Below are 72,089 nucleotides of genomic sequence, written 5' to 3'. Positions count from 1 at the left end.
GTATTCCTATCAAGGCCATTGAAGATTTCTTCCTATTAATCATGTTTTTATGACCCAAAAAACAACATTCAATAATAAAGTAGAAGAATGAAGACCTTCTCCTCAGTTAAGTGGTTTAGAGGTTGAAGCGAAGGTAATTGGTATTTAGATGGATATCGGTAAATCGAAGGGGAAGAAACAAAAAAGTTATGGTGATGATTCGACTGAGAATATAACTACTTGGTACAAAAGATCGATCCTATTCGACCTGCTATATTGGAAGTTGATTTCCCTAACTTGTTACTTTCATATACATGTATGTCAGTGAATAAAAACTTAACATTCCATCGTAATTGTGTTTTGCTAGGAGTTTTCAGTTCGTCATAACTTGGATGTAATGCATGTCATAAAGAATGTTGGTGACCATCTTCTGTTGACGATTCTAGAAGTTAAAGATAAAACTAAGGATGATACAAGTGCACGCGAATATCTAAAAAGAATGAACATAATAAAAGAATTATGGCTACAAGAAGCGGATGATAAAACTATTAAACCAAAGGCACCGTTTACTTTAAGTTACGAGGAGAAAGAATTGTTTTGTCAAACATTGCACGACTTAAAAGTTCCAACATGGTATAATTCTATATTTAAACATCTTGTAAACTTACAAACTCTCGAGATAAAGGGACTAAATTTGCATGATTATCACGTCATTATGTGTCACTTACTACCTATGTTGCCACAGCATGCTTTCTTAGAGCATAAGACGTTGCGAACTACTATTCAACACATCTGTTACTTCTTTAATGTCCTGTGCTTGAAGACAATTAGTGTAGATAATATCATTGCTGTCAAACAACATGTTGTTGTGGCAATGTGTGTTTTGGAGAAGGTTTTTCCTTCTTCATTCTTTGTTATTAGCGTTCACCTTATGGTATATCTAGCTGATAAAGCATTAGCTTGTGGTCCAATTAGATTTCGGTGGATGTATCCTTTTAAACGGTAAATATCTAAACTTGATGTAATTCTTTTAGAATTCATCATTGTCATATATTGATAATATATTATTAATTGGATGCCTCCATCAGGTTAATGAAAATTTATAAATGATATGTAAAGAATACAACATATCTTGAAGGGTGTATTGTAGAGTGGTACATTGTAGAAGAATCTATTTTGCTTTGTATGGAGTACATGCCAAATGGTGAGAGAGGAAGTGATGTAGAGCGGGTTATGGACACTTTCATGTCCAAGATGGACCAGAGAAGGCCTGATCGGAGGCAGAAGTCATCAAGACTGTTAGAACCTTAAAACAGGCATATCTCGCAAATCGGAATGAGTTACTCGACATACCATGTATGATTTTGGGGTAGAACGAGCTACTTTAACCAACCAAACCGGCACGGCTTGGTTACCCATGCCGAATTTGCGAGATTCCATCAAATCGATGGTCGAATTCCATGTTTATTTCCGTTTTTACTATTTTTATTAAGTTTTAGTTTGATTATAACTCTTCATCCGTTGGGCTTTAGGAGTTCTGTCCAACATGAAAAGTGTTTAGAAAAATTAGGAGAATAACATGGTTAAGCCACATAGGACACTATAAATAGAAATTTACTATTTATAGTAAGTTACGAATTTTAGGGAGTTTTAGTTATAGTTTAATTCCCAAACTTCTTCCAAGTTTTGGTATTCCTATTTAAAGGGTTGTAGACTTGTTTATTAAGGATCAACAAGTTTCTTTCATATATTTTAAAATTATTTCTATTTCTTTCCTTGTGGATTCGAGAAGTCTTTATGAGGAGTCCAGAGAAGATCAGTGGATTCGGAGTAGTTATCCTTGAGGAAGACGGTGATCGACCTCATCACGTTCATCCCTGTGTCAATTGATATCAAAACGAGGACTTCCCTCGGGCCGATGGCAAACAACGAAGGTATGAACAAAAATCCTATGGACGGTGATTCAGGGATTCGTTATTTTTCGGAAAGAATGAAAGCTTTACACCGCGAGAGTCAGTTGACCATGCAAGGGCTGCAAACAACTCTCAACCGTATTATGGATGCGCTAATTCCGCCTCGATGTCAAAGTGATGCTCAACCGCCCGTGGTAGCTATACGATACAACCCTGATTTCTGCAAAGCACCATCAGATGATGGTAAATCACAGGCCACCACTTTTATCGTGAGGAAGCCGTTATACATGCCAAAGGTAGAAATAGAATTACAGCGAGACAACATCTTTCGAACGAGGTGCACTCTAAACCGAAAAGTCTGTAATGTAATCATCGATGTTAGGAGCAGTGAGAATCTTGTATCGAAAATAATGGTGGAAAAGCTGCAACTGAAAACAGAAAAGCATTCATCTATGTACACGATTCGATGGATCAAGGAGGTCAACAAAACATAGGTAACCGAATAATGCACAGTCTCATTTTCAATTGGTAAAAATTATAAGGATCGAGTACTTTGTGACGTAGTTGACATGGAAGTTTGTCATATGTTAATTGGTCAACTATGACAAAATAATATTGATGCTATTGCTACGCATAGAGGTCGGGATAACGCATTTATATTTACTAAAGATGGTAGAAAGATTGGCCTCATCCCTATGGGAACGGAGAACCAACCCAAGACTTCTAAAGTTGAGGAACAGTCTCTCATAATTGAATAGGCTTTTGTTAAACAATCTGAGGAAACAAGAGATATATATGCATTAGTTGAAAAGAAAGAATATATGGAGCCTGTGAACATCCCAGGGGATTTGAAACCAGTGTTGTAGGAGTTCAAGGCGATTGTGCTCAATGAACTCCCTAATAAATTGCCTCTCATACGAGATATACAAAACCACATTGATCTTGTCACAGGGATAAGTCTGCCTAATTGCCCACATTATCCGAAGGAATGTGAGATCTTCAAGGCAGCAGTGAATGAATTGATCCATACTAGCCAAGTCAAGGAGAGCATGAGTACATGTATTGTGTCAACTCAAGAGCCTAATGTCAAGTACAAGAAAAGGGCTAATAAACATCGGTGTCAGAAGTTATATAAGAATCATGAGCTAATTAGTCCCTTGAGTAACTTGAGGACGAGTTTTTTTCAAGTTGAGGGGTCTGATGTAGGACGTGGCACAGATACATTCCTAGCATGGTTAGACCAAAAGAAGGTGGACCATAAATTAATCATAACTTTTGATCCAAGTATCATTACGACGCACCCGACCGAGTATCAAAAACCGAAGCAGCATGAGAACTCGAGGACGAGTTCTTTTGAAGTGGAGGGGACTGATGTAGAGCAGGTCGCAGACACTTTCATGTCCAAGATGGACTAGAGAAGGCTCGATCGGAGGTATAAGTCATCAAGATTGTCAGAACCTTAAAATAGGCATATCTCGCGAATAGGAATGAGTTACTCGACGTACCATATATGATATATGATTTTGGGGTAGGACGAGCTACTTTTGCCAACCAACCCGGTATGGCCTGGTTACCCATGCTGAATTTGTGAGATTTCATCAGATCGACGGTCGAATTCCATGTTTATTTCCGTTTTTACTATTTTTATTAAGTTTTAGTTTGAATATAACTCTTCATCTATTGGGCTTTAGGAGTTCTGGCCAACATGAAAAGTGTTTAGAAAAATTAGGAGAATAACATGGTTAAGCCACATAGGACACTTACTATAAATAGAAATTTACTATTTATAGTAAGTTATGAATTTTAGGGAGTTTTAGTTATAGTTTAATTCCTAAACTTCTTCCAAGTTTTAGTATTCCTATTTAAAAGGTTGTAGACTCGTTTATTAAGGATCAACAAGTTTCTTTCATATATTTTAAAATTATTTCTATTTCTTTTCCTCGTGGATTCGAGAAGTCTCTGTGAGGAGTCCAAAGAAGCTCCGTGGATTTAGAGTAGTTATCATTGAGGAAGACGGTGATCGACCTTATCACGTTCATCCTTGCGTCAGGAAGTCACAAGCATACGTGTCAAAGGTTCCTGTACGAGGATGGTGTGTGCGATGAAGAGCCTTTAGAGAACGGCAAGAATATATACTTAACTAACATACAACATCAACAAGTACGTAGGCCGAATTGCCCCAGCCAGATAGATATCATTCGACTTTAGGCGAAGTTGGAATTGGGTCATTTGTTGCATGACATCGTTATTTACTGAGTTCACCGATTAGGGTCTATTGTCTAACACTTTTTTGGACAATTCACATTTTTGGATTAGGTCTTTATCTGATCTTGACTATATTGATAGATTTTTTACATATCTTTTGTGGGTTTTCTTTTGTTCTTGTGCTCTCAGGTAGAGTCAGCCAACTAAATGATTACATCATAAAGCCATCAGACAATGAGACTTTGGTCTAGCATTTTGGTTTTTTTTTTTTTTTTTTTTTTTTTGTAGATGAAGAGTTTGAAGCTGATTTCTATCATTTTGCATAGTTACATTATAACAATTATTTTTGCTGTTTTTTGGTCTGTGTTTCTATTGTTTTCTCCTTCTTGACATGCAGGATTGTGGAAAGTACTGTATTTGGTATCATTATTTGGGAAATATTAATAATGTTGCTATGATTTTTCAGATGTTTATATCGATGTCCCAGATATCATAGATATTAGTCACATGCGCAGCAAGGGTTTGCAGCAAGGGGAAGAGCTACTACCAGAAGTAGGTCAGTGTCACTGACTAGGCCACTCTTAACTTGCCCTTTCAGTTAGTGCTCATTGTCAAAACGATCTGGGTTTATCAGGTTGGTGAATCAGGATTTTACAAAAAGCATCGAAAATGCGCCAGCAAATCTGGATTTTTCAGAATGCAAGCAGGTAACTGCTGGCCATTTGAGTTTGTAACAGGACAAATCAGGTAGAATCAAATAGAATGTTAGGATGAATAGCGATCAAATAGAATCAATTGCACGGGCTTTGATTCTCAAGCCCTGACGCTAGTGCTACTGTTGTTTCTTTTTATTCCTCTTGATCTAGCTTGTATGCATGCATGCATGTGTATGCATGTGTTGCATGTATAAATATAGAATATGCACACCCATACAGTCTGTAGATAGATAATGATCAAATAGAATCAATTGCACGGGCTTTGATTCTCAAGCCCTGATGCTAGTTCTACTGTTGTTTCTTTTTATTCCTCCTTTTCTTTTATTTATTTATTTTTCATGCTTATGGACTATTGATGGATGTAATGCAGGTTTTCAAGTACAGAAAACACTGTAGAGTTTGTGACAAATGTGTCGATGGCTTCGATCATCATTGCAGGGTAGAATCTCTTGATTTGCATGGAGTCTTCCTAGTCCTTTTAGGGAGCATGTTCAGATGCCTTCTTCATGTTGGTTTTGTAGTGGCTCAACAACTGTATAGGAAGAAAAAACTACAGATGGTTTTTCACACTCATGGTTTCTGCCCTACTATTGGTAAATATCAACCTCCTTCTTTACACTTGTTTGGTTTAGACTCTAGAGTGTCATGATCCATTGTCCTAAATCACCACTCTCTCCTTCATCCCCATGTGGTGTATGGCACCATCACTTCGACCTTGAGCAACACCTCCCCTATTGAAGTGGATTTTGTTCTGCATCTGCAAGTCCAGCTGTTAAGAGATGCAGTAAGCTTTGATTTCAGGTCCTTTTCATTTTGGTTGATTATAGACAGGTGTTCGTGGTTTGTGCACCTTGGTCTTGAGGTTGCTCCTTATTCTACTGTGGTCCATGGGCATCCTTGTATTGATATAATGTTTCCTTGAGCGGAAGCAGTTTGCTGCAGAGATCGTATCGAAGCTGGGGAGAAGTTTCTCTTTGGTGCCCTTTGTTGTTGTTGTGGTGAGTTTTCAATTTTCCATTCATCTCCTCCACTTTGACTCAATTATCGCTGTCATCTTGCACTAACAGGATGGAACTTTACCTTTTCACAGGCTTCTTGCACCGTCTTGGCAATGATTGCTACTCTACCACTTGCCCTGCTCTTTTTCTTCCATTTTCTTCTCATAAAGAAGGTAAAATTTGAAATTATTTGTGACTTTGAACATATTGTGTGGATTTATGGAAGTCTCTTTGATGCTACAGTGCTATGGTTGAGCTGAACTACCATCAGATTACTGAATTATATATCACTCGTCATTGCCAAGCTGACCTGTTTTTAAAGCCATGCCCTAGGCGATTTTTTCCTGTGTTTCAATTTTCATTTGCTTCAATGTTTCTAGTACTTTTTATACTATTGCTATTCAAAATTTTTACTACTTTTTATTTTTTTGTTTTTTTTGAAATACAACCAGGAGCAATTTCTGGCCCCTAAGCAGAATCCTCTCCCCAAAGTAAGAGCCAAACTTAACGGAAGAGGAGGAAGAGGATGAATCGAGAGCCACCCTAAGACACCATGTGCAACCCACATTTATTTACATCTAATATACCCCATCCCCAATTAACTAAGAATATGCAGTCTCTTGCCTCTCTAGGCAACTCCTCTATTATTAAGAATGTAATCTTTCTTTCCCTTGAGCTACCCAATTTCGCTAGCTTATCTGCCAATGGATTGCTTTCGTAGCAAATTTGTGACAACTTGAAGTTTAGGGATAGGAGCTTTTTCCTTGATTCCACCCACCAATACCAAATCAACCATGAGGGAGAGACAGAATAGCCAAAGCTGGATACAGCACATAGAATTGTTTTCTATTTTCACGTTTACCAATCCTCTCTCCACAGTAGTAACTAAAAGCAAAACAGATGTTCCCTGTGAAGTCCCTATAACACCCAATTCCCATCTCCTGGTCTCAGGTGTCCATACAGTAGTAGAGATGCAAAACCAAAATATTATTAGAAAAATTGTACACATTACAAGTGTTAAGATCTGCCTAAATGAGGACCGTCCAAATAGTGGGCCCAGTCATGCATGGCCCTTGTTTAAAAATAACACCTATTATATTTTTATTCGCTTTCCAACACCTAGTGTTGACCACTATCAGCCGTTGCTTTGAAGACCAATGATATGATGCCTGGAATCATCCAATCTATTGTTCTAATTTATTGTTTGACATCCAGAGCATGGCCCATTAGATGAAAGGTTCTTATTGATGCATCAAACTGTCACCAGCAATATGAAGATCAGGATGGATTACTCCACCCTTTCTGAAAACAATGGATGGATTAAATCAAACCTGTCGACAGTCTGATTCACTGCACTCATGTGGTCCACTGATGAATGTATTGTTGTGCCAGGTTATAAGAGATAATTTGGTATCCTCTCTTTGATAAATTTATATTTATAGTGTTTTTACAGGTTTTTCTTAAATGATATGAACTGTTTCTTTTTCTTTTTTTTCCTTTCTTTTTTTGGATCTTTGATGCAGGTAGTAGAGAGCAATTGCAATTCTGCTGCTGTCCTGTATTATTCACTCAAATCTCTGACTGCTTGTGGATGGGGTTTGAAGGGCCTTCAGTAGTAATCTTCTCCCCTTCTAGATGCTTGCAGAGAGTAATTTTACTAATGGCAGTAATCCCAAAAACCATAAACTATTTTCCTCGCATATATGTGCATGTGTAAAGATTTCTTAAAAAATGGTTACCTTTTGGCAGATGATTCCTGTCTCGAAGTTGTGTATAGAATGTATTGGCTATGTTATCACATTCACACATACAGGAAAACCCAGGTACCATTTTGAAACCTATCCTTAAATCAAGGGCTACTATTTGTGAAAATGAATGACATTGTGTTTTTACAGACATTGACTCTCTGCAGCGAAGTCATGGAACTTCTACGGCCGGATGTGCAGCATCTCCTGTCCCACTTAAAGACTGATCTGAATTCCTCCACTTATGCAGCATCTCATCCAAAGCTAGTCCAAAATCCAACATGACTGGCTCGCATTTTAGGGCTCGTAGTACTTCAGCTTTTCATACATTCACTCACACCTTCCTGGACATCTAGGTGAGCACAGAGTGAAATGGCATAAATGGCTCTGTGGTGATGTAAAATTCCCACAACTAACTACAACAATCAAACTAAAATTACAGTTATTGTGTATTTTTTGTGGGCTTGTATAGAGTTTGAGAACTTTCTTAGAAAATTCCGTAGGGGAGAACTTTGCCTTAACTAGTGCAAGGCTGAATGGGAAAGAAATGATTGCAGAAGGTCTCGCAATGCATTTTGTCCCGTCTGAGGTTTGCTTCTCTTTTCATGTCAAGTATGTTTTTAGAACCATGAATTCTTAAGATGCATTTACATGTGGAGGCTAAAGAAATTCGTGAGAGATTGAAGAGGTGATTTGTATGCCAAGATAGCACTCTTGTATGATGTATGGGCCAATTGTTTGGTGGGCCTCACTTGTAATTATTTACAGATTAAAGGGATGGGTGCAACACCAGACAATGCTTGCACACATAAATGTTGATTGTTGGTTTTTTTTTTATATATATAAAACAATCCACACTACAATACCGGTAAAAGCCCAAAAAACTGCCAGCATTCCTTTTCTTGTCCCAAAAAACTTTTCCCGGCGCTAACCAAAGGTATTTATATGAACTTTTCCGGCCCCCACTTTTGCACTGAAGCTTTTGGTGGCCGCCGGTATTTCTGAATAAGCGCTGCAAAAGTCTAACCAACGCCGATAAAAGTATTCCAAAGCAGGGTTTCTAGACACTTTTAATTGTTGAAAAGCGCCGCTGAAAGTCTATGTAAGCGCCAGTAAAGTCTATACAAGCGCTGGTAAAAGTTTTCCATAGGGTTGTATAGATTTGAGAGGCCCGATTGTAGCACAAGCCAGTAAATTATTATTATTTTTATATCATTCAAATTGAAACCTGTATTTTTTTATTTTCTTTCCATATTTGAAACATAAAAAATGTTGCAATACAATTAAAAATGAATATTAAACAAAAATTATATTACTTCACAATAATAAAATTTATAATATTTACAACAATAAGTTAAAAATGGTCTTGAATACATTTTAAAAAACAAATCCTCTACGTGGTCCACTCCTAAGCACGAGTGATGTCGAAAGGCTGAAGTACTTGTAGGCCTAAATTTAGGTGCAATTGATCAAAATCCTGCACACATAAGGAAAAAAAAAAGAGAGTAAAAAAGTAACATTCCATGAAGATAGAATAAATGAATTAAAAGAATAATCCATTAATTGCAACATTGAAACAATATAACAGAGCTATCAATGGCTAAATGATTCAACATACAACATTCAACAATTAAATATTTGTTTAAACTACTCATCCATTTATTCAATCCACTAATGAAACAATCAATCATGAAAGCACAATACCAACAAAACAGTTAACAACATGGTTGGCCTTTATAATATCATTAAGTCATTTGGTTGTTTACAGTTACAACTTGCTAACTAAATGCACAAATCAACAAGAGTGACAAAAATCATGTGGCTTGAAGTATTGAGATAATTGCTTAATGTAATAGATCATCAAAGGCTAGAATCACTGATATAAAGAGGAGGCCACAATATGTATAATTTGATGGGGATTTTCTACTTAGGCTCGACCGGTCAAGGGTGATGCTCGACCAGTCAAGTGGCGCTCGACTCAAAGTCCAGCAAGCAATTGGTTTTGGAACTCCGTGGTGCTTGACCGGTCAAGTGGGCTGCTCGACCGGTCGAGGAACCTACTCGACCAGTCGAGGTTACGCAGATTTATGTCCGGATTTTGTGCGGACTGTGTAAATTTGAGACGATTTTCACAGAAGTGCGGAAAGGAGTTTCCTAAACTATAAATATGGGTCCCTAAGGCTGTTCTAAGGAATTCAAGAGAGTTTCCTAAAGCTTTGCAAGGGTTTGCTAAAGGGTTTAGGGTTATCAAAGGTGTTAGAGAGAGAGAGAGAAAGAGAGAGAAAGCTTGTGGAAGGGAGGTTCTGCTCGTAGAGGTGATCTAATGTGCACTCGACATCTCAGTGCTTCTACATCCTCATAATCGGTGAGATCTCTCCATTTTTTTATTCTCTTATTATTTATCCACTCCTACGTGAGTAAAGAAGGTTTGATTCAAGCGGTGTGTGCTTGTGATCGGTTGTAACGTTCTACTTCATAGTGGATTATTGATATGGACGAGGTCTTGTGGTTTATACCTCTTTAAGGGTTTTTCACATAAAAATCTATTGTGTCGTGTGGTTTATGCTTTGATTTATTTCATTGCTTTATTATCCCATAATTTTGGTATTTTTGAGAGGCTAGATCCTAAAGTTTTATGCAACGGCTCCCAACAAAGTGGTATCAAAGCGTTCAGGTTGGTTATACAGAGTGAGATCGGTTTTGAATTATAGAAGGTGGCTCATCAAGGATGATCAGTCTCAATGGTTCTAACTGAACCATATAGAAGGCTAAGATGAAGGACTTGCTTTATTGCAAGGACTTGTATTCTCTAATTCATGGCATATCAGCAAAGTCAAAGGATATGTCAGATGATGATTGGAAAAAGTTAGACCGGAAGGCGGTGGGGTTTATTAGACAATGGCTGGATGATTCCGTATTCCACCATGTGTCTATAGAGACCTCAGCCACTAGCCAATGGCTGAAATTGTAAGGGTTGTATGAGAGGAAGACAGCCGACAATAAGATTTTTCAGATAAGATGGCTTATGAATCTCAAGTTCAAAGATGGTGGTTCTGTGGCTGAGCACATGAAAGAAGTCAGCAATATATTGAACCAGCTCTCCACTATGAAGATGGTCCTAGACGATGAATTATAGGCTTTACTATTGCTTAGTTCATTGCCTGATAGTTGGGAGACATTGGTTGTATCTCTATGTAATTCTGCACCAGATGGAAATGTGTCCATGAAACAGGTTAACTAGTTGTCTCTTCAATGAGGAGATAAGAAGGAACTCTCAGGGGTCTACTCAGCAAGAGGCCCTTGTGACACAAGAATGGGGGAGAGGAAAGAACAGAAAAGGCAGGAAGGCCCGAGATAAATCAAGAGGCAAGTCAAGCATCAGAAAGAATGTTGAATGCTGAAATTGTGGCAAGAGCGGTCACTACAAGCATGAATGTCATAATAAGAAGAACGACAAGAAAGGAAAAGGAAAGGGGAAGGAAGATGAATCAGACTCCACTGTGATTGCTTCAGATGGCGACGTTGTAGTTATTCTTTCAGCAGATCACAATATTTGTCTCACGACTATGAGTTAGGACACCAATTGGGTGAAAGACTCGGGAGCCTCGTTTCATGCGACTCCACACAGGGACTTCTTCACAAGCTACAAGTCAAGTGACTTTGAGACTGTGAAGATGGAAAATTCTGGCATATCGAAGATCGTAGGGGTCGGTGATATTTGTGTGAAGACCGATGTGGGCTACATATTAGTTCTCAGGGATGTGAGGCATATCCCAGACCTTCGCCTCAACTTGATGTTGATGGGAAGGTTGGATGATAGTGGCTATGAAAGCCGATTTGTTGGTGGGCGCTAGAAGCTCATCAAGGGTTCGTTGATCATAGCCAATGGAAGAAGTGTTGCACCCTATATAAGGCAAGTGTCAGTGTGTGCAAGGGTAGGTTGAACGCAGCGGAAGATTCAGCTATTGACATGTGGCACAGGCGTCTAGGCCACATGAGTGAAAAAGGGCTTCAGCTACTAACAAAGAAGCGGCTCCTTCCAAACGTGACAGGTATACCTCTCAAAATCTGTATTGATTGTTTATCAGGAAAATGACATAGAGTTTCATTTGTTAAATCTGTTTCTCATGTTAATAAAGTGCATGCATTAGATTTAATTTATTTTGATGTTTGTGGTCCTATGAGGACAAAAACCTTGGGCGGGGCATTGTATTTTGTCACTTTTATAGATGATGCATCTAGGAGGGTTTGGGTTTATGCTTTGAGATCTAAGGACGAGGTCTATGGTATATTTAAATTATTTCATGTTATGGTCGAGAGAGAGACAGGTAGATCATTGAAGTGCATCCGCACTGATAATGGTGGTGAATACATCGGTGACTTTCATGAATATTATAAGTCCCTAGGTATACGATATGAACAGACGGTTCCCAAGACCCCCTAGCATAATGGTGTGGCTGAGTGAATGAATCACACCATTGTAGAGAGAATCAAATGCATGTTATCTCATGCGAAGTTGCCCAAGACATTCTAGGGAGAAGCAATGCACACTGCAGTGTATTTGATAAATAGGTCTCTATCAACCTCGTTGAATGGAGAAGTATCCGAGAAGGTGTAGACTGGACAAGATCCATCGTACAGTCATCTCAGGGTGTTTGGATGTAGAGCATCCATTCACGTACCAAAGGATGAGAGGTCCAAGCTTGATATGAAGATCAGGCAATGTATGTTCTTAGGGTACGGTGATGAAAAGTTCGACTATAGATTGTGGGATTCGACCGAGAAGAAACTCGTCAGGAGCAGAGATGTGGTTTTCTTTGAAGATCAATGTACTGAAGACATTTATAAGCCAGAAAAGACGCAGCCTAGTTCAGGAGAACTAGAGGATATGGATCCAGTTATTCCTCCTGTGGTGCCTGATGATGGAGGAATACAACAAGGTGTAAAGATGAGGGAATTCCTACAGAAGATGGACCGAAGGAGCAACCCTCACTTGATCCACCTGTTGAGCCACGGGTGAGGAGGTCATCTAGAGACAGACATCCATCCAAGAGGTACTCACTACATGAGTACATTATGCTCACTGATGGGGAAGAGCCAGAAGATTATTCTGAGGCCCTAGCCGACGACATAATTAGTGGGAGTGGTTCAAAGCTATGCAAGAGGAGATGAAATCCTTACATAAGAACCACACCTATGACATGGTGAAATTGCCTAAGGAAAAGAAAGCTCTAAGTTACAAGTGGGTATTTAAAAAGAAGATTGAACAGAAAAATTCATAAACGAGGTTTAAGGCCTGACTTATGGTGAAAGGGTTTGGTCAGAGGAAAGGCATAGTCTTTGAGGAGATATTCTCACCAGTGGTGAAGATGACATCTATACGGGTGTTACTTGGGTTGACGGCTAGCATGGATCTAGAGATAGAGTAGTTAGATGTTAAAACTGTCTTTTTCCATGGTGACCTGGATGAAGAGATCTATATGTACCAACCAGAGGGGTTCGACATCAAAGGCAAAGAGCATATGGTGTGTAGGCTGAGGAAGAGTTTGTATGGGCTTAAACAAGCTCTAAGGCAATGGTACAAGAAGTTCGACTCGTTCATGTTAAAGCATGGGTATAACAGAATGGAGTCGGACCACTGTGTGTTCACGCGTAAGTTCTTAAATGGTGATTTCTTAGTTTTGCTGTTATACGTTGATGACATGCTCATCATAGAAAAAGACATCAAGAAAATTGATAGGCTGAAACAGGAGTTGGACAAGTCATTCGTGATGAAGGACTTGGGCCCAGCTAAGCAGATCTTAGGAATGGAGATAACCGATGACAGAAGCAGCAAAAAGCTTTAGCTGTCGCAAGAGCGGTATATTGAAAAAGTCCTATAGCGGTTCAATATGAATGTAGTGAAGCCAGTCAGTACTCCACTGGATGGTCACTTCAGATTGAGCGATAAGCAGTGTCATAAGATGAAGGCAGAGGTGGATAAGATGAGGAAGATACCCTACGTGTCAGCGGTAGGAAGTTTGATGTATGCTATGGTGTGTACGCGTCCAGAGATAGCATATGCGGTTGGTGTTGTCAGCCAGGATCTTGCCAATCCTGGTAAAGAGTATTGGGCAGCAGTGAAATGGATACTGTGGTATCTAAGAGGCTCATCCAGGTTGAGCCTATGCTATGGTGACAGAAAATCTGTGTTAGAGGGTTAAACAGATGCAGATATGGCAGGTGACATAGACTCCAGGAAGTCTACATCGGGGTTCATGTTCACGTTTACAGGGGAAGCGGTCTCTTGGCAGAGTAAGCTACAGAAGGTTATAGCATTGTTGACGATAAAGGCCAAGTACATTGCAATCACAGAGGCACGTAAAGAGATGTTTTAGATGAAGAAGTTCCTACAGGAACTTAGCCTGAAGCAGGAGTAGCACGTGGTCTATTGTGATAGTCATAGTGTTATACATTTAAGTAAGAATCCAAGTCAGCACTCCAAGTCGAAGCACATAGAGATTTGGTATCACTGGATCAGGGATACTTTAGAACAGAAGGTGTTACAACTTGAGAAGGTCCACACAGATGATAATGGGTCAGACATGATAACTAAGGCATTGCTTAAGGGCAAGTTTGAGGTTTGTATAAACCTGGCTGGCTTGAAGATAGTGGATTTCTCCTGAGTCGAAAAGGGAGAGATTTGATGGGAATTTTCTCCTCAAGCTCGACTGGTCAAGAGCCTCGCTCGACCGGTTGAGGGTGGTGCTCGACCAGTCGAGTGGCGCTCAACTCAAAGTCTAGCGAGCAATTGGTTTTGAAACTCCATGGTGCTGGCCCACTTGACTAATCGAGGACCCTGCTAGACTAGTCGAGGTTACGCAGATTCATGTCCGGATTTTGTGCAGACTGCGTAAATTTGAGGCGGTTTTCATAGAGGCATGGAAAGAAGTTTCCTAAACTATAAATATGGGTCCCTAAGGCTATTCTAGGGAATGCAAGAGAGTTTCCTAAAACTTTGCAAGGATTTGCTAAAGGGTTTAGGGCTATCAAAGGTGTGTGAGAGAGAGAGCAAGCTTGTGGAAGGGAGGTTCTGCTCGTAGAGGTAATCTACTATGCACTCGACATCTCAGCGCTTCTACGTCTTCGTAATCGGTGAGATTTCTCCATTTTTCTTTATTCTCTTATTGTTTATCCACTCCTACGTGAGTGAAGAAGGTTTGATACAAGCGGTGTGTGCTTGTGATCGGCTATAACGTTCTACTTCATAGTGGATTGTTGATTTGGACGAGGTCCTAAAGTTTTTATCTCTTTGAGGGTTTTCCACGTAAAAATCTCGTGTCGTGTGGTTTATGCTTTGATTTATTTCATTGCTTTATTATCCCATAATTCTGGTGTTTTTGGGAGGCTAGATCCTAAGGTTTTGTGCAACGGAACATATTTTATATTGCAACATAATGAAGAATTGAACCACAAAGCCATGTGCATGTGCATTTCAGGTAAACATTACAAAAGTTCTTCTGACTCAGACCCAAGCTGACTTAATACGATGATTCTTGATACAATACCAATGAAGCACCTCGGTTGGTTTTTGGAACCCATGTTAGATGCCGAAAGGTAGCAAATAAGATATTGGGACTAGGTAAGATAGCGAATCGGGAGAAATGTCAACCAAATGTCAAGAGGATTAATAATCCCAATATGTTAAGTAAAAACTGAATTCGTAGATGCATCTTGCACATACAAGCAAGTAGCAGCGATTGAGGACACTTTGCAGTCAAAGATTCTAACATTTCCTTCTCCAAATACTATATAGAATGGCAATTGTGAACAACTTTCAAATCAAAATCCCACCTGCAGAGAAATGCTAACAAGGTAGCCAAAATAAATAAATAAAATAGATCTACCAGTGCCCACCATACTGAAAGAAGTCCTAAAGTGCAGTTGACTGACAAGGGACAGGTGGTCACTAATTACTCATCTTTCCTTCACAACACCTTGAGTAGATGCTCTTTTCAAATATTCTTATATTAGAATCGCAACTTAAGGGAGACAAGTAGAAGAACTAGATGGTACTTCAGGATGCCTCGGGCAAGCCAATCAGACTTAAATGGATTTGGATCCAGTTAGAGATTGAGTCACAACAGGCACCAAATAGATATTTTCCAGTTTTTAGCTTTAAAGGTATGTGTTGTTTAAAATTTTCGTATAGTTGACTAAGTTCTGTGTAGTTTGAGTTAGTCAATCCACTACAAACAATCAATTAGATTATAGCAAAATAGAATGAAAAAAAAAAAAGTAGGAGAATAATCTGATATGATGATCTACCACTGAGATGTGACATTTACAACCAATAGAACTTTTCCCTTGTAAGTGCTAAGATCCACATCATTTCCTCTTGCATCCTGCAAGCCAAAGCAAGCCCAATAGTTGTTAAATGAAAAACCCTTAGTACAAAACCCAAAATTAATATCAACAAATGCAACATTAAAAATCCTAAGCTAGTGGTATTATCCAATGATCTGGCTAAAGAGTCTATGCAATACGCTCAGGTTCCAGTCTGCATGCACCAGAAAAGGAAAGAAAGCAAAAACAAAAGGGAGACTCCAGGAAGAACACAAACAGAAAAAGAAAAAACCTAAAATATATATATGCATAAGCATCTCAAAAGATACACTAACAAGTACATCACTACACTCAAGCATACATTACAAACATAGAAGATAACTGAATTAGCCACAAGCATCACCTTGACATTTCCACACAAATAGGAACTTTATTTCCAAGAGTTAATAATTCACCCTATTAGATTTCATAAACCAAGGTCAATAAAACTATCTAATCAGTGTTTATCTTATATTGCCTCTAATGTAAAAAAGGATAAATGGCTTGCCTTCAAGAGGAATGATGAAGAGTAATATGCTACCCTTGGATTCATATCATCTAGAAGTCTCCTGCAAAAATAAAATAAAATAAAGACAGAGAGAGAGAGAGAGAGAGAGAGAGAGAGAGGCAAAAGAAATCCATAACAAATATAGTATACACGGACATAACTCACCTTAACACCCTTCTCCCTCCTTTACCCGAGCTTCGGACTGGCAATGCAAGTAGTTACATTGGTGGAGTTAAAAAGGGCTTAAGATCCATTTGGTTTGACAAAAAATTATATTCATAAAGATTGATGTGATGACCAAATGGAGCTTAAGACTTATAACACTATGAATATGTAGCAAGAGGGATAAATTTGTATAATCACAAGCTGTAGTTCCTCATATCTTTCATCTCTCCTTTGAGCAATGGAGGCCATCTTTTGTTGGCTGGATGTTGCGCCCCACAAATCAGATGGAGATAGTCCTAAACCATAAGTGTGGACACGACCATGCCTATCTTCTCTCATGACTTGAGATAATAGATCATTTCTTGTTGTGCTACTCTTTCCTTTATTTTCCCTTTGATATTCAATAGTGTCCCAAGCACATTGTCACATACATTCTTTTCAATATGCATCGCATCCAGATTGTGCTGCAACAAATTATGCTCCCAACACGGTAAATAAAAAAAGATACTCTACTTCTTCCAGTTATATCGATCTTTCACGAATAAAAAAAATCCTCAAAGGATAACATATATATATATATATATAATAATAAATTGTTTATTGTCATTCTCAATCGCAAGTATCATTCATCATCCAACTAACTATTATCATTATTTACAAAAAAAAGAAGATATCCAACCAACTCTATATAATAACTTGCAAGTTAACATGCTAGGAACCGTCATACACCATAATGTTTTACGACAGAGTGGGTTCTAAGGAGTTACAAGTTAAGACTCTAGGAAAGCATATAAATGAAGTGACAAAAATATAAATTAAGCAAGATCAATTATTTGTAGAAGAGATTGATGAATAATACTTGGCAATTTTCTTAATTTTCTTAATGGAACACACTTTACACCAATCGCTAACATAATTGGAGGGCCAAATATAAAGTCCCTAGCCTCAACTCCTATAAGCATACCAAATTCAATATCAAATCCATTAAATCAAGTACCTTCATAGGTATAAGCATAAAATAAGACTAACAAATAATAATAAAAAAACACTACATTGATAAGACTAACAAACAATTGGAACGTGTCTCAGATAGTGGCTCATGTTGAATGTGTCTTTCTTTTAGACTCCACGGGTAGATTTGGTAGTTCCACGCTAGGACCCTTGGGTTGACGTGAAAGCAGACTCCAAAGGAGCTACTACTCAGAGAGCATGGCTAGAGGTGTTACTTCTTCTACCAAACAGGCTGTTGTTCTAAAGAAATTTAAACTAAATAATAGAACCACGTAAACATGGCTCTGATACCATTTAGAGGATGTCCAGAAATGGTTGTTCAAAATTTCTTACCTTTATTGGGGTAAGGGTAGTTTGATAGAAATTGAATTCTAAATTACGATAGAAATTCCTATTTTAGAATATGCATAATATACATAATTGTGATTTGTTGGTGCCATACATTTATTCTAGTTGTGATTTGTTGTTGGGTTCATAATAGCTGGTACACTGTAGGAATGATCACTCTTAATTAGTCCATTTATTTGGTGAAACCCAAAGAGCCAGTAAGAAAACAACATGGATTGGACAATAGCTTAACACATTACTAAGAATTTTTTATTTTTTATTTTTAAAAAAACTATTTCATTTTAACCATTCTACAGCTTGCTAGAAATTGGATTGTTAGGATGTGTATGGTAACCTACAAATAAATGGTTTTGAACATCAAGAGATTCATGCGTGATGGAGAGAAAAAAAATAAGTGGGCAATGATGGGAATATGAACTAATGCAGATGGGCAACGACACTTACTCAAATGACAATGGAAATCGTGTCAGTCCACTAAATGGGCACTAGTGAACTCCAATTGGTTGCAAAAAGGAATTGAGTAGATGACATGGTTATGATCATCTTATCAGAGCAATTCTAGAGGAAGCCAATGCAATCAAAAGTGCAGTTTTTACCCCCCTTTTTTTCTTTCAGTAATACAAAAAAACTACACCCTGAATCACTCACACATGCTGTGCAATCTTCACCAGTCCATCCAACCAGTAAGAGACTCAATCCCATTTCATATGGAATGTCCATTTTCCTAACAATTGTAGGATGGTCTATTCTAAGAAGCCCTTAAAAAACACATGCAACCAAAAATTAACACACTTTTTTTTTTGTTAGCTTGTTAGTACACCCCACTGTCAGTTGACACTTCATGGTTAGCCACCCCCACTACGGATTGATACCAAGACCTCAGTGTTGAAATGAGGTATCTTTCACTCAGATGATTGATATCCAGATTGATGTAAATAGACCCATTTTCATACATAGTGTGTATCGTCCATCTTCTTAAAGATTGAGTGGATGTTTTTTTAAATCAGCCAATCCACCTTAGAATCACCCCTGCAGTGTGAAATCAAATCTAGACCCTTAAATATAGTTCCCCAGCATTTGTACAGTGGCCCTAGCCCAACAAAAAAATGGGCACTCCAAATCATGAATATTTAAGTGTCATTAAAGAGAAAGGCAGTCCCTGCATGGTTATAAAAACCACGCATTACCAACCAAGCATGTGTACAGCACAAGTGTGTGTATGTTGTCAGTTCAGATGATTCATTTATACAGTATCCATATTGAATTGTAATTACTAGTCTAATGAGTGTGATAGCCAAATTGCAATAATCTTATGTAGTATTCATAATGAGGGTGTGGGCTCCAAATTACAAGTACATTACTTTCAAGTTGCACTTGAAAGGACTGTAATGTGATGAGGGTTAATGGTTCATTAAATTTTAGTTACTTCCTCTTAATTACATTGATGTTCGCAATTCAATTCACATATGCATCCAAATGAAACCACATGGTTTAAATTCTTCCAATAGTTCATGAATTTGACCTTAGAGGTTATATGCGATTGTCTCAAAAAATTATGCATTCAAAAGCTTCAATGATAGCTAATGAGTGAAAAATAGTTAAGTCACTAGGTCAACTTATGGAATGGACCAACTCTACTAAATAGCACGAGCCCTTCAACGCCTGGGCCCTAAGGGGCGTCTACGTCCAAAAATAGGCTGACCTTCCAGGAGGTCGATGCAACTGTAAGGACACTCAAAGAAGATACAACTGTAAGTCCACTTAAATGGCCAATTGCAGACCTAATCTATAGGTTGGTCATAGCTAGGCTATAGGTCGGCCATAGCTCAGCTAAAGCTCGACTAGAGCTTGATCATAGCTTGACCAGAGCTCAATAATAGTTCGGGATGACCTCCGAGAGAAGGCAAATGCTGGTTCCATGGGAAGCTCGGTAAACGACCAATCCCCGAAATCAACAAGTCTGAAGATCTCTCTAACGGCTCGAAGATCTCCCCCAAGATCTTCAAAGGATTAGATCAGATCCCAAGAACTTCAGGATCTGATAAGGATCCTGAACAGATTTCGAAATAGGATTCGTCTCTAGTAAAGACTCCCTATCACGCATGTCTTCCTTCTCCTATAAATAGAGGTATTCCCAGCCAAAGTAAGATACGCATACTTATACCTAAATACTCGATTGATGACTCTTTTCCCAAGAGATCCTACCCTACAAAAGACCCCAAAGATCTGACTTAGGCATCGGAGGGTCCCTTGCACTAGCCAGGGTCTCCTTTTCTCTCATTTTTCCCCACGCAGATTTTGACGGGTTAACCAAGGAGGGTCTACCGAAAAACTACATCAACAGTTTGATGCCTTCTATGGGAACGACGTCCTGAGCCATTCCTGCTTTACCAGATAAGCTTCGAGCATACTACAATGGTGAGAGGGAAGAAGCGAACCCGGGCCTCCCCAGTTGCAGTCCCAGTTGCACCTGAACACACACCGCCACCCCCAGAACAACCCGAGGAACTGGAAAATCAACAAGGCTCGTCCTCGCATCGCCAAGAGAATTTCGGTTCTGGGAGGCAGGGTCAGCAATCTCATGCGAAGGGTGGTCAGCTGAACTCCCTCGAGAAATAAGTCGGCATGATCTAAGAAGATATGGGCTACATGAAGCACATGCTAGAGTGATTACAACCTCAGCATGTGTAGGGAACCGACAAGGAAGATAAATGAATGGGCGACAACCCTCTTCAGCCTTCCTACACCCGAGATGCCTCTCAGAAGAGCTAACAGCGTAGCTTGGCCAGGCCAGCCCCATCTCACGTTTTAAAAATCGCCACTTTGCCTGCATCCGACCTACACCATGAGCTAGATCAGAAAAAGCATGGCAAGGCCCTAGTCGAAACTACTGCTGAAAGCGGTGAGCCCTAGCAGGATGAGCTAAAGAATATGTAAGATCATATTAGAGACATGCAGCAGGCCTATTGAACTAACGTTCTAATGCATTCCACAACAGAAGAAATCGATCCCCCATTCACTGCTGACATTATGCGGGCGTGACTGCTAGATAGGTTTTGGCTGCCCCAGATTACTCCCTTTTCAGGGAACACCGACCCATCGAAGCATAGGAGTCCTTCAGGGTCTACATGAAACTCCATGATGCCTCTGATGCAGTCATGTGCCGAGCCTTCTCGTTGACTCTGGCTGGAGCTTCCTGACTGTGGTTCAAGCAGTTGAAGCCAGGCTCCATTAGTTCATTCTCTCAACTCAGCCAAGCTTTCGTCACGAACTTCATCAGAGGAAAGAAGAGGCTCAAAGCCCCTGCCCACCTACTTCAGATAGTTCAGAGAGACGGCGAGCTCCTAAAGGACTACATCAAATGCTTCAATTTGGAAGCCTTACATGTCCATAAGCATTTGGAAGAGCTCACCCTCAACACTATCATTACTGGGTTGAGGGATAAGTAGTTCCTCTTTTCATTGGACAAGAACCCTCCTACAACGATGGCCGAACTACTAAACAGGTCATAGAAGTACGCTAATGCTGAGGAATCCCGGATCATTCGAGAGGCCGTCCAAAATAAAATCCCTCCAACCAAAGAGCGACAGACAAAGGCAAAGCCAAGCTCAGCTGATTTGAACAAGAAAAGGAAGGACGACCAATCTCGGGACAACTGTCGTTCGAGCAAACGGCCCGATAGTAAGTTTAAAACTTACACTCCTCTCAACAAGACTCCCGAGCAAGTTCTGATGGAGAACCAGGATAAATGGCTCCTCAATTGGCTGAACAAGATGAAGTTTGACCCCAGAAATAGAAGTAAAAATAAGTAAAGCCATTTTCATCGAAATCACAGACACAACACAAGTGATTGCTTTGAACTCAAACAAGAGATTGAAGCAATCATCCGTAGTGGCCATCTCGGAGAGTACATCAACCAGAGGGGAGATCGGGTCGTAGCAAAGGATGACAAACCCGTCAACAATGAACCAACAACAGAGATCCACACTATCTTCAGAGGTCATGGAGGTGGGAGAGATTTGAACAATGCTCGAAAGGTACATGCCAAGAGCATTGGTCGTCCCGCGGATGAAATTCTACAATCGGAAAGCCTCTCAAGGAGCAAAAAGTAGACGAGTATAGTCTAACCTTCACTGAAGAAGATGCCCGAGGAATCCACCACCCACATGATGATGCACTTGTGGTCACTCTGACCATAGTTAATCTGAAGGTGTTCCGAATCCTCGTCGACGCTAGGTCATCCACCAATGTTCTCTTTGCCCAGGCTTTCAACAAGATGGGAGTTGGTCGGTTGTTACTTGGACCGGTTAAAACCTCATTACTTGGCTTCTCTGGTGGCAAGGTCATACCCAAAGGGGCAATTTAGCTTCCGCTCACGGCTAGAGATGGACAGAACCAAGCCACTAAAATGATCAACTTTCTAGTAGTAGATTGTTTGTCAGTTTACAATGTGATTGTTAGCCGATCGTCCCTAAACTCCTTATGAACCGCGGTATCAACCTACCACCTAGCCATGAAGTTTTCGACTGAGCAAGGGATCGGGTCAGTAATGGGAGACCGATACGACGCTCGGCAGTGCTACGCAATGGCCCTAAAAACCCCACCGCAAACAATTATCCTCACTTCTCTGGATCCACTGGAAGATCAGACAGTGACCATCACCTCTTTGGATCCTCTTGAGGATTCTGAGGAAAGAAGTCGACCCATGAAAGACTTGGTACTTGTCCTATTGGATGATTCTGTCCCCTTGAAAACCGTTCAAATTGGGACGTCCCTAACAGCACTGCTCAAGGACAACATAATAGCTCTCCTTCGGCAATATGTGGACGTCTTCGCATGGTCTCACGAAGACATGCCCGACATCGACTCCAAGGTCATCTTACACCGTTTGAATGTCGCCACATCGCACCGACCAATTTAATAGAAGCGTCGTGCACTTGGTCTGAAAAGATATGCGGTGATCGGCAAAGAAGTCGACAAGCTCCTCAAGGCCAGGTTCATCGAGGAGATCTATTATCCAGATTGGATAACCAACATCGTATTGGTGAAGAAAGAAAATGAAAAATGGCAGGTCTGTGTGGACTATACAGATCTAAACAAAGCCTACCCCAAAGACAACTTTCTGCTCCCTCAAATCGACTAACTGGTCGACAGCGCAGCTGGGCACGAGCTAATAAGTTTCATGGATGCATAATCTGGCTATAACCAAATTGTAATGTGTCCACATGATAAAACAAAAAACTCCTTTGTCACTGACAAAGGGCTTTACTGTTACCAAGTCATGCCTCTTGGATTGAAAAATGCCGGTGCTACTTATTAGCGACTGGTCAACAAAATGTTCACCCAACAGATAGGGTGGTCAATGGAAGTGTATATCGACGATATGCTCGTTAAGAGCGTCCAAGATATAAACCATGTCGCTGACCTCGAGGAAATATTCCTCATCCTTCGTAAGTAGCGGATGAAGCTAAATCCGAGCAAATGTGCTTTCAGAGTTAGTTAGGGAAAGTTCCTCTGCTTCTTGGTCAGCCAGCGAGGAATTGAAGTGAACCCTGAGAAGATCAAGGCTCTCCTTGATATGCAATCACCAAAAATGACCAAAGATGTTCAACGACTCACTAAGAGGATCACTGCCCTAAATCGCTTCGTATCCCAAGCTACAGACAAGTGTCTCCCCTTCTTCAAATAGTTGAAGGGAAAACAAGTGGTAGACTGGACGGAAGAGTGCGAGGTAGCCTTCCAACAGCTCAAGCAATATCTAGGGTCACCCCCATTGCTCTTCAAACCCGAGATAGGGGAATCCCTTCTATTGTACTTAGTCATTTCTAACGTCGCGGTTAGCTCGACTTTAATTAGGGAACACGAGGGAAAACAGCTCCTGGTATACTACATCAGTAAAGCCCTAGTTTTAGCCAAGATGAGATATCCAACCTTAGAAAAATTGGCTTTGGCTCTGGTCGTCTCCTCTCGATGCTTACGGCCATATTTCCAAGCTCACACTATCATAGTCTTAACCGATCAACCATTATGTCAGGTGCTCCAAAAACCCGAGGCTTCGGGATGATTGACCAAGTGGATAATCAAGTTAAGTGAATTTGACATTAAATATCATCCCTGAGCAACTATCAAAGGCCAAGTAGTAGCTAACTTTATCGTCATGCTGACTCCTACACCCAAGCTAGCTACCGACCTACGTGGGCCAGAGCTTGTCTCGAGTGTTGCACCCGACCCACCATCTGCCGTACCATCTGATGCCCAGGCACTTCCCGACCCACCCATGTGGACACTTTATGTTGATGGCTCATCCAACTTTAAGGCAAGTGGGGCAGGGATAGTCCTAGAGACCCCAGACCGTACATGCATGCAATATGCCTTACGATTTGGATTTTAAGCTTCCAACAATACAATGGAATAGGAAGCCTTGCTCATCGGACTTAAAATGGCAGCCAACATGGGGGCTCAACACATCAAAGTCTTCAGTGATTCTCAACTGGTTGTCAATCAGATAGCCGAAGCATACCAGGCCAAGAAGGAACAATTGAAGGCATACCTACGGAAAGTTAAAGAATTGATAGCCAAATTCCACAAATGCAGTGCGACCCTAATCCCTCGGGCAGAGAATTCTAAAGCAGACATGTTAGCAAAACTAGCTACTACAGACGAGGATGACATTCCAAGATTCATCTCAATCGAGTTCCTTAAGTGACCTAGCAACGACGAGGCCGAGCTAGCCGCGGTACTTTTAGTAAGCTTGGAACCAACTTGGATGGATCCAATCATCGATTATCTCAAAGAAAACAAGTTACTAGAGGATCAAATGGAGGCAAGACGGTTGCATACTAAAGCTGCCCGATACACCATAATCAATGACGTCCTCTACAAGAAAGGTTTTTATCTTCCCTACCTCAAATGCCTCCGACTGGATGAAGTAGAGTACGTCTTATGGGAGATCCATGAGGAGATTTATGGAAATCATTCTGGCGGTAGAGCATTGGCCCACGAAGTGATTCAACAGGGTTATTACTGGCTGACCATCCAAACTGATGCTCGATAGTTCTCTCAAAAGTGTGACAAGTGCCAACGCTTCACGAACATACCTCGACAGCCACCGGAAGAGCTCATCCCGATGACAGGATCGTGGCCGTTCGCTCAATGGGAAATCGACATCATTGGTCCGTTCCCAACTGGCAAAGGTCGGACCAAGTTCGCCGTGGTGGCGATCGAGTACTTCACAAAATGGGCTGAGGCCGAGTCGTTGGCAAAGATAACGGAGTAGAAGATCACAGATTTCATCTGCAAGAACATAATATGCATATTTGGAATTCCTCGGACCATCGTCTTCGATAACGAGAAGAAATTTGATAACAAACAGTACTAGGAGATGTGCAAAAACCTTAAAATTTGCAACGTCTACTCATTACCGCGACATCAGTAGGCTAATGGGAAAGTTGAGGTAGTCAATAAAGTCATCAAGCACCATCTCCAAATGAAGCTCGAGAACACTAAGGGAGCCTAGGCCGAGGAACTCCCTTATAAAGTCCTCTAGGCATACTGAACTACTGTCGGACAGCTACTGGGGAGACCCCCTTCTCTTTAGCATATGGAGCAGAAGTAGACACTCCCGTAGAGATCAGATTACCAACAACTCAAATGGAGTCTTTCAATGAACAAGTTAACATCGAGCTAATGACCTTGAGTCTCGACCTTCTCGAAGAACGAAAAGAGCAAGCTCGGATCCGGATCTCTATTCGCCAGCAACAAGTGACATGTTTCTACAATACTTGGGTGAAGATTAGAATATTTTGAGCTGGTGATTTAGTCCTCCAAAGGAGCTTTCAAAATACCAAGGAAGTGGGGTTGAGAACCCTGGGCCTAAACTAGGAAGGGCCTTACGTAATAGTGAGTACAAGCCGACCTGCCTCATACCGACTAGAGGACCAAATTGGCCAACTCCTTTCGCATCCCTGGAATGCCGAGCATCTTAAGATCTATTATTCTTAACGACCAGTGTGAGGTTAATTGTTTTCCAAACTTTAAGTAAATGTTAATAAAACTCCATTGTAAGCACGATTTCTACTCAACTTATTCAACAAAATTTTGAAATGTAAGATCTGATCAAGATTTGAGCACATCTGGCTTATCTGGCCTAAGCGTGATCTACTTAAATTAGATAAAATCTATGACAAAGAGGTCTTTCAGAAGAAAGAGAACTTTCCATTGATAAAGCCTCGAAGGGTGAGTTTACATCAATCAAACATTTGTATTGAACAAGTCTTGGAGGGCATCTTTACATCAATCTACTTCGGCTAAAAAAGGGAAAGGTATTGCACAGCCAAGGAAAGGCATTGCATAGTCAAGGAAATACTGCTCTGCAAAATTAACCGACCCTTGAACCTCGGGGGGCTGTTAGGAGCCGCTTCATCGCCCGACCCATCAGAGCCCGTCTCAGACTCGTCAAAGGCGGAGAGGTCTAGCTTTGGGAAGGTCTCCTTCATAGCCTTGACACAGTTAGAATAGCCCTAGCAATAGAGGGCATCTTTGTCCTCTATGTACGCCTAGGAACACTCAAACTTTTGACGGTGTCCTTCTGAGCTAGAGCAATGGTAGCTCGAGTCACCATCTTAAGTTCCTCGAGCTTCACCTCAATCTCCTTGAGCTTGGATCTGCATTCTCCATACCACCCCTTAGCCTCCTCCAACCTCGCTGTCAGCTAGGCCTTCGGCGTAGAAGGCTCTTCCAGAAGCTTCCTCGCAACCTCCAGCTCAGTTTCCGCACTCGAGGCCTGAGCTTCCGACTGAGTGAGCTTTTGATTGGGCTCACCCACCTACTCACGCAGCTGAACAAACTTAGCGCGCGCCTTTAGCATGAGCGGGGGGATCTACAAAAAAAAGGGAGAAGAAAAGAGGTTAAGTAAAGATGAGCAATAAGAAATTAATGATCGACCTAACTAAAACGTGCATATCCTAAGGAGGCTCATCGTCATTTCGTGGGGGAGTTGAACAAACTGCAGAATTCTGCCTCCGACATGTGGTGGTCTGCCTAAGGAAGGATCTCCTTGATAGTTCTACAAAGACCCCTACCTTACCCCTCTTGGGCTCTATAAGGGCGAGCAATCTCCTTTGCCCCTGAAGACTGAGCTTCCATGGAAAGCTCGGGAGCTCTCTGCACTTTGGACGAGACAGTCTCTTATGGGACGACCATCCCCGCCACTCCAGCAGCACCAAAGGAGGTTTCCACCTCCATTCCATCTCCTTCCATCTCCATTACCACCGGACAGGAGGGGCCGACCTTCCCCTTGCTCTTGGAGGAGGTCTTGTGCTTCTTCTTCTTTGGCACGGCCAGCTCGTTTCGAGGGGGTGCGCGAATTTTGGAAGGAGGCCGAAGTAAGGGATAAGTGTCAAACATCTCTGAATCGACACATAGAGAAAACATGTTAGAGGAATTCAAGAATTTTTCCTAAGTCCCAAGCTCAATCATGGATCTTACCGAAAGTCTTACCGGTGAAAATGAAGTCTAAGCCCGACTATAGGAGTAGCTCGAGTTGGAGAAGTACTCTCCAAGATCTCATCTCCTCCACTAACGCTCTCGCCCCTTTGATTTGAGCGAGCGACCCGCTGTCAAGCCAAGGAGCATGTTTGGGGATAACTGCAATAGAAGACATGCACAAACAAGTTCAACAAGATAAAAAACTGACCTACAAAGGACGAGCTACAAGTTCGCTATATCTGAAGAATACTGACTTGGGTTAAAAAACGCTGTGGGTACCCAGTGTTGATCCGCGGCCAAAGGTAGGTTGGCTACCTCCTAACACCCAGAAATCCAGAACCAATTATCCCTCCAATTCTTGTTGGACGATGAAGGGTCGATTATAAGGCACCCTCCAGTCCCTCGCCAAGCAGAGAGATGCTACAAGCTAGGTCGGAGTTTATTTGGCTTCACTTGGTATAGATAGAGGAATTCCTCAACGGTCAGCTCGGGTTGTTCTAGCTCGGACCATAGCACAGCGCAGCGGATTAAAGCCCTCCATCCATTGGGGATCATCTGTCCCAGGGCCAGGTTCAAGTGGGCGACCAAACCCCTCACTAGGCCTTGTAGAGGAAGCCACAAGCTGCACTGAAGCACGACTTGGAAAATCACGATAACTCCCTCTAGAGGCTGGTCCGGAAGCTCGTCCGATAAAGGGAGACAAAGAACTACAGACACGAGAATATGATACCCGAACTTGATCCAAGCCTGGTCCTCACTAGTCAGGGTTGAGGGTATTGGACCCCTTGGGCCCTCCTCGCCAGCCGACTCTTTTGGGTCATCTTCACCGGAAGGCTCATGCTCTACATCCATCGACCTCTCTGCCAGGGACAGTTACTGGGAAATGGTGGTCTGCCATCATCACCAACGGTGATGGTGGGTTTAACATCACCCAAAGGCTACTGGCCCCATTGTCGCTGTTGGAGGCCCCCTCCTGCGAACTAAGGGCGTGTTTGATTTCGAAGAGCCTGGGTAAATACCCAGGAAATGAGTAATTATTACCATTTCATCTGTTTGAAAATCCAGGGAAACTTTTGCATTGGAACTGGTTCAAATAGCTATTTAAAATTTTTGAACCTCAAGGTAATGTATATGATATATCAATTCCGTTCATATGTTTTACCACAATATTTTGAGGCATGAGCTAAAAAATGAGGATAATCCAACACTTAGGTGGCCCACACCAAAAGAAACAGTGGCCTCACAAAGTTTTTAACGGTAAGTATTCGATTCCTGTTTTCGTATGGTGTGGTCCACTTGAGTTTTAGATATACCTCATTTTTTTGCTCATACTATAAATTCAAAAGGCATAATGGATGAACGACGTGGATAAGCGAAATGCATCACAGTGGGACCCACATATATTTTGTAATGTTTTTGATTTTCGTGTAAAAAAGTAAGCAGTCAAATCAGGTGCCTTGTAAATACACAGGGAAATAATTATTACTCTTTTGTCCGATATTTACCAGCGCACTGGAAAATCAAACAGGCCCTAAAAGAATCCGACATTCTGAATTTTTATAGCTGTTGATAGTCTCTGATTAAAAAGGGAAAAAGAGAGGAGGGGGCAAAGGTTTTAAGCTCACCAGAGAAGATGATGTTCATCCAGACGCCGGTGGCTAGAATTGCTGAAAATTGCTTGCTCAACGACTAAGGGAAAATAACAGATTGGGGAAGATGAAAATGAAATAGGAAGCGACGAAGGGTTAGGGCTTCTCTTATATAGGGAAGCCATGTGGCGTTGCTTGAGTGTGCCCATCAATATCGAGTAAAAAGCCATGTGTTGCACCCTTGTTCGCCACTCACTGAAATGGTGGCCTAACGCCCCACGTGACCTCGAACTATGAAACAACATGCCATACTTAATGACTGACATGCCTCGAGCATCGTGCTGGCCACCATACCTTGCATTTATGACTCCATAGCTCGACCTAATCCTGACCTAAACCGCATTAGGCTAACTTTCTGAGCCACTATAGGTCGGCTTAAAAAGTAAGGGGGGCTTACTGTTGGGTGAAAAATAGTTAAGTCGTTAGGTCGACTTATAGAATGGACCACCTCTACTAAACAGCATAGGCCCTAGGCCCTTCGACACCAGGGCCCTAAGAGGCGTCTACATTCAAAAATAGCCTGACCTTCCAGGAGGTTGATCAACTGTAAGGATACTCACAGAAGATACAAAACTAAGTCCACTTAAATGGCCAATTGCTGAACTAACCTATAGGTCGGTCATAGCTCAGCTATAGGTCGTCCATAGCTTAGCTAAAGCTCGACCAGAGCTCGATCATAACTCGACCAGAGCTTAGTAATAGTTCAGGATGACCTCCGAGAGAAGGTAAATGCCAGTTCCATGGGAAGCTTGGTAAACGACCAATCCCTGAAATCAACAAGTCCGCATATCTCTCCCAAGATCTTCGGAGGATTGGATCGGTTCCCGAGAACTTCGGGATCTGATAAGGATCCTGAACGGATTTCAAAATAGGATTTGTCTCTAACAAAGACTCCCTATCACGTACGTCTTCCTCTCCTATAAATAGAGGTATCCCCAACCAAAGTAAGGTACGCACACCTATACCCTAATACTCGACTGGTGACTCTTTTCCCAAGAGATCCTACCCTATAAAAGACCCCAAAGATCTGAGTTAGGCATTGGAGGGTCCCCTGCACTAGCCAGGGTATCCTTTGTCTCTCATTTTTCCCTATGCAGGTTTTGACGGGTTAACCAGGGAGGGTCTGCCGAAAAACTGCATCAACAATAGCAAATAAGTTTTGAGTTTTAAGAGTACAAAAGATTTCTTATTGAACGTCATTTAGACGAAGAAGCAACTGCTTCATATTTGAATGAGGTTTTCATGACAATTTTCGTTGAATAAATGCAAAAAAAAAGGAAAAAAAAAAAAGAAGAAGCAAAATCTACACATACAACTCCTTACACATCCAGAATCGTCGTGCTTTGATCAATGCCTCAATTCACTGCAATTGAACATGTTAGGAACTTGATAGCAAAGGTCTTCTTAAAGCATTTAAGTCCCTATAGATCATAGAATTGCACTCTGAATTAGATAAACCTAATAAAAAGGCTTTGAAGTGAAAAAAGCACATTTCACTGAATTGAACAAAATATTCAGCATATATATCACCAATTCTGATAGACTCAACTTTCTGAAGAATTCTAACAAATCAAAAAAAATCCATTTCAGCAAAACAAACAAAAAGAATAAATTCCTATTCCCAATCAAATTACTTATTTTCAATTTGAATGGAAATGAAAACATTAGTGAAAATAAAAACATCAACAATACAGCGATTTGGTATTGGCTTTATATGTACTGTTTTGTCTATGCCTCATCCTCGGGAAGTGAACAACCCTTTTTAGCCCTTCTGATGACCTTTAAGTTTTTTAAAAAGATGGCAGAGAGACAGAGAGAGAGAGAGAGAGAGAGAGAGAGAGAGAGAGAGTTTAAAATGGTTGACATGTAAATGAACTATGTTTTGTTTGGAGTTGTAACATCTAAAATCGCCTGGCCAAGTATTGAAACCAATGTAAAAATTAGTTTCATAGATTAAACAACAAAAACAAAAACAAAAAAAAAAAAACAGAATAGGACAGTCCTTTTAGCAGCCGTGATACAGAAGTTCCAAAACTCATAAACCGAAGATGCTTCTGAGCTAGCCTACCATCTATAAGGAAGTTTTATAAAAGTGGTTCTACCTTTTGACATCTAGATTTTTGAAATAGCATTTTTGAAAAGGGTGAAAATACAATTCACAGCCCATTTAAACAGCATCACATTGCATTTGAAATTGGCTTTTTTAGGAAAGTGTAGAGACCACATTTTACATTGAATAGAATGGAGAAAACACATCGAACCAGCTCTAAATGGTAAGTTAGCTAAGTGCAACAAGCCACCATATTGAGCAAAATGTCATTCTGCTTAATGTAAATGTGGAAACTTCTAAACATACCCAAAACTAGAACTTCCAAACATACCCAACTAAAAATCCTCATTTTTTTTTTATTTTTTTTTATTTTTAGTTTTATGCTCAGCTTTGTCATGATCCGATCAATCAACTTGGACAACACTTCAAAAACACACAAATCAAATATTCTAACCATCCAACAAATAGCCTATAAAATGGATGGTTATGTACTATTTAAGTCATAGCTGCACAAACAAAGGAAACCTGTCAAACTAATGAACAACCATCCTGTTAATACCAGCTAATAACAGAAATTATACATCACTAATGCACAACATTTTCATAACAAAGCGAAAAATCTTATATCCCAAATTGTTTAGGCTTTGACTCGGAAGACTTCTTCAGTAGTACAACCACATGCAATATAGATTTTTGTCATAATTTGCAAGTGCAAGAACGCATGGACTCATGCATTCTAAATAATGTAATTCTATTAGGGAACTATTCTATTTGTTTTGACACTCAGCCGCATGACAACATTTTCCTTCTTTGAATTATACTCTCATGAATGATATCTCTCCCATCTGCAATTCTACTCCTACAACCATGCTTTGATGACATCCTTACTTGCAATCAAAGCCTCTATAATCTTTTGATTGGACAAGACTATTTTGTCTTATATTAGAACTATCCAACAAAATATAATAGTTAAAATTCTATCCTTTTCTCTTTATCCCAAACTGGTTTCTTAGAATAGAGCATCTATGTATACAATCTGATTGTAAAGGCATTAAACCATGGAGAGGTTCCATGTGAATCTCCAAAGTGAAAAGTTTACCAATAGCATAATTAAAAATCTTACTCTCGACATACGATAAAAGCTATGCAGATAATTCAAAATGATAGTAGAAAATTATAAGCTATATAGCACCACCGGAAACCCAACTAATTGAAAATAGACATGCGGTAGAAGTCTAAAGGTTGAAAAATCTTACACTCTTAAGTAGGAAAGGCCAAACATCCACCTTGATTCTTGGGTCAAAACCCTGCACAAGAAATGGTAAGAATGAGGAAAAATAATAGAATTATAGTAATAAGGGAATAAGAGAAACTTGAGAAAACATAACATGATCAAGAATGCAGATGTATAGATTGATTTATAGACATTACATAGTTAAGAATAAACTAACAAACTCATTGTAAATCCCTAATTAGGAATTCACCATTGTAAAATCCTAATTAGGGTTTCAACATTGAAGATACTTGATCTTAAGAGAGATTGAGCTCGAGATTGACACACAAAGAGAGAGAGAGAGAGAGAGATATGAGAGAGGGGTTCCGAGAGTGATTGTGCTTTGCCGCTCGATTAAGAGAGCTCTTGCTTGGCAGAAGGCGAGGGGGGGGGGGGGGAGAGGGAGAGAGAGAGAGAGAGAGAGAGAGAGAGTCGTGGTGGGTAGTTGTTAGAGTTGCAACAGAATATGGGTCGTGGAACTGCACAGAGAGAGAGAGAGAGAGAGAGTCGGGGTCGTGGAGTTGCAGAGAGAGAGAGAGCAAGAGAGATTCGGCGTCCATCGTGGAGTTGCAGAGAGAGAGAGAGAGAGAGAGTCGGGGTCGTGGAGTTGCAGAGAGAGAGCAAGAGAGATTCGGTGTCCATCGTGGAGTTGCAGAGAGAGAGAGAGCAAGAGAGATTCGGTGTCCATCGTGGAGTTGCAGAGAGAGAGAGAGAGAGAGAGAGAGAGAGAGAGAGAAAGAGAGAGAGAGTGTAACATCCCGAATTTTCATGGCCAGAGTTATACTGTGCCCAAGAAATATGGGTGTTAATAATGTATAAATTGGATGCTTTGAAAATCGCACATTATTTTTTTCATCTGGATCACATCAAGATATATTCATGAAGGTAACATTCACGAGAATAAAATTGACTACATTGATTATTTCATTAGCATAAGAGAATAATCAAATACCCTCTCAATGGGAGCTTATTATAATATCAGAGTTCGCAGTGGAAGTATAAAACTAATTCATAAAACTATCTTCTCATTCTTTTAGTATAATCTTCTATAGAGAAATAGTCCTCTAAGTTTCAATCTGTACATCACCCGCATCATCTGTACGATTGGGAGAGGGTCAATGCCCTACTTAATAATAATTCAAGAGATTCATAGAAGTAAAGTAAGGGTTCTAATACGTCTCGTACTCCACTAATACATGAGATATAAGTATACGCAAACAACCTACATGAGATGCATGTCTAGCATAGCGTGTGTAGCTCATCATACATAGTGATCATCATACATAGTGATCATCACAATATGAAATTTAATTCATAGGAAACCTGACTCGACCCGCATTCTCACTATATGGATATTCGCTGGCATGGCCAATGCTAACGTAGATTTATGCGAACATCTCAAGGTGACAAAACAATGCGATTGAGGGATTTACAAACACGATGTGTTTATGGAGCGACTATTTGCGACATCCAATCCCAAAAAAGTGATGTAACATGTATGACGATTTACATACATCGATTGTGCACCACGCCAACCAACCCACGGAATTACATGCCAAACAAGAGAGTCGCTACCCGTAACGCATTACGTTCATGATAAATATTAAGTCCATAGTTGTGATACCTTCAACACATCACTTGCATTGATAGAGAATGTGATCTGAATCATGGAGGTTCTGGAATAGCAAGGCACATGCCCAAGCCTTAAAGAAAGATAGCATAAGGCCAATATAATAAAGAGAAGAGTGACAATGGTCAACTCAACCAAAGTGGCAATGGCCAACATAATAAGAGAAGAGTGACAATGGTCAACTCAATAAAAGAAGAGTATCAATGACTAACTCAACAAATAGAAGAGTGGCAATGGCCAACTCAATAATAAAGAGAGTGGTAATGGCCAGCTCAATAAAGAGAAGAGTGGCAGAGAGCCAACTCAAATAAAGAAATGAGTGGCTAGGCCAACTCAAATATAGAGACGAGTGGCAGGGCCAACTCAATAAATTTGATAAGGCAAGGGCAAGGCTTGTATCCATGGCCCCACATAAATTTAAAGGAATCACTTGTAATTAACCTCATGTCATAATCTCAGAAGGGCCAATAGTTATTGATGGTAAATTAAATAAAAATAGATAGAAAAATCATGGTAATATAAGAACAGGTAAAAAGTAAGATAAAATGCATCAACTCAATTAAAGTAAAAGGTACGTTAAAGGCGAGATAAAATGTATCAACTCAATTAAGGTAAGCTTAAAGGATAAAATCTTCATATAATATTTTGAAAGGCAAGAAATGATTAAGAAGGATTCAAAGCATGTGAAGGAACATAACAATTCATACTATCTTAAATTATTGTAAGGTTAAAGGATAAAATCATCACCTAATCAATCTTGATCTCTCTTCCTTTCTTTCTTTTCTTTCCTCTTTCTGTCTTTCTTTCCTTTCTCTTTTCTCTCTTTTCTTTTTCTTTTCCTTTCTTTTTCTTCTCTTTTTCTTTCCTTTCCTTTCCTTTCCTTTCTATTCTTTCTTTTTCCTTTCTTCTCCTTTTTCCTTTCCTTCTTTCTTTCTCTTTCTTTCTTTCGTTGCTGGTACGTCCAAGAGAGGGCTAGCCGTCTTTCACTCCCTCACGTTTTTCCTCTCTCTTCTTTCTTATTTTCTTTTCTTGGAATGACAGTGCCTTTTCCTTTTTATAGGCTATCTGAACTCGAAAATCTTTCAATGTGACCTTGTTTACGTAGCAAGGAAATCAGGCATAAAAGCTTACGCAGTGGGTTTACATAGCAAGAAGTTACGGAGCACGATCGGAGGTAGCGTGGAAATCCTAGCTTTCATTTCTAACCACAACAGCCGACGTGGGAGGGATCAGTTTTGTATGACCGATAGGGTGGACGGTTTGGATTTCGTGATCGGTCGGTTGTGATGGCCCTTAACTACTCATAATTGGGGACTAGTTCTTGCGGTTGGGTTTCTTCTGACTGCCGTTGCAGGCACGTGTGCATGCATGGGTGCACGTAATCAACGAGGTTTTGGTCGAACCCGCCACTCAGACACGATGGACGGTTCGGATCGTCTAAAACGATCACGGTGGTGGGCCGCCAAACCGCTAAATGGACATTGTTCATTACGCAGTGGCAAGGAGAAATCCCTCCATTTTTTCGGGATTTTGACGGGTCAAACGTGGTTTGACCTGACATTTGGTTCGGTGCGCGGCCAGAGTGCATGTGCTGCAGGCACACACCACTCAAGGTGGGGTCCACAATGGTGTTTCTAAGGGATCCACTCCATCCATCCATTTTTTCATCTAATTTAAGGGGTTAATCCCAAATTTAAAGCATATCCAAAGATCAGGTGGCCCCAAAATCGACGGTTAATGGCTGACCTGTCCATTGGGTAATTTCGACAATGATCTAAGGGCTGAAATTTGATGCGTATAGTTAATTTAGGATTTATAGGCCTAGCATAAAATTTCAGGTTAAACGGATATTGATAACTATATGATCTAGAATTCAGTTGTCTAGGTTAGGGGCATTTTCGTAATTATTGCTGATTTACGAGTTTTGGGAAATCTAATGACTCCACATGGTTATAGGCACATTTCTAAATAATTCTTACAAAAGAATGTATATCTAAATCATTATGGATAGGGAGTTATTCATCATGTCCTTTATTGGAAAGTACTTACGTCAAATTACGTGATAGAGGGTCCTGTCTTGAAATCAACGGGCAAATGGTTGGATCTATTGAATGGAGCTAATTCCCAACAATTAGATTTGTTTCAGGGTGAGGATGTAAGGCTAGGATAGTTGTATTGGTATCGTACACACGCTTATATTACGTTGAATCTTATGGTAACGCTCGAAGACTTTCGATTCTCGAGCATCAAAAAGTTCGGGGCATTACAATCTACCCCTCTTAAACATAATTTTACCCTCAAAATTTAGTATTTCCATTATCCAAGTCATTTTTCATGCATCTAAGGATTCCCAACTTCTTATGTTCGAGGTAATATGAATAGATGGTCGTAGTGGGTTTGTGCCCAATACACGGATCCTTTGCCTGTGCAGTACAGAGGATTTATCGGTATCCATTCATAATCTTGTTAAGTCCCGATCCTTTGCTTGATCAGGGCATATGGATCATTTGAGATTTTCAAGGACTTAGAATTTGAGTCAAATCATGTAAATTCCACGTAAGTATGGTTCTATCAGTCCGTAACCTCAGTTATTCTAAAATTATGGGGAATATCACAATTATTTATTTCTTTCTTTCTTTTAATCTCGTAAGGGATACTTCTATATGGCCCAATAAGTTTTTATTGCATACTTTGACTGTTTGATATACTACACAAAATTATTCCTATCATCCTTTATGATCCATTAGACTTAGATTTTTCCCTGTATTACTCACGAGGTAGGTGCGTATATGTCTAGGTACGTATAATTGGCTATATAAATTAGGACGCTACAGCCTACCCCCCTTTTAAAAAAATGTTGACCCCAAGATTTTGTAATTGGATTAACCCGCGCATGCGTTACCTAATTATGGTTCATAATTCCATAGTCTCGATTCTACTTCATCCTTGGGAAAAATTTCGTCTCACCCCGAAGGCCATAACATCCTAACCGAACTAGACGACAATGGTTAGGCTAGGTTTCATAAAGGATAGGCTCTAATTATTCATTCATCATAGAACCTAAGCTTTAATATTGTCCTTTATATGAACATTGTAAGTTCTAATTTCGTTTTCACCTCGATAGCCTGTGGATCCTAGAATTTTCACTGCCGATCCATATGTCCGATTTATCCAAAATTTGGAGCCTAAGCCCCTGACTTGTTCTCGAGGCTCCATAAAAATCCATGAGGTAAGATTCGATGTTTTGGGGGGTGTTTCACCCTTGTGAGACATAAAACAGCTCGTTGTCTAGCAACAATTTGTACTATTTTTGCTACTATCAGATTTTTATGGAATTTTGTACAAACCCATTCGAGCTGAAATTTTAAAAGAAGGCTGATGGAGAACTAAATGATTTATTGAAAAATGTTCAAAATTTTCCGATGTATCTTCTTACCATAATCGATGGAGATTTCACAGCATGTTAGAATTTCATTGAAATAGTCAAAAATTTTGGAAAAATTAGAAAGTCTCTATTCTCATAAGGGAAACTTGTTCTTCTTGATTGTGACTCTATTTAAGGATGAAATTTAGTTTAGAAAAGTTTATTTAAAATTTTGGGGATTCATCACGGGGTTACTTAGATCGGTAGTTTCCAAATTCCATGTTTGATTTGATACTTCCAATGGGAACCTAAATATGGGTTTCTAATTTCTCAACTTCCTAGCTCCTTTGGGAATTCATTTAAATACATGTATCTAATTCATTATATGTCCAAATCGGGTAAAGCTTATGGTGGTCCACTCCCCTAAGGCCTAATTAATCTCATTCTCATGCTCTGATACCAACTGTAACATCCCGAATTTTCACGGCCAGAGTTATACTCATGTCCGAGAAAAACGGGTATTAATAATGTATAAATTAGATGCTTTGAAAACCACACCTTATTTTTATTTTTTTCATTTGGATCACATCCAGATACATTCATAAAGGTAACATTTACGAGAATAAAATCAACTGTATTGATTATTTCATTAGAAAAAAAGAATAATCAAATGCCCTCTCAATGGAAGCTTATTATAATATTAGAGTTCGCAGCGGAAGTATAAAACTAATTCATAAAACTATCTTCTCAATCCTTCAGTATAATCTTCTATAAGGAAGTAGTCCTCTAAGTCTTCAATCTCTATATCACCCGCATCATCTGTACGGTTGGGAGAGGGTCAATTCCCTACTTATAGTAATGGTTATCCTTTAAGATTAATAATAATTTAAGATATTCATAGAAGTAAAATAAGGGTTTTGATACGTCTCGTACTTCACTAATACATGAGATATCAGTATGCGCAAACAACCTACATGAGATGCATGCCTAGTAGAGTGTGTGCGGCTCATCATACATAGTGATCATCACAATGTGAAATATAATTCATAGGAAACCCGATTCGAGCTGCACTCTTACTATATGGATATTCGCCGGCATTGCCAACGCTGATGTGGATTTACACGAACATCTCAAGGCGACACAGAACGCGATTGGGGGATTTACATAAGACAATGTGTTCATGGAGCGACTATTTGCGACATCTAATCCCGAAAAAGTGATGTAACACGTATGACGATTTACATACATCGATTGTGCATCACGCCAACCAACCCATGGAATTACGTGCGAATTAAGAGAGTCGCTACCTGTAACTCCTACGTCCATGATAAACATTGAGTCCATAGTTGTGATACCTTCAATACATCACTTGCATTGATAGAGAATGTGATCTGAATTATGGAGGTTCTGGAATAGCAAGACACATGCCCAAGCCTTAAAGATAGATAGCATAAGGCCAATATAATAAAGAGAAGAGTGACAATGGTCAACTTAACAAAAGTGGCAATAGCCAACATAACAAGAGAAGAGTGACAATGGTTAACTCAATAAAAGAAGAGTAGCAATGGCTAACTCGACAAATAGAAGAGTGACAATCGCCAACTCAATAATAAGAAGAGTGGCAATGGCCAACTCAATAATAAGGAGAGTAGCAATGGCCAACTCAATAAAGAGAAGAGTGGCAGAGCCAACTCAAATAAAGAGACGAGTGGCAAGGCCAACTCAAATATAAAGACGAGTAGCAGGGCCAACTCAATAAATTTGATAAGCTAAGGGCAAGGCTTGTATTCATGGCCCCACATAAATTCAGAGAAATCACTTGTAATTAGCCTCATGTCATAATCCCAGAAGGGTCAATAGTTGTTGATGATAAATTAAATCAAAACAGACAGAAAAATCATGGTAATATAAGAACAGGTAAAAGGAATGTAAAAGGTGAGATAAAATGCATCAAGTCAATTGAGGTAAAAGGTACGTAAAAGGTGAGATAAAATACATCAACTCAATTAAGGTAAGCTTAAAGGATAAAATCTTCGTATAACAATCTGAAAGGCTAGGAATGATTAAGAGGGATTCAAAGCATGTGAAGGAATAGAACAATTCATACTATCTTAAATTATTGTAAGCTTAAAGGATAAAACCCTCACCTTATCAATCTTGATCTATCTTCCTTTCTTTCTTTTCCTTCCTCTTTCTTTCTTTCTTTCTTTTCTCTTTTTTCTCTTTCCTTTTTCTTTTCCTTTCTCTTCTCTTATCTTTTTCTTTCCTTCCTTTTCCTTTCCTTTCCTTTCTTTTCTTTCTATTCCTTTCTTTTCTTCTTTTTTTTTCTTTCCTTTTTTCCTTTCCTTTCCTTTTTTCCTTTCCTTCTTTCTTTCTCTTTCTTTCTTTCCTTACTAGTACATCTAATAGAGGGCTGGTCGTCTTTCACTCCCTCACGTTTTTCCTCTCTTCTTTCTTGTTTTATTTTCTTGGAACGGCAATGCCTTTTCCTTTTTATAGGCTATCTGAACTCAAAAATCTTTCTGCGTAACCTTGTTTACGCAGTAAGGAAATCAGACACAAAAGCTTACGCAGTGGGTTTATGCAGTAAGAAGTTACGTAGCACTATCAAAGGTAGTGTGGAAATCTTAGCTTTCGTTTCTAACCACAACAACTGATGTGGGAGGGATCAGTTTTGTATGACCGACAGGGTGGACGGTTTAGATTTCGTGATCGATCGGTTGTGAAGGCCCATAACTACTCGCAATCGGGCACTAGTTCTTGCAGTGGGGTTTCTTGTGACTACCGTTGCCGGCACGTGTGCATGCATGGGTGCACACGATCGACGAGGTTTTGGTCGAAGCCACCACTCAGACATGATGAATAGTTCAAATCGTCTGAAACGATCACGGTGGTGGGCCACCAGACCCCTAACTGAACGTTGTTCATTATGTTGTAGCAGAGAGAAATCCCTCCATTTTTTCAGGATTTCGTTGGGTCAAATGTGGTTTGACCCGACCTTTGGTTTGGTGCGTGGTCGGAGTGCATGTGCTCCGTGCGCATACCATTCAAGGTGGCATCCACAGTGGTGTTTCTAAGGGATCTACTCCGTCCATCCATTTTTTCATCTAATTTAAGGGGTTGATCCCAAATTTGAAGCATATCCAAAGATCAGGTGGCCCCAAAATTGATGGTTAATGGCTGATTTGTCCATTGGGTCACTCTTACAATGATCTAAGAGCTGAAATTTGACATGTATAGTTAATTTAGGATTTATAGGCCTAGTATAAAATTTCAGGTTAAATGGATAGTGAGAACTATGTGATCTAGAATTCAGTGGTCAAGGTTAATGGCATTTTTGTAATTATTGCTGGTCCGTGAGTTTTGGAAAATATAATGACTCATCATGGTTATAGGAACGTTTCTAAACAATTCTTATAAAAGAACGTATATCTAAATCATTATAGATAGGGAGTTATTCGTCATGTCCTTCATAGGAAAGTACTTACGTCAAATCACGTGATGGAGGGTCTTGTCTTAAAATCAACGGTCAAATGGTTGGATCTATTAAATGGAGGTAATTTCCAATTATTAGATTTGTGTCAGGGCAAGGATGTAAGGCTAAGATAGTTGGATTGGTATCGTACACACGTATATATTACGTTGAATCTTATGGTAACGCTCGAGGACTTTCGATGCTCGAGTATCGAAAAGTTCGGGGCATCACAATCTACTCCCCTTAAACATAATTTCACCCCCAAAATTTAGTACTTCTATTATCCGAGTCATTTTTCATGCATCTAAGGATTCCCTACTTCCTATGTTCAAGGTAATATGAATAGATGGTCGTAGTGGGTTTGCGCCCGATACACGGATCCTTCGCCCGCGCAGTACAAAGGATTTACCGGTATCCATTCATAATCCTGTTAAGTCTCGATCCTTTACTTGATCAGGGCATATGGATCATTTGAGATTTTTAAGGACTTAGAATTTGAGTCAAACCACGTAAATTTCACGTAAGTATGGTTTCATCAGTCCGTAACCTCAGTTATTCTAAACTTATGGGGAATATCACAATTTTTATTTTTATTTTTTATTAATCTCGTAAGGGATACTTCTATATGGCCTCACTGCATACTCTAACTATCTGATATACTACCCGAAATTATTCCTATCATCCTTTCTGATCCATTAGGCTTGGATTTTTCCCCGTATTACTCGCGAGGTAGGTACGTATACGTCTAGGTGCGTATAATTGGCTATATAAATTGGGAAGTTATAGCCTACCCTCCTTAAATAAAAATCTCGACCTTGAGATTTTGTAATTGGATTTACCCATGCTTGCATTACCTGATTATGGTTCATAATTCCATAGTCCCGATTCTACTTCATCATTGGGAAAAATTTCGTCTCGCCCCGAAGGCCAACATCCTAACCGAACTAGACGACAATGGATAGGCTAGGTTTCATAAAGGATAGGCTCTACTTATTCATTCATCGTAGAACCTAAGCTTTAATATTGTCCTTTACATGAACATTGTAAGTTCCAATTTCATTTTCACCTCGACAGCCTGTGGATCCCAGAATTTACACTCCCGATCCATTTGTCCGATTTATCAAAAATTTGGAGCCTAAGCCCTTGACTTGTTCTTGAGACTCCAGAAAAATCCATGAGGTATGATTCGATGGTTTGGGGGGTGTTTCACCCTTGTGAGGCGTAAAACAGCTTATTGTCTAGCAACAATTTGTACTATTTTTGCTACTATCAGATTTTTATGGAATTTTGTACAAACTCATTCGAACTGAAATTTTAAAAGAAGGCTGATGGAGAACTAAATGATTTATTGAAAATTTTTCAAAATTTTCTGATGTATCTTCTTACCGTAATCGGTGGAGAATTCACAGCATGTTAGAATTTCATTGAAATAGTCGAAAATTTTGGAAAAATTAGAAAGTTTCTATTCTCATTAGGGAAACTTGTTCATCTTGATTGTGATTCTATTTAAGGATGAAATTTAGTTTAGAAAAGTTTATTTGAAAATTTGGGGATTCATCCAGGGGGTACTTAGATCGGTAGTTTCTAAATTCCATGTCTGATTTGATACTTCCAATGGGAACCTAAATATGGGTTTCTAATTTCTCAGCTTCCTAGCTCCTTTGGGAATTCATTTGAATACATGTAACTAATTCATTATATGTGCAAATCGGGTAAAGCTTATGGTGGTCAACCCCCCTCAGGCCTAGTTAATCTCATTCTCATACTCTGATAATAACTGTAACATCCAAAACTTTCACGGCCAGAGTTATACTCGTGCCCAAGAAAAATGGGTGTTAATAATGTATAAATTGTATGCTTTGAAAATCGCACTTTTTTTTCATTTGGATCAAATCCAGATACATTCATAAAGGTAACTTTCACGAGATATCAGTATGTGCAAACAACCTACATGAGATACATGCATAGCATAGTGTGTGCCGCTCATTATACATAGTGATCATCACAATGTGAAATATAATTCATAGGAAACTCGACTTGACTCGCACTCTCACTATATGGATATTCTCCGGCATGGCCAACGAAGATGTGGATTTACGTGAACATTTCAAGGCGACACAACAACACGATTGAGGGATTTACGTAACAAAATGTGTTCATGCAGTGACTATTTGCGACATCCAATCCTGAAAAGTGACATAACACGTATGAAGATTTACATACATCGATTGTGCACCACGCCAACCAGCCCACAGAATTACGTGCCAAACAAGAGAGTCACTACCCATTACGCATTATGTCCATGATAAATATTGAGTCACTAGTTGTGATACCTTCAATACATCACTTGCATTGATAGAGAATGTGATCTGAATCATGGAGGTTCTGGAATAGCAAGACACATGCCCAAGCCTTAAAGATAGATAGCATAAGGCCAATATAATAAAGAGAAGAGTGACAATGGTCAACTAAACAAAAGTGGCAATGGCCAAACTAACAAGAGAAGAGTGACAATGGTCAACTCAATAAAAGACGAATAGCAATGGCTAACTTGACAAATAGAAGAGTGGCAATAGCCAACTCAATAATAAGGAGAGTGGCAATGGCCAACTCAATAAAGAGAAGATCAAGTTGGAGATCCAAATCAAATAAAGAGATGAGTGGTAGGGCCAACTCAAACATAGAGACGAGTGGCAGGGCCAACTAAATAAATTTGATAAGGCAAGGGCAAGGCTTATATCCATGGCCCCATATAAATTTAGAGAGATCACTTGCAATTAACCTCATGTCATAATCCCAAAAGGGCTAATAGTTGTTGATAATAAATTAAATAAAACTAGATAGAAAAATCATGATAATATGAGAACAGGTAAAAGGTACATAAAATGTGAGAAAAAATGCATCAACTCAATTAAGGTAAAAGGTACATAAAAGGCGAGATAAAATGCATCAACTCAATTAAGGTAAGCTTAAAGGATAAAATCTTCATATAACATTCTGAAAGGCCATGAAGGATAAAGAAGGATTCAAAGCATGTGAAGGAATAGAACAATTCATACTATCTTAAATTATTGTAAACTTAAAGGATAAAACCCTCACCTTATCAATCTTAATCTCTCTTCCTTTCTTTCTTTTCTTTCCTCTTTCTTTCTTTCTTTCTTTTCTCTTTTCTCTCTTTTCTTGTTTCTTTTCCTTTCTTTCCTTCCTTTTCCTTTCCTTTCCTCTCTTTTCTTTTCTTTCCTTTCTTTCTTTCTTTTTTCCTTTCCTTTCCTTATTTTCCTTTCCTTCTTTCTCTTTCTTTCTTTCCTTGCTGGTACGTCCAGCAGAGGGCTGGCCGTCTTTCACTCCCTCACGTTTTTCCTGTCTTCTTTCTTGTTTTATTTTCTTAGAACGGCAGTGCCTTTTACTTTTTATAGGCTATCTGAACTCGAAAAGCATTCTGCATAACCTTGTTTACACAGTAAGGAAATCGAGCATAAAAGCTTACGCAGTGGGTTTACGCAACACGATTGGAGGTAGTGTGGAAATCCTGGCTTTTGTTTCTAACCACAATAGCCGACGTGGGAGGGATCGGTTTTGTATGACCGACAGGGTGGACAGTTTGGATTTCGTGATCGATCGGTTGTGATGGCCCACAACTACTCGCAATCGGGTGCTAGTTCTTGTGGTGGGGTTTCTTGTGACTGTCATTGCATGCATGGGTGCATGCGATCGACGAGGTTTTGGTCAAACCCACCACTCAGACATGATGGACGGTTCAAATCGTCTAAAACGATCACGGTAGTGGGCCACTAGACCCCTAACTGAAGCTGTTCATTATGTAGCGGTAGGGAGAAATCCCTCCATTTTTTCAGGATTTCGTCGGGTCAAACGTGGTTTGACCCGACCTTTAGTTCAGTGCGCGGCCGGAGTGCGTGTGCTGCGTGCACTCACCACTCAAGGTGGGGTCCACAGTGGTGTTTCTAAGGGATCTACTCCAACCATCTATTTTTTTATCTAATTTAAGGGGTTAATCCCAAATTTGAAGCATATCCAAAGATCAGGTGGCCCTAAAATCGATGGTTAATGACTAATCTATCCATTGGGTCATTCCTACAATGATCTAAGGGCTAAAATTCAACGTGTATGGTTAATTTAGGATTTATAGGCCTGGTATAAAATTTCCCATCAAATGGATAGTGAGAACTATGTGATCTAGAATTCATTGGTCTAGGTTAATGGCATTTTCGTAATTATTGTTGATGCACAAGTTTTGGGAAATCTAATGGTTCCACATGGTTATAGGAACATTTCTAAAAAATTCTTACAAAAGAACATATATCTAAATCATTATGGATAGGGAGTTATTCGTCATGTCCTTCATGGGAAAGTATTTATGTCAAATCACGTGATGGAGGGTCCTGTCTTGAAATCAATGGTCAAATGGTTAGATCTATTGAATGGAGGTAATTCCCAACAGTTAGATTTGTATCACGGTGAGGATATAAGGCTAGGACAGTTGGATTGGTATTGTACACACATATATATTATGTTGAATCTTATGGTAACGCTCGAGGACTTTCGATGCTTAAGTATTAAAAAGTTTGGGGCATTACACACACACACACACACACACACACACACACACACAGAGAGAGAGAGAGAGATTTGGCGTCTGTCGTGGAGTTGCAGAGAGAGAGAGATGGGGGGTGGGGGGGTGGTTGGGGCAGGGAGAAGGAGAGTCTGGGGCTGAGATTGTAATGATTGGGTAGGGTTTTTTTTTTTCTATTTGTAAAGATCTTTTACCAGCGCCCGGTTTTACCTAGTGTCGGAAAAGGATCCCCCTAAAGTGTCGGCTATACCCTTTTTTGTTGTATTGCGATTTCTCTAATACATTGTGGCCCACCTTATGAGCACACGTGTTCTATGCAGCGATGAGTACACATGCAACTAGGTGCTTAGGGAAGTGTCCATGCACATGGCCCCACTTGATCATTTCTCTTTATTTTTATCCCTTAATCTTGACCCAAACCATAATATATATTAGAGAGAATGCACTGTTACCAGCCATTAGGTGTCAGTACACAACCTGGTCGAGATCTAAACCATTCATCATTTGGGCCTCATGAGTTTTATGCATTTCAAAATAAAGTTCTATTTTGGTTTTACAAGAGACTTTTTTATTTTATTTTTTCAAAGAATTAGTTTGTCCAATGTCAAACAACTTTTTGTAAAAAAAAAAAAAAAAGCTTCTTTAATGGCTTTGATTATTCATTATATTTTTAGAATGTCTCATGGTTTACAAATTCTCATTTTGATTAATCGTTGTATTGTTTACTTCCCTTCTTGTAGTGTATTAGACCTTATATCAAATGACACATTGAAATAGAGCCTGGAGATGGTTGTATTGGCTAAGCTAAGGAGTAGACCACACGGATGATTTTTATTTTATTTTTATGTATTGGGATCATTTTCAACTTATTGTTGTAAATATTATATATATTTTTCATCGTAAAGTCATACAATTTGTTTAATATTCATTTTTAATTGTACTATAAGATTCTTTGTTCCAATCAAAATAAAAAAATTGGCTTTCGCTAGTGGTTATATAGTTATTATCAGCTCTTCCTAAATAAGGGTTTAAAACCGTTCCTAAATCAGGAAAAAAATATTGTTGTTAAAATGTGTTTCCAAAATCAAGAATGGTTTAGAACCATTCCTAAAAGTTGTTCCTGAAATTTAAAATGGTTCCCAAAACGTTTTTCAATAGTTCCGAATTTTTTGTGAAGCCCTATTTAGGAACGGTTCTAAACCGAACTGTTCCTAAATAGCAATTTTGGTGTAGTGATTCATCTTCAATATTAGCTCAATTAAAGCATTAATCTTCAAACCGTCGGTTTTTTTTTTAATAGGTCCAATTAGATTGTTCATCATTGATATCAATTTAATTGAACTATTCATCTTCAATTTTGTTTAAGCAGACCAATCAAGTTTGACATCAACTCAATTGGGCTATTGATTTTCAATATCAATCCAATTGGACCATTTACCTCTAATTTTTGTACAATTGGACCATTACTCTTCATTATGAGTTTAATAGGCTAGATGAGCTCTTCTTTGACCCAATAAGTGTTGGGGGATCACGGAAGCACACAGATGAATGTAGGATAACAATCCAATAGCAGCAAGCAAACATAGAGAACACAACGATTTAACGTGGTAAAACCCTTTTGTGAAAAAACCACAGCACAAAGAGATAGATCACTACCAAAAAAAGGGGCAAAGGCTGCGGATAAAAACTGTAGCTAAAAGCCTATGGCTACGGTTATCGTCCGTAGCATGACCGTAGCCATTGATGCCGTAGCCATAGGTCAAAGAGCTATAGCTACGGATTTTATCCGTAGCCATAGAAGCAATGGATACGGATTAAAACCATAGCCATAGCTTCTATAGCCTAAAGTACTTATAGCTGCGAATTATATTTGTAGCTAAAAGTTAAGCAAGAACCGTAGCAATAGGCTTAATTTAACAACAGGTACGGTTTTCAGATACAAGGCTACGGGTAATAGCCGTAGCTAGTAAAACTATAGGTACGGATTAAATCCGTAGCGATAATGTCCGTAGTTTTAAATTTATATACAGCTACAGATTGTATCTGTCGCGAAAAGTAGAATGCGAACTGTAGCAAAAGGCTAAAATTAACAAAAGCTACGGTTTTCAATAAAGGGCTACGGTTAATAGCTGTAGCTAATGCCTATTGTTAATAAAAAATTTGAATAGTAATGGTAGCTCTTACCATTGTAGTACACCCTGATAACTCATATAAGCTGATATAGATAAATACTCCATGGCTAAATCATTCATTCATTCAATCAAACACAGTCATTTATTCATTCAATCAAACACAATCATTCATTCATTCAATCAAACACAATCATTCATTTCCAACTTCAGCCCTAATCTTAACACAATCATTCATTCTTTCAGCTCGAGCACCTCATCATTCATTCTTTCAGCTCGAGCACCTCATCATCTTCCTCTTCACTATCAACGGCAGTCGGCATTTTTTGTTGAAAGACCGAAACCAAAAAGGCAATGAGGAGTCCACCAAAACAGGGAGATACTTGGGAAATAAGAAGTTCAGGATTTGCAAGCACACCTTTCAAGCAGGAGCCTTCTTCAGAGCTCCCCTACCTTTGGGTTTTGCCCCCTCGGAAACATGTCCTATGGAGAGAAAAAGATAACATGCATTGAGATGAATGAATTCTTCAAGATGAGAAAAAAATGGTAACTGACAATCCACCCATTTTGGGTTTCAATTTCTGTGCTGTCGATTGGCGTGTACGTCCAAACAAGCCGATCGGGTTTCAATTTCTGTGTTGCCAATTGGTCTGTACATCCAAACACTGGCTGATGACAAAGATGATTTTTTATTCATCAGAAAAGAATGATGCCTACCAGTTTCAGCTGTAATACTAACTGATGCTACAGATTCAACAACAGTATCTGCTTCATTGGCTTTCTTAGTGTTGTTCTTTCTTTGGTTCTTTCCAACTTGTCTAGAAGCCTTAGCAAGAGGCTTGCCTACCCTGCCCTCCATCTGTCCTATCACCTCCTCCACCTGGGCTTCTTCCTTCTCAAGATTATCCAACATTACTTTCTACATGAAAGTAGCAAGTCAATACTACCATTTTCTCAATTACTAAAAAAGAAAAAATGGGGGGCCTAGATCAAAGCTCACCTTTCTCTTTACATAAAACTCAAGTCTTAAATGAAAGAATTCTTCAAGAACTGCAAGAAAAGAAGGCACGGTGATGAGAAAGCATATAGAGATTTAAGAAATTCATAGCAAGTACATAGAATAAGAAAACTTACTTTGTTCAGGACTGTCATATTTCTTGATGACACCCCTCGAGTCGAATGAGCATATCAATAATCTTACCGAGACTGAACATGGCCACCCCAAGACCTACACTCGACAAGATCGTGACAGAATTTTCCATGATTTGAGGCTTCTTAACACCCCATCTACAGTAAGAAAGATCTTAGAAGAAAATCAGATTCACATGGAAAGAGCAACACATCTAAAATTCAAATCTCTGTCGGAAAAAAAGAAAACTATAATTCCAAATACCCACTTCCAGTTCATGAAGAAAGACTAAAGATCACATCAAATTAGTATTGTGGTGGTAGATGAATCATGAAAACAATGAGACACTGGACCCTCTTAAATTCCCAACTTTATCCCTGATCTCAACTGAAGGGATCAAATGTTATTTTATTTTTAATTATTTCATAAGCTCCCAAGTCCTGACTTTTAAGTTTTTTAAGCTCCCAAATCCCAACTTTTTAGGTTTTTTAAGTTACCCCAGTCCACAACTTCAAAAAACAAGTAAATGTTTCACATGTCAAGACTGATCCAAATATATCCAGAAAGCAGCAGGAAATCATCAAGACAAAAACAAGAATCTTTCATCCATCAGGAGTTTAACAGCTTCATAGGGATCACACAACTAAAAAACAATAGAAGAATCACTCTTCTAAAGCTCAATCACTGAGCTGAAATCCTAAAACTTTTAGTGATCTTAACACATCTCTAAAATGCAGTTACAGTTCAGCAGAGAGATAAATCCTAGACAAAGGGGGAAATTTTACAATCAACAGATGATGATAATTACAAGGAAATCTTACTGTTACTATCCTGGTGCAGGTTTTGTCCATTTTCGGGTCCTATATAAATGCAAGCTTATTGCCTCTTGAGCTCTTTGGAATGCACTGTCTCATACCGGTCAATGATTTCAACAACCTGAAAGTGAAAACTACATATTTACAAACAAGACATTGACTCATTTACTTTATAGTGGACATGAATAACTTTCAAGCTTGTCATGGATCCCAAAAATATCACCCATTTTGACTTGGGCCATCCATAGAAAGCATATTAAAAAGATCAGTGGCATAATCAACCTTTGGAGGTGGGATATTGGGTGTAGGTTGCACTTTCTGTGTTGAATCAGCCTGCACTGAGACCGGCTCTGCTTTTGAATTAGAAGAAACCTGTTTTGTCAGCTCAAGTCAGGCATGCTAACAAGTTAGTGAAATCCCATTTTACCATGTACAATTTAGGAAAACACAAAGCTTTAGTTGATGCACAAGAAATCTCGTATTGCCAAGTGAAAGACATCCAATAAGACCAAGAAGGTGTTTAGACCACAAACAAACAGATGTTACGTAGAAAATGGGTGCTAAGGTGATTCGTAGCACGTGTGATGGATCCAGGCTATTCATCAACTAGAGCCCACCAAAAGATTTCTGTTGTAATTTGGAGACAGTTCTGCTTCCCAGTAGCTATTTGACTTCTCATTTCCCATTGCTACATACAACCAAAAGAGTAAGAACAATATTAAAATCAATATAAAGAAGGCTAAGAAGCTGTCCTCATTGGTAGGCAGATTTGCAGCAATTAAAAAGCTCATAAGAAATGTAAGCCTGAGAAGTGTTCTGCATGCTTACTTTGAATAAATGCAACTGGTTCTGGAAGCCATGTGTCGAGTGTAGCAGATCGTACCTACAGCACATAGCCAATACTTTCAGTCAGAGCAGAAGGCAAACAATAATTGGGAAGATTATCTGATGTCTGTGTCACATAATTAAAACACCATGTGTACTGCAATATTGAATCTGACTGTTGTAGAACACCTTGGCAAGTGTCCAGCCAGCAAAAGCAAACACCTTATGTCTACTGCAACAAGTTCCGTTTGACTAATCCAAACCACCACCCCTGCTGCAATCTATCAGATTTTTTGAGGAAATGGCATATTTTCATTTTCAGATCTAGCAGGGATACAAAGCTAACCAGTAAATAAACTTTCATGTGATTCCATAACCTTTCATGCAGCGAAACTGGGCTTAATCTACAGTAAACCTGCCATTAGAAGCTTATAAATAGGTTGAATGGCAAATAAACATCATAGAGTAACTAGAAAAAAACATGCAGACTAGCAATATGTTGAATCATAGAGTACCAAATTAGTTTAGGATTAGAAAAGGAACAAGCCAAATATCATGACATTTCTTGATTGTGCAAGATCTCATGGAATTTTTCAATATTTGGTGGAACTAAACGGGTAGTAAAAAAGAAAAATAGTGCTGAAATATTTGAGAACATATAAACAGTAACAGTTGAAATAAACGGGCTGCACTGTTGTATTTTTCCTTGGTTGTAGGATCCTTTTAACTCTCTCAATGGTCAACCACTGCAAGTCTAGTTCAATTTCAGTCTGCTTTACCTTTCGATAGATGCTTCCATTTTATAGCTGAGACTGTTAAATGAGAGTAAAATGTTCGCCTATTAGTTTTACCTCCAATTCCTGATTGCTGGTTTTTTTTTTTTTTTTTTGGCTATTTATTTTATCGTCTTATATATCCTTATTTATTAAACAGAGGAGAGGTGTTTGTAGTAATCAGAGCAGAGGTAAGTATAAGCACCATATAATAGATGGCATATAACTGTAGTACAATTGTAAATGATGTTGGAATAACTAGGCTACTCCCCAATGCCCTGGCCGTGTCCAGGTCCTAGCTCTAATAGGACCGAAAAGTCACTAGGGCTTGGGCCAGATACATCTAAAAAGGTCAAATGATCAAAATTTGAAATGGTCTAAACTAAAATTTATTTATTTTATTACTATTATTATTATTATTATTATTATTATTATTATTATTATTATTATTTGTTTACATTCTCCATCCACGATCATGCTCAGCATCTTCATCATCCATCGGTGATGAGTCCCTCGCATAAATGGTTTGGATCATTGAAACATGACCCTAATTCCAACGCATTGAATGGGAGTTGCTAGTGCCCTTAAATTAACCACTCATTACATATAATGGTGGCCCACTTGATGATTGGATTCGGCAATTCACCATAGGCAGCAGCCCTAGATTTCAAGCCTGGTGTTGGGTGGAGCCCTACCCATTCGAGCACATGTCAGGATGGCACACCTGTGAAATATTTGATCTTTTGATCAAATGAGATACACTGTTTAGATCCTCTAGCCTAAATATTAGGACATTTCAACCCTTGGGGGGTCACAATTTACTATACAAACTAGCCTGTTTCGTTAACCTTAAAAGTTTTGGTTTTGTTCAGATAGAACTTTTTGAACACATCTGTCCAACTAGAACTTGTTTAAATAGGCTTTAATGTATAGATAATCTAAGAACAAATTAATGAAAAACATCCTATAGTCTATATTATGGTAATTCATGAAACTATGACACCAAAGACTACAACTCCACTCATTTCTTGGACATGATGGCTATTAGGCAATTATCACGAATCTAAGATTTCTTTTTACCATGAAATCTGTCGCAGAATTATAGATGCACTAATCTAGGATAGTTTCAAGGATCTCAGATGCACTATGATAAGAAAATAAGTAGACTTCCTTCTAAGGTAAATTACATGCAAAATATGGAGGAGGTACATTGCCAACAACAGTTCTAAAAGGTCTCATATCCTATCCAAGGTAGATAATGTATGATTTAGGATCTAGCATGCATTTACCATTTACTAAATGGTCACAACCCTACAAGACCTTGATTCATGCACTTGGGTAAGGATTCAGTAACGGTAACAGTAACAGCTGCCATAACGGCTGGCCATATGGACAATACAATAGGGGCCATAACAGTATAAAAAAAAATAATAATAAGAAAAAAATATATTGCCCCCATTATCAGTCCATTACAAACCTATTACAGCATTACAGGCTCATTACAAGCCTTTTTATTTTTAGATCAGGCATTAGAGCCCTGTTATTGCGTAATGAGGTCCCACTGTTACTTTTACATAACCATTTTTTTATACCTAGCTTCAAATGAGGGATTTTTGAGAGAAATCCAATTTATTCTATTTTTCTTTAATTAAATGCAGTCAATTTTTATTACTTGGTAGCAGATGTTATGAACCTTAGCCATATTATTCACAAAAAATTTAGATTTTTCCAATTTCTAATCATGCGACACAGTAATTTTTTCCCTATTTTAATCATATCCAAGAAGTCATGAATGAGAAAGATGTTAGTGATGAAAGTGGAAGTAGGAAAGAGAAGACAACAGAAAAATGCAAGTTAAAGCAATTGATCTCCTCTATTGTGATTTTCCATGTAATTCTTAGTATTATATTTTCTAGTAAAGTATACAATCAGGCAATTGCAGCATATGCTAAATCTACTAGCCATGTAGAAAAGGAATGTGTTATACTAAGTAGATAATGTCAAATTAAAATACACCATTAACATGCATTGTTCAAAAAATGATAGACTGATCTTAGTCTCTTATAAAATACGAGGTGATGATTGACTTACCCAGATATCTACCTTCTCACTTAGAATTTCTCTTCTAAACACCATCAATACAAAATTAGAGGGTTGGTTATCTTCCAAAATGAGATAATCTTCATGACGTTTCCATCCACAGCATGGCTCAGTAGACCAACAAAATGGTTTATTTTTTCCAAATGATTCAATAAACTGGATCACCACACCATCAATACAAAATTCATGGAATTCAGATCCTCCAAAAACTATACATTTCCTTAGGATCAATACCTTATATCTACTCCCAACAGATAGAATCACATCTCATAACCCTTCCAAGAGCAATTAAGAGGAAGAAGATAACCACCACAACCAGAACCGAACATGGTTCTTCCTAAATCATAAATCAACACAAATTAACAGAAAGAAGATCAACATAAAGAGAGGTTAAAGAGTAATGCTCAAGGATCAAAAGGCCTTACCTACAAGCAATCGATGGTGAATCAGAATGAATTGCAACAATCCCTGAAAATTAATAGGACTTGCTTTTCCTCAAAATACCATGCTCCTATGTTCTCCAGCAAATTAATACTGCTTCAATGAAGGACCCACATCACGTGCAAGATAAACACAAGAGAAATTAATTTTGAACAAGAGCGAAGATGGCAGAAACTATCTAATTAATTTTGAAAAAGATAAACTTCCTGAATATCTCATTTGCCACAGGAGATTTCCGATCTTCTTTGTCAAATATAAATGCAAGAAGCAAGTGCTTAAACTCTACATATGCTTCCTTAATAATAATAATAATAAATAAATAATAAATAAATAAAAACCAAACAAAAGAAGTCTGATTTTTTAAACCATGAAGCTACAAATTGGGATCACCTAATGAGTGACTTGGATCTTGCACAAGTGGATCATCTATTTTAATCTAGTGCCAAAATAGAAGGATGGAGTTCACTTGGCACTCCAACTAAAGCAATCAAAAATAGGAACATCAAGTAAACTGCTTGGCCTTCTTCCCCCTGTCCTTATCGACCTGCTGGAATGCAGCGTTTGGGCTATTGATTTCCACAACTGAGTAGTTGGGGTTCTCCATCGTAACGATAACTGGAGTCCCCCTTTGTGTTTCCTTCGCCCACTAATCTGAAATATCCAAGCTTGGAGCCATTTTCCCCACCCAAACAAAACAGAAATTCCCCAAAACACTTCAAAATCCACTACAATGTCTCAAAATCTTCAATACCTAGATCTCAAAATCAAGAAACAAACACAACCCATTTCAGCTCCAACCATCAAAAACAAGATCCCACCACACCAACTTCCCAAACAGCAACCCAAACCAAAACAAAGCAACAAAACCTAGATTTCTATTCAATCTACAACCATAAAAAATAAGAACCCTACCACAACAACTCAAAAACCAACTACTCAAACACAATTCAAACCAAAAGAAAAACTCAAAAAAACCCAGATTTGTATTCAATCTAATCTGCTCCTTCCCACACTGCTCTACAAAGCTAACAGCAGGAGAGAAGTAGCATTATGAGGAAAGGTATTTGCAGTTGTATAAAGCTCAAGACCATGTGGGCATTTTCAATAATACCAAAACTATAAAAAAAATAAAAAAACCCCACCTTTTTGCAACTTCATTACATGTTATTTACCATGGATGTGGTTGATTTCAAGGCCCCAAAATGGAAAGGGGACAGTTAGGAAACTACCATTACAGGGCTGTTTCATCTGTTCTAGGGATTCTTAGTTGAAGCATTTCTTCAAACATGTAGGAGGCCATGGACAACGGCAAATATGGCTGCCACTGCCATGGTTATTGCCCAATTTCTGGCCATTAAAAGAGGAAATGAGAGAAAGAGAGAGTACCTTTCACTTCGTGTGCTCTGATTTCTTCTATTCTCGTCAACTATTGGAGGGAGATCGATCAATGGCTGCTTTCAGGGAGATCAGGGAGATCGAGAGATGGAGGGAGAGGAAGGGAGAGAGATCGAGGAAGGTAAAGGAACAAGCGAGATGGGAGAGAGAGATCCGAGAAGGGAGAGGGCAGGGAGAAGTGCGACGGACAAGAGAGAGAGAAGAGGGAGTGTGCACCCGCAATAAGAGAGGGAAATGAAAAATTCCCTCCGGGTTTTCTATTTCAATCGCATCCTTTCATCGGCAGCCACGTTTTAAAAGCAGGGGCGGATGGCTGCCGGTGATTTTCATGATCACCGGCTTTTTCTTGTAGTGAAGGGATGCATGTGATTGAGATTGAGAGAGATAAAGAAGAGGGGTGCGGGAGATTGAGAGAGAGAGAGAGAGAGAGAGAGAGAGAGAAAGGGTCGGAAGTGAGAGGGAATAGGGTTGAGTGGAGGGAAATGGGTGTTTCATGAGAGGGGGAAAAGAAAAAGGCAGCGCGGTTTTTCACATTTTTGTCTGCTACGGTCCTGCTACGATTTTTAACCGTAGCTAAAATCTAATATGACCGTAGCCATTGCACAATCTGTAACGGGCCCTCCACAGCTCCCATTTGAGAGGATCTGGACGGACGACCTTGTCAAGGGCTTTGTGGGGTCCATCTTGATGCAATCGATATATCCACTCCGTCCATTAATTTTATATTATTTTTTATAGGAACTAAACCCAAAATCTACCCAAATTGAAGGTTAATTGAACCACACCATCGATCAATGGATTAATCTCCACTCTTTCCTACCGTGTGGTCCACTTGAGCTTTTGATCTACTTCGTTTTTTGGGTTCTTGCATAAAATATTTTTAAAAAATTGATAGATGTATTAGATGGAGTACACACATTTTAATGGGCCTCGTAGAGTCCCTTATGATGTATCCAAGGTTGTACGTACATCTGGCAAGTTAGTTTTTTGCTACAGTTTTTACAATTTTAGCTACGGTTTTAAGCCGTAGCAAATTAGCTACGGTTTATAGCCATAGCTAAAAACCAGAATAGTCCGTAGCCTTTGATCATTTTTTTGTAGTGGATGATCACTATGAAAGCAGAAATTACAAAGAGAAAGATCTTACCCGATTCGAACAACCTCGAATGTCACCCTTGCTACACCCTTTAAAACCCTAGGACAATTTAGAAACCCTTAGAATACCTCTCGATCCCATTTACATCCATATATAGCCTTGGAAAGAATCCCTAACGAAATTGGAAACAATCTCGTAACTTCGTAACTTTGTGAAAAATTTGCGCAGCATCTGTCGATACCATCGAACACTTATAGATGGCATCAAAACAAATCCTTCGATGACATCGAACTAACACTTCAACTGTCTAGAGACAAGACATGATTTTTTAAAAATTCTTGATTGCATCGAACACTCATCAATGGCATCATACTAATCATGTTGATGGCATCAAACACTCATTGATGACATCAAAAAAGTGCCCAGTTAGTCTAGCGACCAACTGAAAAAAATCCAGAAAATATTGATGGGATCAAGCATTGTTCGATGCCATCAAAGGTGACATCGAACAGACCATTGATGGCATTGACAGACCCTATATCTGACTCAATTTAAGACATCAAATATAACAATATCCACCATGTCTTCAATCATCAAGTGTGTAGCTTCTAGTCCTCTTCTCTTTTCTCTGCCTTGCATCATAACTCCATCAATGCTTCTCATGCACACTCTGTCTCCCTTTTACACCATCGCCAAGCCCAAAGAAGTCACATAGAACTTGAACTTCTTTGAAGGAGCCAACTTGGTGAGCATGTCTGCCGGATTCACATTGGTGTGAATCTTCTCCAAAGTTACACCCCATTCCTCAAGCACATGTCAGATAAAATGGTGACGAACATCAATGAGTTTAGTACGTGAGTGATAAACTAAATTTTAAGCCAAATTGATAGTGCTCTCGCTGTCACAATTAAGCGGCACGACCTCCTACGAAAGCCCCAACTGATTTATCATGCCTCTCAACCAAACACCTTCCTTAAATGCTTCCGTCACTACCATATATTCTGCTTTTGTTGTGGAAAGAGCCACCAAAGACTGAAGTTTCGACATCGAAGTGATTGCTCCACTCGATAGTATAAACGAGTAACTTGAGACTTTCTAGAATCCACACTGCCTGCGTAGTCTGAATCCACATACCCAACCAACTTTACTCATGTCTTCTCAAAAGTTAAGACGTAGTCTTTTGTACATCGAATGTATCGAAGTAGACTTTTCACCACTTCTCAATGTTTCTTACTAGGGTTTAACATATATCTGCTCACAACACCAACTGCTTGTGAAATATCCTGTCTTGTATAGACCATGGCATACATTAAGCTGCCAACTGCATTCAAATAAGGCACATGAGACATATCCTGCTTTTCCTCATTTGTTTTGGGACATTGTTCTGAGGAAAGCTTGAAGTAAGCCGTGTGGGGAACACTCACTGGCTTTGCCTGATTCATCCTATACTTGATCAACACCTTTTCAAAGTATTCTACATGTGATAACGAAAGCCTACTCCTCTTCCTGTTTTTATGAATATCTATGTCGAGAACCCTCTTTGCACTCCTTAGATCTTTCATTTTGAATGTCCCTGATAACTGAGTCTTCGGTATATTGATTTCAGACATATCATGATTGATGATTAACATATCATTAACATACAATATGAGGATGATGAACTTCTCATCACTCAATGTCTTGTAATAGACAAAATCACCGCATTCACTCCTGGTAAATTTTTTACTCAACATGAAAGAATCAAATTTTTTATATCACTGCCTAGGCGATTGTTTCAGATCGTACAACGACCTTATTAACCTGTAAACTTTGTTCTCTACCCCTTTAACTTCATAGTTCTCTGGTTGCTTCATGTATATCTGCTCTTCTAAATCCCCATGCAGGAATGCAATCTTGACATCCATCTGTTCCAGCTTGAGATCGGATCGGGTAACCAACGCCAACACGAATCTAATGGACACCTGCTTAACCATCGGCATGAATATCTCTATGAAGTTGATTCCTTCTCTTTGAGCATAATCCTTTATTACCAGCTTTGTTTTGTATCTATCATGTTTCCTTTTGAACACCCACTTGCATCCGATTGCTTTTCAACCCACTGGAAGCTCCACTAGCTCCCATGTATTATTTTTATGCAACGAGTCCATCTCATCATCCATAACCCCATTCAAATTTTCTGCATCAAGCTCATCAAGAGCCTCCTGAATAGTAGACGGGTCCCCCTCATCTGTAATGAGAGCATATGCGATATTAGAGTTGTCCATATATCTTGCCGGTAACTTGCGATCATGCAGTGTGTTTCTTCTTACAGGTGGCTACTTGTAACACCCTGAAAATCGGCACCTGAGTACATCGATTCTGATCTTGAGTTTTCAGGTGTTAACTTAATAAAATTCACATGTGTCCTGATTCAAATTCACATTTATCTCACACATAAAGAATCAGAGTAACGCATTTCCATTTAGCAGAACCAAAGCGAGGTAGAGATAGTAAGATCTACCAATATAGGGCTAACACCTAGAAGTTACAGTTTCAAAAGTGACGACCACCCATATGAGAATTATACAAATCACAACAATTACAATAGGAACAGAAGAACAACTAACAAGCGGGAAGAAGCTAGGGATCTACTCGCCCCGAGCACACCACCGACTAGTCCTATTCCTGAGTTATCTGCATATGTCAAATGGGAGGCGTTAAATGCCAACATAATGAAGAAATATCCCCAAGATTGTTACTTGAGACATTTTAGTGATTAGAAGGTTCACAAAAAATACACATCAATACATATTATACACTCAAGCATGTTATCTTTAATGCACAATTACTAAACAAGTTACCAACACAACATGGCGCAGGTAATGATAACACAATAAACAAACAGTTTCCTAATCTATTTGGTAAGTATATTAATGCGGTGATAAAATGATGCATGCTCCTCATAATCCAACACTCCCTCATAAGAGACTTTCATGCCTATTTCGCAAATGCTAACACACCCTCATAAGCGACTCCAACACCAAATCGCAACCTATCATAGGATATGCATGATTAGCAAAGTAATTATTAGTCCCAGTTCATACAGCAGGTTGGCGAAATTAGGATATCGCCATTATATCACGAGTTATTATTCTGATCACGTAGTTTGTTGCGGCATGTGAAAGCTCCTAACCAGTGTCCCTTGATTCAAATTAAGGCATCAACAAGGTACAGGTCGTCACCCAATACCGAATATAAACTATCAATTCAGAGGTGCGGGCTTATCACTCAAAACTAAATAAATATAAAAGAAATGGCCTTGTCACCCAATTGCTCATGCTCGGTTGATCGAACGGTACTCTGGCATGGAACCATCGGCCTGGTAATTTAATGGAGGCTATTCGAACAACATTGTATCACCTCTATCAGTGCTCAATGGTCACTATGGGGAGGCTCATCACCCCAGCATAGGCCGATAGCTCAAACACGGTGTCCCATACCACCATGGTTGAGTCATGAGTCTTTGGGGATTGTAACGCACTAATAGTTATGAGTAAATTAAATCAATGGTAACGGTGGTATCTTAGATTCTATTGAATGTTATCCAATCACCAAACACAAGAATATCAAGCTTATATTAGACTGATGCGATCAACTATGAAGAACCTTGAGCAAACTGGCATTGGGTTCAAAGCATCATGCATAGCTCTCATTACTGTTGATCGTTCATGTTTAACTCCGGTTGACTGTATAAGCCTGAGACAACATCCCTAAAGTAGGCTACCTGCATATTTAGATAATTTGTGAATCTCAATCCACCGCAGCAGCACAATTCAATCATCCTGATATTTCTAAGCATATAGTATTCAAGAATTTTATAATATTAATAATTTTATGTCATTCAAGCATTTCATCAAGCATGTTATTAATCAAACAACAAATAAATACATTTAATTATTCTAAAATGTCAAGTAGAAGCTTGGGGGTATATCTTCACCTTAGAGTCAAAATCCTTGACTTGAATGTGGCCTTCACGTCGAAAATTTAGAGAAAAAGCTACAAACCCTAATTCATCAACAATTTCATCATTAGTAATATGAATTTTAATATAATTAGGTTTTAACTAAGGGTTAAGGGTTTTACCTAACTTAGTTCGAGCAAATCCCAACTTTGTTTCAATGAGTCGAGGCCTGGGATTGGCGTACTACGGCATCCACAGTGGGCCATGCCCAAATATGGCTCTCACAATAACATGAGTTGCTCCTAATCCATTTTCGAGATCTCAGGTCCTAGCACAATCAAACCTTAGTATTAGTATTTTTAAGAAATAACGAAAATGAAAAAGGGTTTCTAATCTTAATGGCTCATCGGCATCATATACCAAGACGATTGGATTGTAAGAGCTCATGCATTTGGTTTTCAAGGACCAATTTCTAAGAAGGGTTTGCTAATTACCTCCAATTACCGCTGGGAAGATTCCAGCAATGCGGTGATGTCACTGACTAGTGGCGGCAGGGAGAATCCTCCAAACCCACTCCTCTCTCACACTTCTTCCCTTCTCTTCTCTTCTCCATCTGTAGCACCCCAAAAATCGGCGCCCGAGTATAGAGACCCCGATCGCAAGTTTTCGGGTGTTAACCAATTAAAATGCACGTGTGATCTCGTTCATATCCACACTCATTTTTCACATAAGCAATCAGAGTAGCACATTTCAAATTAACGGACCTGAAGCGAGGTAGAGATAATAAAGATAAATAAATATGGGGCTAGTAGTAACAATATAATTAAAATATGATGTTCGCCCAAATAAGGATTAGACAAGATACAATATACATACAAAAAATGATTAACGTGCAATTTTTCGGTTTGGTCCAATCCTCTAAAACACAATGTTGGTGGGGCAAGCCACTCTAAGCTTATCAGTCTGAAATCTTGATAGTACCGGCATCAATAATATTGCCTGGTTGGTGTTTTAAAATACCGTCCCAGAGTGGGAGTGAGTGATCAACTCAGTGGTTTCATTAACATTAAGTTACATAAGCTATCAAATTCATATGCACAAATAAGGAAAAGAAATTTAAGCATATAGTCCCCAGATACTTTTGTTAATGCACATGCATGCTATTATGATATGATGCATGCCCTCACCATCCAACACTCCCTCAAGCGACACCATATATACGTTTGCATATGACCAACACTCCCTCAATACGACCTCAACTGCCGAGTCACCAACCTATGCTAATACAATGCTATAAATGTTCATGTTAGTCGAGTATTTAATTAAGTCTATTCATCCAGCAATATTGAGAAGCTGAAACACCTCCATTTAATCAATAGCCTTATCCAGATCACTTGGCCCAGGGCGACTGTAGCGGTTCTGATCCTGCGATCCATGATCCAAATTTAAGTATCACCCATTTGTCTCACAAATCAATAATTTCAAAAGATATGATACCTAAAGGTATGAGGATCAACTCGGTATGAGTTGTCACCCAAACACCTAGTGTGATAACTCAATTCCAATGTGCAGGCTTGTCACATAACCAAATCACCATAAGGAAAAGGGCTCATCACCCAATTCCATTCATGCCCGGGTCGTTCAAATGGTACTCTAGGATGGAACCATCGGCCGGGTAACTTGGTGAGCATTGTTCGAACAAGGACCTATCACTTCCTATGCTCGCTGGTCACTATGAGGAGGCTCATCACCCCAGCGTAGGCCAACAACATAGACACAGTGTCCTATAACACCATAACCGGCTCTTGAGACTTGAGGATCATATCACTAACGGTTAATAGTAGGTCTCTCAAAGGTATAAGGTGCTTTCAATTCAGGCAGTCGTGACTACATGGAGGGATGTAAATGGTAATTCAGAGAATTTTACTTTATTAGGCATTTTATCAAACATGTAGGTGGCGTTATATTAAGCTAATAACGTTATATTAAGCTAATAATTTATGGTAAGTGAGTGGGCATACAAGTGCACTGGTTAGCAAGCATTCATCTATGTAGTATCTCAATCATCAATCGGCAATGATTAACACACATACATCCACGCACAACCAATAGTAACTAGTACTGGTTAACATGCATCCGTCAACGCACTACACAATCATAAATCAACACTAATTATCATGTATAGGCCCATACATTACCCAAATCAATAATCAACACTGGTTAGTATGCATCCGTCTACGCACTACGCATTCACAAATCAACACTAACTATCACGCATTCATCTATTCACTACATAAACCATTAATTGTGGCATGAGTTTGATAATTGGCAACCTAAGGGTAATGATCCGCACCTAGAAGTGGTTCGTCGATTTTTTGTGTCACTCCTAGGGTTGGAGTCCGTTGATTAGCATGTTGGTGCCCTCTCTCTTGTTGCCGGGCTGTTTCCTTTTGGGGGCCCACTTCCAAAGGAGAAAAATATCCATATGATAATTCTATGTATAGTCTTCAAAAACTAAAATTCAGTTTTCAATAATCATGCATGCATAAGTATTTGTGAAGGCCCAAACATGGGTGCTTGGGAGAGATGTGCAAAAATGACCCTTGGCCATTTTTGGGTGTGTCTCACGATCAGGTGGGACCACCTTTTAGCATGCCATTAGGTTCATTTGGTAGCCCTATGTGTGGCCTTCATAATATAACTAGTGCGGTTCAATGGATTTGCGCATATGAGTTTTGGCATAAGGTTAAACATATGCATTTCAATTTTTCTACGCAAGATTTTCTGCACAAATACACCCAGTCCTATTTGAGATCCACTCCCCAAATATATGGGGTCCACTACTTTTGAAGGAAAAAAGAAATTTGGCAGAGTTATATATGTACTTCAAAACTTACATGGTAACCTTACTTAATCATGCATATACATTTTTTGGTGAAGACTCAAACTTGGGTGCTTGGAAGAAATGTGCAAGAAACACAGTGTAGAATTAGTTTTGGCTCGATTTTAAGTATGTCCCATGATCACAAGGGACCACCTTTCAGTGTGCCGTGAGGTGACCTTGGTAGTAATATATATGTACTTTAAAAATTATAAGCTAGGACTAACTAGTTGTGCACACATAATATTTGGTATAGGACCAAACATAGGTATTTTAATTTTCTGCATAAAATTTTCTGCACAACTGTGCCTTGCCCCATTTTGAGATCCACTCCCTAATCATGTAGGGTCTTATTTGGCCTAAGTAAAATATAATTTCTCTATTGATTGGTATAGCTTAAAGTTACCAAGTGGTGTCCTACTCATATCTTGTGCATGAGGTATACTACAGAGGCCCAAAGTTAGTACAAAACACAAAAATAATCAGACAGATTTTAGCAATGGGGTATATCACAACTTAGGGCCCAATTTTCAAACACTTAGGGATCATTCCAGACAAAAAGGTGGGACATCCCATCTCACTAATATAAGAATTAAACATCCCCCATAGTGATACCCTCAACTACAGAGCGTGGGGCCCACTACGAGGTGTTAAAGAGGCCTACATATAATACAATTAAATACTTAGAAACATTTCAGCAAACGGAGAGTGCAAAGGAAATGAAATAGATCCAATGGCAAGTGGGACCCACACGCTAGAAAACCATAGAAAAGAGATACAAAACAATTTACATGGGTGTCCAGATTGGATGAACTAATAAAATTTATAAATCACAAGTGGTCTCACACCCAAGTGGGTCAATAAGACGATGAATGTTATGTACAACATAGATCCAACATACACATCAAGTAGCACATGAAATGTATTGATTAAATCTCTATGATCAGATCCTCTGTTGAAAAATCCCATCCAGTGGATGGTTTGGAAATAAGTCATTTATACTTTATATAGGTTTCCAATCATACAGAGCCTTAAATTCATCTAGACCATACAAAACAATTCAAGGTTTATCCTTATGGAACTATCTATCGGTCCAGAATTTCTTAAATTTTATCATGAAAGAATCTGACCACAAGGACTATACATATGATTATTAACTATCTCAAGTAAGTTAAGAATAAATATCAAATATATCTGACCATTGGAATCATGAATATGGCCCACACAAGAATGGTCATAACAAGCCCCGAAATACATTTTCGTATAAGACCAAGATCTCAGTTGTCTGAACCCCGATCGAGGCTTATTATATACCTTTGGAAATCTCCTTCAATTTTCTACAAATCCAACAGAACATATATTTTTATTGTATTCAATAAAGGAAGTAAAAAATGGTTCCATTTTTAGCAAATCGGAATCCTGCATATGTTACTGGACAGCAGCCAAGTAACTTTAATGCCACTGATGATTGGACTGTTGGATGGCTACGAAATTTAGCCCAAAGTTAGCTCATATTATGATTTATATTATTCCCAAGTTTCAACTCCGATCGTAGCATGGTTGATTTTATATGATATTTAGAAGTTGCTATCTAGATATAAAAATGGGATTACAAGTGAAGGGTGTTGATACAATGTTTGTCATGGTGGACCATACTGAAGTGGGCCACCATGGTAACCACCATAGCCATTAATACATACACCCATGGGGCTCCACACTAGTGGGCCTCACATGCATCAATAAAATATAAAAGGTGGAAAGAGGAGGATGAGGAGGATGGAAGGTGGGGTGTAAACTCACCTCAAATGGATGGATGGCTTGATGATGATGTGTGGTCCACTCCCTCTAGGTTGATGATGGGCCACATCTTGGCCCTGCCATCTCTCACTCTCTCTTAAAATCTCAGTATTTTTCTAATTATAGCAAACGGATGAGTGTAAGAGAGCCCCTACTCTTACATAGGGAATTGGGGGTTGAGGTGGTAAGATGATGTGGTAAGTTTATGGGGTCTTATTGGTGCTAAAAATGAGGTGGAAGGTAGTGTATGGTATGGGTAGTGGATGGATGAGGTAGATGGTGCTAATCATGCATTGACAAAGGTGGAAGAAATCTAGGCACACATTGGCTAATGGACGCATAAGAGTTGTGGGTTGTCGGTGATGCATAGTGGATGATGAAGTGGAGTGTTACAATTGGTTGTTTGAAGTGATGTGGCACAAAATAAGGCATGCATTGGATGCATGTGTAGGATGAGGTGGACATGGGTCATGATTAGTTTTTAAGGCATAAGGAGAGGGCTAATGATGAATTTTGGGGTATAACCCATTTTTGTCTCATGTGCATTGTCTTATATGTGCTAGCTCATTTTTTGTCAAGTAGTAATTGTCGTATTTTGTGATAATTTCTACGTTCTAGAATTTGGGCTTTAGGCCCACATGGGCCTAAGTCCAATAGTCCTAGCACAATAAATGTTGCTCATGTTACAGGATACGTAATTTTGGTCGTGGATTCGATGGGTCGTATCTTACTAACGGAGTGTCAAATTGACGCACAGTTTTCACCGTGGCAACTGCAACGATGACATTATCTACATAACAATGGTTTCAAAGGCATCTAAAACAAATCACTCAGTCGATCGGGCCATTTTGGTGGATCTAAGGTCACTCCTATAGGTCCCAAACACATGCAAATACACACACGGATATGCACTCAAGTTGAAAATCAAAGGTAACAGCTAAGGACGACCAATTTTTAGTTGACAAAAATCTAAGACATTACACCATCTCCCCTTCTTGCAACTCAAAATTCATATGGGAGTGAGAGAGTGAGAATGGGGGGCTATTTATAGTGCTAAAATGTGCACAAATAGCCTCGGTGACCCTTTCTCCAATAAACTTGCCTTAAGGGATGTTGTTTTCAACTTACAGGGCCTTCCGGGGGCCCACTAGCTTATCTACACAATGGGGTAGGTGCCCCACTATGGGATCTGTGTTTCATCACAACTGGACGGTAATCGGATACTCCGATTAGCCGTGGGGTCCCTACTTGAGATGGATGATCACTGATGATTGATCGAAGCCGTGACTATACGGATATGTGCTGGAAAATATCATTAACTCACACCTCGAGTTTGGTTGAAACCCAACGATCGAAAATTCACAACTTTGCAAAAGAACAGAGAGTCTATTTTACTTAAATTTTTAGGTTTCTACTTGGGGCATTTGCACATCCCATGCACTCGGCCTATAACCCAAGTTGAGCGATTCTAGACATTCTCCTGGCTCGACATCGACGATGAACGTCAAGCCCAATAAGACGATCGTTATTCTATAGTTTCGAGTTAGTGGCCCACTAATGAGCGGTCTAGAGCTTATTCGAAAGATCGGGGTATTTCTGAAATGAAATAAGTGGCAAGATTTGTTGTGCATAACAACTAGAGTTTGGATTATCTAATTTCATAGTGTGGCCTACTAGCAATTAGTGGAAATGGTAATTCAGCTTTAATCACCCTAATTAAGGACTATAATTCAACTATACTCGAAGTTATCCGAATTAGTAAAATATACCAAAAAAATAAATAATATTAATTTAATTAAATAGTATGATTCCTAGTATAATTAGAAGCAATTCTTAAGAAGACATTGAATACAAAACTCTAAGATGAAAAATATATGCGCGGTCCATCAGCAATGTGTAGTTGATGAAATTGTCAGTTTCAATAGGTCTAATTCATATAATATTTTTGATACTTTTAGTTACTAGGTTATTTTTATTATTTTTCTAATAATTTATCATCAAGTATAATTTATCCCCACCAAATTTCATATCATTTTGAGTTATAGAAAAATTCTCAAAATTCTGGAAGCACTAGTTGTCTGAAACCAAGATTTTTAATATAATTTCCAAAACATCCCAAAATTAACCTACTTTAACTTTTGTTTTTATTTTAGATTTTTTTATGAAACTAGACTCATCAATCTTCAATTTGGATTTTGAATCACCTCAATCAGAGTTGTAAAAAAATAGATATGAATTTCTAAAGTTAGTACACTGAAACTGTCAAAATCCAAACATGTAGAATATTGCTGAACAGAGTTACTCGATTGCACCGAGTCCCACTCGGTGCAACTGAACCCTGCTATTCAAATTTACTCCATTGCTCGATGTTTAATTGGTGCAACTGAGTAGTGCTGCCCCAGTTTACTCAGTACAATTGAACCTTGCTGTCCATATTCTTCAAAATTCTTGAATTTCACTTAGTCGGACGGTTTTTGTGGATCCAAGGTTAATCCTTTTGGTCCCAAACACATACAAATACACACACATATATGTAATTAAGTCGATAAATCAAATTTACTGCCCAAGGACGTCCAATTCCCAACTGGAAAAAATCTGAGGTGTTACATTGCTCCACATGCTCTTATATCTCTGTCAGCGCATCTGTCTCAGCCTTCATGCCCTGCTCACTCGTGTGGCTCAGACGAGCATGCCATATGTGAGCAGAAGTGGAATCCGCTATAGTCACTACAGCTCCACCTGCTGAAGTGCTCCCGATCAACCTGTAAAGGTTACTGAGCCTTTGTGCTTTTATAATTACAAGTGCCCCCTTAGATACTTTAAGGGCATCATCAAATCTGGTGAACTAGCATCTTATTGCCTCAAGTGCACTAAGAGAAATCAGACTCTTCTCCATGTCGAGAACGTGCCTCACCTCATTCAGGGTATGCTCTGTCCCATTAAACATCTTGATGCGCACCGTACCATTAGCTACAATGTTACAGGCAATGTCAATGCATATAAACACATGTCCACCATCGCACTCTCTGTAACTAGCGAACCAACTCCGATGCGGAGTTATGTGATAAGATAAACCTATTTCTAGAATCCGCTTGTCTCTATGATCATCTTATAAGTGTCTAATCATAGACACAGACAAGACATCATCTTCACATCTACTCGTACATTCATCAAATGTGGTAGGGCTGGCCTCCTTGGAAGAAGCCTCATAGTCTTCTCTCTTCAATTTAGGATTTATGCAATCATTCTTTATGTGTCTTGTCATCCCACAGTTCCAACACTTTAACTTGCCTTTACCCTTGTCCTTCGATTTAGATTTCGACCAAGAAGATCCTGTATCTCGCTCAGTATTCCGACCCCTGGTAAACAATGCATCAGAAGAAGTCCCTATGCTACCATTTATCTTTCTCATGGCCTTACCCTGAAGGGATGAGATAACGATGTCCACACTTAAAGATGAATTTCTAGTGCACAACGAGTCCCTGAATGACTTACACGATGCCGAAAGAGAATTCAGCAAAATACATGTCTGATCTTCATCTTTGAGCATTTCCTCCATGTCTAGCAACTTGTAAATCAACTTATTAAAATTATTGATGTGGGTCTCCACATCTCCACCCTCTACCATCCTAAAGTTAAACAACTGCAACTTCAAGTGTATGCGATTCTTAAGGGACTTTTTAGCGTAAAAGTCCTCTAACTTCGCTCACAAATTGCTGCGGTTTTCTCCCTCAAAATATTATAGAGAACCTCATCCGTAAGACATAATTGAATAGAGGATTTGACATCCCTATCAAGAGTATTCCAATCATTGTCACTCATAAACGGTTGACGCTCCTCAAGAGCCTTATCTTCACCTTGCTTAGTTAATAGGCTAATCATCTTAACATTCCATAACTCAAAATTATTTTTGCCTGAGTACTTCTCAATATCATACTTAGTGTTTCTCATTGATACTAATCCTTCAGATTTAAGCCTGCACCGCAATGATAACTCTGATACCACTTGTTGAGGGATCGCGAAAGCACACAGAGATGAATCTAGGATAGCAATCCAATAGTACCAAACAAACACAAAGAGAACACAACGATTTAACATGGAAAAACCCTTTCGAGAAAAAACCATGGCACACAGCGATAGATGATTACTATGAAAGCAGAAATTACAAAGAGAAAAAAGCTTACCCAATTCGAACAACCTTGAATCTCACCCTTGCTACACCCTTTGAAACTCTAGGACAATTTAGAAACCCTTAGAATACCTCTCAATCCCGTTTACACCCATATATATAGCCATGGAAAGAATCCTAAATGAAATTGAAAACAAATCCCGCAAATTCTCAACTTTGCGAAAAATCTATGTAGAATATGTTGATGTCATCGAACACTCATAGATGGCATCAAAACTAATCCTTTGATGGCATCAAACTAACACCTCAACTGTCTAGAGATAAGACATGATTTTCTAAAAATTCTCGATGGCATCGAACACTCATCGATGGCATTAAAAAAGTGCCCAATTAGTCTAGCAATCAACTGAAGAAAATCTAGAAAATATCGATGGGATCAATCACTGTTTAATGCCATCGAAGGTGACATTGAACAGACTGTCAATGGCATGGACAAACTCTGTATCTGACTCGATTTAAGACATCAAATACAACAATAAGACCATTAACATTCATATTGGTCAAAACTTAACATTTATCTTTAGCATAATACCTTTTTCCTTTGACATTAGCCTAATCAGGCTATTGATTTTCAATATTAGGCTAGTCAAGCTAATTATGATGCAATACGTCCTAGAAAAAAAGGGGCCCACGTCTACCTTAAAAGAGGCCTAGATCTCCTGTTGTTCCAACAATATATGTGGGATGGAAAAAATATCATGCCCATCAAGCAAGCTGCTCTAGGTGGAAAAGTGACGCAGGGAAGGACATGAGGTTGAGCACCGTCTTCCTCGGGGAATCCACATAACTTCTCTGGACTCCTCACATAGATGCCTCAAATCCATGAGGAAAAATAAGAAAATAAAATAATTCTAGAAAATTTGTAATGAATTGATTGATGATGAAAAATGAGCTTACAACCTCTTAAATAATAACATAAACCCTAAGAAGAAGTTTTAGAATTAAACTATGACTAAAACTCCTAGAAATTCTGACTTAATATAAATACTAAACTTACTAGTTATAGATGGTCATGATTCCTACTAGTGTGTATGGTTTTCGGCCAAAAATAGTAAGTGTCTTATTTGGACGAACCATAATATTCCCCTAACTATTCTAAGCAGTACTTTTCATGTTGGGCGCAACTCCTAAAGCCCAAGGGATGAAGAGTTATACTCAAACTAAAACTTACTATAAATAGTAAAAATGAAATTAAAACAAGAATTCGACCGTCCATCTGATGGTATTTCACAAATTCGGCATGGAAACCCGGTGTAGCGAGTTGGGTGGCTAACTAGCTCGTCCTACCCCAAAATCATAAATGGTACGATTCGATAGCTCATTCCGGTTTGCAAGACACATTCGTTTTAAGTTCTAACAGTCCGAATTATTTATGTTGCCGACTGGACCTTTTCTGATCCATCTTGGGCATGAAATTATCCACGACCCATTCTACATAAAAAATTCGTTCCCATGTAGAAGTAAACCTATTTTCAAAAGCTAGCCAAACAATAATTACCTTTCTTTTAGAAGTTGACACAATAGAAGGGCTTTCAAACAGAGCTCCGCAAGATGTAACCAAATACACCGTTATTCAATTTCTTAAAACCATCCCTTTCTTTACACTCGTGGTCGAAGATGATTACTAAACACGAATGATTTTTTATATAATAAATGGATGGACTCTCCTAATGAACAGTTCGGATATCTTACATGAGTTTAAAAAAAGGGAACTCAGGCCAGGTGCACTTAGCATATATTCCAGGGATGTAGACGAGACTATGATATCTAATTGAAAAACTCTGGCGAGTTGTGATGGTGAAATTACTTAAGTACACACTTAAGTCCAATGAAATGTCCTAATCACCAAAAGATCTTTAGATGCATTATAAAATAAAGAAAAAAAAAAAAAAAAAGTGTGAGTGTGATTATCCAACAACCTGGTTGGTGGACATCTAACCGGCAGTTGGACCTAGAATATCCAATGGTCTAAATACAAGGAACAAGGTGGGTCCTAATCAGATGGCTCAACCAATATGATTTTGCATAGTTACATATTTACGGTACTGAGTCACTCAACTTGAACCCCATCATCAGACCTGTCAGAGTATCAAATAACTCTCTTATATTTAATAAAGAGAAACCCTCAACTCCAACCGGTTGGACATTAAAATGCAAGAGGGAGAGAAGGAAAAAGATCCCCAGCTTGGGTGGACCATATCTTGGTATTTACGCGAATTCCCCCCACCCGACCATGTGCATCACCACATATTAGGCCCAGGATACAAAAATCAGTCTCATCCCTTATTAAGGTGCTGGCCACCCAAGCCGGGACCCTATTCCAAAATGAGGTGAAATAACTCTTTTAAGTTATGTTTATTAACATTAGTTAATCTTTAATTTCTAAGCTGGTTTGACGTCCAATGGACCACGTAGTTTCTCTTTAATAAATAGCTACTAGACTTGGGTGTTGGTTGGGTCGCAGTGAAGTCGAACCCAGCTGACATACAACCACTAGGGAACCAGTGGTGATTAATTCACTCATTTATTACTAATAAATGAGGTATAAATGAAGGAGAGGAAGAAGGGTGGCAGCTCAGGTACGCCCCACCCTAATATTTATGTGAAATTTATTCCATTCAATGAGTGTGTCACCACATGTTATGTTCGGCTCTGTAATTCACATTAATTAACCTAGACCACATTATTCGAAAGAGCATATAGAGCAACTCTCACCCTCCAAACTGTCACCCTTAGTATGGCCTACCTAAATCATAGATAAGTCTGATTTTTGGGCTCTAGGCTTATATTTTCTCGTGGCATCTAAAGGTTAGAGTGGATTTCATATAATCATCGTGGTGGGTTATGTGAATTCATGGGTGGGCATCACTCTCCTAACAGTTTCCCTTGTTGTAGCCCACCTCAATCACAGATTAGACTTATTTTTTTGGCTCTAAGTCTAATATTGGATTACACATCTGGTTGTCGGAGGGGATCTGACATTCAGGTCATTTTGGGCCCGGTAAGAAAAATGAAGGGTGGGCGTACGTTTCCTACCATTGCCGGAGAAACGATTCGTTCCCCAAATGAGGTCTCATGTCCAACACGTTGGACCATAGGTTAAAGTATA

The 72,089-nt window shown here is 39.2% G+C and overlaps 3 long non-coding RNA genes across 5 annotated transcripts in view; 1 reads left to right on the top strand and 2 right to left on the bottom strand.

Annotated features, from left to right (window-relative positions):
• The window catches only part of LOC131237462 (uncharacterized), a 14,099-nt gene extending 5,797 nt beyond the window's left edge, over window positions 1–8,302 (top strand). For 2 of the 3 annotated variants that reach the window (XR_009167256.1, XR_009167254.1), the window contains 7 exons: window positions 4,564–4,653; window positions 5,184–5,252; window positions 5,335–5,406; window positions 5,645–5,811; window positions 5,904–5,984; window positions 7,335–7,634; window positions 7,707–8,302. This is a non-coding gene — a long non-coding RNA (uncharacterized LOC131237462). Of the gene's footprint in view, window positions 1–4,563; window positions 4,654–4,731; window positions 4,805–5,183; window positions 5,253–5,334; window positions 5,407–5,644; window positions 5,812–5,903; window positions 5,985–7,334; window positions 7,635–7,706 lie in introns of all 3 variants that reach the window. The other variant, XR_009167255.1, reaches the window with a different exon arrangement.
• A 39,423-nt stretch (window positions 8,303–47,725) lies between these two features.
• On the bottom strand, window positions 47,726–50,932 carry LOC131230284 (uncharacterized). The gene is made up of 6 exons (XR_009163971.1): window positions 50,884–50,932; window positions 50,558–50,837; window positions 50,372–50,426; window positions 49,826–50,231; window positions 49,550–49,664; window positions 47,726–48,082 (listed from the first exon to the last, which is right to left on the bottom strand). It is a non-coding gene; the product is annotated as an uncharacterized LOC131230284 (long non-coding RNA).
• On the bottom strand, window positions 48,378–49,124 carry LOC131230288 (uncharacterized). Its single transcript, XR_009163972.1, has 3 exons — window positions 48,734–49,124; window positions 48,600–48,649; window positions 48,378–48,518 (listed from the first exon to the last, which is right to left on the bottom strand). It is a non-coding gene; the product is annotated as an uncharacterized LOC131230288 (long non-coding RNA).
• Window positions 50,933–72,089: the final 21,157 nt, after the last annotated feature.

The sequence above is a fragment of the Magnolia sinica genome, chromosome 2 (assembly GCF_029962835.1).
Source record: "Magnolia sinica isolate HGM2019 chromosome 2, MsV1, whole genome shotgun sequence".
NCBI lineage: Eukaryota > Viridiplantae > Streptophyta > Magnoliopsida > Magnoliales > Magnoliaceae > Magnolia > Magnolia sinica.
Note: the sequence above shows the minus strand (reverse complement) of the source record. Positions and strands in the feature narration are given on the sequence as shown.